Source organism: Moschus berezovskii, chromosome 9 (genome assembly GCF_049115385.1).
Source record: "Moschus berezovskii isolate FMDL1 chromosome 9, NW_MosBer_1.0, whole genome shotgun sequence".
In the NCBI taxonomy this organism is placed as follows: Eukaryota; Metazoa; Chordata; class Mammalia; order Artiodactyla; family Moschidae; genus Moschus; species Moschus berezovskii.
The window spans coordinates 17,075,809-17,147,227 of record NC_142468.1 but is presented as its reverse complement, the minus strand read 5'-3'; the positions used below and the strand labels follow the sequence as shown (position 1 = coordinate 17,147,227).

The window sequence follows — 71,419 nt, the reverse complement described above, 5'->3', positions numbered from 1 at the left end:
GTTGAGTTGAACATTCTCCCTCCACGTGAGCATTAGCCACTTGCATTTGTTCTCACTGTCTGCTGGGTTTTATTTATTTATTTATTTTTAATGGGAGGATAATTGCCTTAGCATGTAGTGCCTGTTCCCGCATACATCAACATGAATCAGCCATGTGTAGACATATGTCACCTCCCTTGTGACCCGCTCTCTCACCTGCCAGCCCATCTCACGCCTCTTGGTTGTCTCAGAGCACTCTGCTGGGGAGTTTGTGATACCCCAAGCCCACCGAGATAGTGGGAGATGCTGCCAGAAGGTGGCCCGAGTCCAATCCTGGTGTAGAGTTCTGTGCGGACACTCCTGTTGCTGCTGCCAGGAGGCACAGTGGGCTGGGGCCAAACTCAGGCCCCCCCTTCCCTGGCTCTCTTGTGGACCCCAAGACCAACCAAGCTCCCCACCCCCTGGCCTTGTGGGAGTTGGCTGCCCTTTGGTATGATGTTCTCCAGCCAGGCTAGGCACACCACGGCTCCCCAAGACAGGCCTGCCAGGTGTGCTGGGGGAGCTGGCGACGGGGACAATTCAGGGAAGTGACCCTGCCCCGTGGCTGAGTGCCTGCCCCAGCAAGCATTGTGAGCCGCCCACTGGCCAGTGGGGCTGAAGCTGCTGACAGTGGCAGCAGGAAACGGCGCTTACTCAGCCCTGGCTGCACGCACGTTGGCTGCCTCCCTCCGCCCAGCCTTCCTCCGGGGCACAGCTCATCCAGCCAGCAGCTGGGGGAAGCCGTGCCTGGGGAGGAAACGGGGGGACTACCCCCCCACACACATCCCCCAACAAGGCTGCACCTGCTCCCGGCCGGCCCTGCCACCTGTTGCCTGGCTGGGCATGAAGCCTGCCTGCTCGGTCCAGGCCTCGAAACCTGCAAGCTTAGAGTGGGACCTACTCACTCCCCACAGCCACTGGGAGGTATGTAGATAGAAGGAAATGACAACCCACTCCAATATTCTTGCCTGGAAAATCCCATGGATGGAAGAGCCTGGTAGACTACAGTCCATGGGGTCGCAAAGAGTCGGACACGACTGAGCGACTTCACTTTCACTTTCTTTCTGACAAGCAAGGAAATCAAAGCTCAGAAAACGAGGGTAATAATCGCCTAACCCCAAGATCATGTTGTTCGGTGCCAGGAACTCTGCAGAATACCTTGCAACACTAAGTCATTCGAGTCTCACAGGAATCATGGGTACAACAGCAGACCCATTTTCCCCAAAGTCACCAAGGCGTGGAGAGATGAAGGCTCTTGGTCCACATCACATAGGCTTGGAAGGGCAGGTCTAAGTGTCTCACTCCAAAGCTCGCATCCTCAGCCATCCCAAACACCAGTCCACCAGGTGATCCATCTAGAGCCCCAGACCCGGTGGGCAAGTAGCAATGGGAACGTTGGGAGGGGCAAGCCCACTCGGGCCCACCCTTCATGAGATTGTCTCAGCACTGGCCCTGCCCCAACAGGAGCACCCACGACGACCCTCATGGGGGCCGCTCGGTGGGAGTCACCTGACCCTGGGCCTCTGTCTCACCATCCACTTCTGTGTCTCCTTCTGCGACCAGATGTCCTCGGGGACTGTCTCAGAGGCTGTATCCTCTGGCTGTCTCCATCCTGCTGCTTGATTCTGACTCTGGGACCCTATGGCTCCTCTGTCTGCAAAAGGGCACAGAGGGAGTATGCATGGAATGTGGCAGACTGGAGATGGCACCAGAGGCCACGGGCAGCAGAGAAGTGTCCCCTGGCTGGGAGCTGCATGGATGGAGGAGAAAGCAGAGGGAAGGGAGCGAGGAGCCTGCTCGGGGGCTGGGGGCCCGGGGGGCAGGTGTCTGGAGGCTGAGAGGAGCCCACTCCACAGAACTAGGGAGGAGGCAGCAGCCCGGCATGACCGCTCCCCGCTCCCAACAACGCCCAGCCTCCTTTCATCGTCTGCAGTGGCGGTAGTAGCCCGAGGCTGTCCCAAGGGCTGCAACAGCTGTTGCTGCTGATGCAAGCTGTTGGCTGCGGGTAGGGCTGGGATGGGAAGGGAGGGCCAGGAGGAAGGAGGGAGTTGATCTCAGAGTGAGGGTCTCTGCGTGATGACAAGCTTTCTCCAAATTTGTAAGATGGGACTGCGGGTTTTCAACCAGATTCACTTTTGTCCTAAGTGGGGCTCAAGGCCAGACCTCCAGGCTTTTGGCAATCAGGTTGGGGTCCAGCCACCAGCTGTCAAGGCAACCTGTATCACCTAAGACTGCACAGAAAGGCCTGGAGAAATACGTGGCAATGGACAAGCCCATGGGTGTGCCGAGGGAATCCTACACTGTAGGGCTCAGAAGGGGTTTGACCCAGCAGCTTTCTTTCAGCCCTTGCCTCTTCCCAGCAGTGTCTCCTGGATCTGGGCTAAGTTGAACTTCAGCCAGCCAAGCTGGCTGGCCTCTGGATGGATTTGGGTCAGACAGCTGGGATGTGGTGTTTCCCGCTCTGGTGGGTTTGCAGCCTGGGGCACTGGGCCTCTTGGCCACAGCTCTCAGCAGGATGGCAGGGTTATAGTGGTGTAGAGGTTGGCGAGAAGGGCTTTAGTGAGGTTTCCAAGGGACGGGATGTGTCAAAGGATCAGAGCCAGGTGGTCCCCATCGCTCTACCTGTTCTCTATCCAGGTGACCTTGAAACATGAGTGGTCCCTCGGGAAGGCCAGCAAACTGGCCCTGAAGGCTCCTTCTGTGTCCTCACTCCAGGGCTCTCACTCATTCAGGAGAATAGTTCTTCTCCTCTCGAGATCAGGTCAACCTGCCCCAGGATAACATCATGCACTGTTCAGTGGCCTCATTTTGGATGTCCTGGTGAACTTGGTCATAGCTGTTGGGACTCCTGATTCCAGCCTAGATGCTGTGTTCAGCTCCTCAAGACAACCTGTGCTTGGCTCTATGAACAGCATGTGAAAAATAACACAGCCCTCCTCCCCATTCCCCAGCGACCAGGTCTAGCTTCAGGCCTTCTTCCCATCCTTCCTTGTCTGGACCACTCCTGTCTATCCTTGGAAGCCCGTGTCAGATGTGAAGCTGTTTCCTCTCCCCCCATCAGCTCCAAGTAGAATCGCTCATTTTCCTGCTCTGGGCTCTCATCTCACAAGTCATGGAGTGAAGGAAGCTTCCTAAGGAGCCATTCTTATCTTGACACTGTCCAGCCCAAACATTCGCCATGGCTCTCTGTCACAAAAAACCTTTTACACTCTCTAGCTGCTGCATCAACCCCTAGGCTGTGCCAGACAACTCTCCACTCCAGTCAAGCCGTCCCCAAGCCTTGCCCCAATCTTGGCCTGAAACTCTTCCTTCTCTGCTCCCCTGCTCAGGCCAGACCTTCTTCCTGGAACACGTCACCACGCCTGCCTATTGAAATTCTACCCACTCTGCAAGGCCTGGGGTCTCCTCATGCCCTGGGAGCCTAAAGGGCTCGGGAGCAAACTTCCCTGGCGGACCCAGGGTTCCTCTTCCCATGCTCTCTAGAGTTAATGGTTTTGGAATGACTTCCATGGTATATTCCATACTGTAAATCAAGCAGCAGCTGAAAACCTTCCCTTAATGTTCCGTGTGATTCCACATGAAGTGTGTCATTGTATGGAGATGAATATTTGTACCTTCGTGGGAAGATATAAGGCAGCATGAGCACGCAGCTATGTGTGGGTTTGTACATGTGTGGAAACGAATGTGCCTCTGCTTGTGTGAAAGTGGACGTGTGCATGTGTGCGAACGTGAGCCTGTGCAGGTGACCCAGCGCTTGTGGACCAGAGCATGCGCTTTGGGGGTGTGTGTAGAGAAGGCGTGTGCTGGAGAATTCTGGAGAATTCTGCTGGAGAATCTGTCTGTGCATGCCGGTGACCGTATCCTGGTGTACTTCCTTCTGCCCTGCCCACGGTGCTGGGCAAGGCCAAGGCCCAAACAGTCTGCTTTCCACACACCACCGACGCCCAACCTCCAGGGGTATGAGGAGGGGCTGCACACTGCATCCTGGCTTTTGACAGAGATATTTGGAGCATTCCTGTGCGGTTGTCCAGCCGTGGTGACGAGCATCTGTGAGCAGCAGGGCTCTGGCCCCAGGTGACCTGGCCCCTGGCCCCCAGCCCTCGGGATCCTTTGTGCCCCACATAGCCAGCGGCCGGGCCTCGGAGGGCTCAGGAAGGGTCTAGCGAAAAGGTAATGGCTCGGGCTTCCCTGGTGGTTCAGTGGTAAAGAATCCGCCTGCCAATGCAGGAGACACGGGTTTGATCCCTGATCCAGAAGGATCCCACGTGTCGTGGAGTAACTAAGCCCCTGCCCCACAGCTACTGAGCCTGCGCTGCAGAGCCCGGGAGCCACACCTACTGAGTCCACAGGCCGCCGCTACAGGAGGCTGCATGTCCTTGAGCCCGTACTCCCCAACAAGAGAAACCACTGCGATGAGAAGCCCGTGAGCGGCAACTGGGTAGCCTGCACAGTGATGAAGACCCAGCACAGCCAAAAATGAGTGTATAAATACCATGATTTGTCACAGAAAGAGGTAAAGGCTCTGTGCTCACCCCGGGCAACAAGAGCCCTGTCTAGGCTTCATGTATTGGCTCCTGCGGGGGGGCAGACACAGGGCCAAAGTACCCAGGGGATGCCAGGGCTCCGTGGTCCTCTTTCCTCTGGGCAGTGAGCTTCAGAGGAACAAAGCAACAAGTTAGTGCTCAGGGAGAGTCCGTTTGTGTGAACCCGCTTTAGGGGGGATGAGAAGCTACAAGTTTACAGCGCAACAACGAAGCTTAGGCTAGACAGAAGGAAGGAGCGTCCCTCATTGACCAAGGCCACAAAATCCACATCCGCGAAGATCCCCCAGACAGCATCCACATCCATTCACGACATGGTGGAGGGGGTCAGAGGCAGGAGACTGGCCGGGAGTCCTCTGCCCAGTGGGGGAGACTGGGGAGAGGCTCAGCCCGGCTGGCTTCATTCACTGCTCCCAACATGCCTCCCTCCACCCCTCCCGCCAAAAACCTTCTTATTCTCCACTTCCTGCCGCCCTCCCCTCACCTTCTAGGGGCTGCCCCAGCCTTGCCCCCAAAGTGGCTTCCTCGCTCCCTCCCTGCTACTCCAGAATTTGGGAAAGAAGCCAGAATCTGCCAGTAGACCACCCTCAAAGGGCCAATCCAGTCCCGCCTGGTCCCTGGAGTGCAGCCTTGTGCCTCCCAGCCACAGGAACAGTGCTTAGAGGCCCAGATTTAGAGGGGCGTCTCGGGAGGAACAGTGCTTAGAGGCCCAGATTTAGAGGGGCACCTTAGGAGGAAAGGGCAGGCCTCGGTGGGCACATGGCACCCCACCAGGGTGGCCCCGAGGGAACCAAAGCCGATTGAACAGGAGACTGCGCCCTGGGCTACCACCTCCGTGCTGGGTCCCCTCTTCTGAGAGGCTCTGGGGCCCCTGCCATGTGTTTACTGGTGGCTTCCTCTTGCTCCTTCTGGTCTGGCTGTGGGAGAGGACATGGAGAAGTTTTGGGGAGGGTGTGGATGGAGGGTGGGTATCCCCTATGCCCTGGGCTCCCTGCCCCTCCTCCTGGAGTTCCCATGACATCCCTGGGAGGTCTGACCCAGGCGAGCTCAGGGACTTGGGGAGGAGGTCATTAATCATCATTATTTATTATTTCTTATGTAATGGGGGTTATGAAACATGGGACTTTGTACCAGGCACGACTGGGAATATACGAAAGATGGTCCCTACCAGTAAGAACTCCCCTTGGGATTGACCAGGTGGGCCAGGAGCCACCCAGCGACTTGCAGACCAGCCGGGAATGAAGGGTGCAGGCTGGACTGGGTTCTGGTAAGAGGCAGGCAGCTTCCTGTGACTGCCCACTACCTCTGGGAACCTCGAGGTAGAAAGGGAGCTGGGTTTGGGGCCCTCCTGCACTGCAGCAGCTCAGATCAGCTCTGGCTCCAGGGTGGCCTGGGTCACAGCTGGAGTTGTCACAATATTGACCCAGGAGGAGATAACATCCAAAGGGCTTGGAGTCCCAGTCGGATAAGGAGGGGGATGTCGCCGGAAAAGATCCCTGGCCCCCAAGGGGATCAAACTAAATGGGGCTTTAATAGGTCTCTTCCAGCTCAGATTTCATGGGTAATTGGAAGCAGGTCTTGAGCTGAGCGGAGAGGACTGGCCTAGCAGCCTGCCGGGCGGTGCCACCTCCATGTCACCCCACACATCCCGCTGAGGCCTCACCGGGGGTTTTCTGGACTCCCTTTACTCTGTTTCGGAAGTGCAGCTGTTTTAACCCCTTCAGGAGAAGAAGGTGGATAAGTAGGGAGTCAGAGTTAGCTTGGTGGGAGTGGGGGTGGGAGAAGCATACACTGAGCCAGATGTGCACCTGGCCTTCTTCCATCATCCCTTCATTCAACAAAGGTACCTTAACATTTAAAGTTGGCAACAGCGCGGTAGGGGGCTCCCCTGGTGGCTCAATGGTAAAGAATCTGCTTCCTGGTGTAAGAGACACAGGTTTGATCCCCGATCCGGGAGGATCCCACATGCTGCAGAGCAAAGAAGTCATGTGCCACAACAATTGAGCCTGTGTTTACAGCCCAGGAGTTGCAGCTACTGAAGCCCACAAGCCCTAGAGCCCATGCTCTGCCAAAAGAGAAGCCACTGCAATGAGAAGCTTGCATACGTCAACTAGAGGGCAGCCCCCGCTCTCCTCAACCGAAGAAAAGCCTGCCTAGCGATGAAGACCCACCACAGCCAAAAATAAGTAAATAAAATACAATTTTTTTTAAAAAAGGCTCTAGATTCATTTACCTCATTAGAACCGACTCACATGTGTTCTTTTTGATGGCTGAGTAATATTTCTTTCTGTATATGTACCACAACTTCCTCATCCATTCATCTGTGGATGGACATCTAAGCTGCTTCCATGTCCAAGCTATTGTAAATAGTGCTGCCTAGAGGGGTGGGATGGGGTGGGAGGTGGGAGGGAGGTTTAAGAGGGAGGGGACATGTGTATACCTATGGCTGATTCATGTTGATGTATGGCAGAAACCAGCACAATTTTGTAAAGCAGTTATCCTCCAATTAAAAATAAATACATTTTTAAAAAGGGAAGGAAGGATTGCATTTCAGTCCCCAGTGTACCTGGGGCACATACTTTCTTATGCCTGAAGGGGCATTTCTCCTCTAACACCATTAGTAGGTGCTGGCCACTGCCCCTGCCCACTGGTGCTAACCTCAGTTCAGTTCACTCATTCGTGTCTGACTCTTTGTGACCCCATGAAATGCAGTGCGCCAGGCCTCCCTGTCCATCACCAACTCCCAGAGTCCACCCAAACCTATGTCCATTGAGTCGGTGATGCCATCCAACCATCTCATCCTCTGTCATCCCCTTCTCCTCCTGCCCTCAATCTTTCCCACCATCAGGGTCTTTTTGAATGAGTCAGCTCTTTGCATCAGGAGGCCAAAGTATCATCAGGAGTTTCAGCTTCAACATCAGTCCTTCCAATGAACACCCAGGACTGATCTCCTTTAGGATGGACTGGTTGGATCTCTTTGCAGTCCAAGGGACTCTCAAGAGTCTTCTCCAACACCATAGTTCAAAAGCATCAATTCTTCGGTGCTCAGCTTTGTTTCTAGTCCAACTCTCACATCCATACATGACTACTGGAAAAACTATAGCCTTGACTAGACATACCTTTATTGGCAAAGTAATGTCTCTGCTTTTTAATATGCTATCTAGGTTGGTCATAACTTTCCTTCCAAGGAGTAAGCGTCTTTTAATTTCCTGGCTGCAATCAGCATCTGCAGTGATTTTGGAGCCCCAAAAAATAAAGTCAGCTACTATTTCCACTGTTTCTCCATCTATTTGTCATGAAGTGATGGGACCAGATGCCATGATCTTCGTTTTCTGAATGTTGATCTTTAAGCCAACTTTTTCACTCTCCTCTTTCACTTTCATCAAGAGGCTTTTTAGTTCCTCTTCACTTTCTGCCATAAGGGTGGTGTCATCTGCATATCTGATGTTATTGATATTTCTCACGGGACTCTTGATTCCAGCTTGTGCTTCCTCCAGCCCAGCATTTCTCATGATGTACTCTGCATATAAGTTAAATAAGCAGGGTGACAATATACAGCCTTGATGTACTCCTTTTCCTATTTGGAACCAGTCCGTTGTTCCATGTCCAGTTCTAACTGTTTCTTCCTGATCTGCATACAGGTTTCTCAAGAGGCACACAGAAGAACTGTACAAAAAAGATCTTCATTACCCAGATAATCACGATGGTGTGATCACTCACATAGAGCCACACATTCTGGAATGTGAAGTCAAATGGGCCTTAGGAAGCATCACTACGAACAAAGCTAGTGGAGGGGATGGAATTCCAGTTGAGATATTTCGAATCCTGAAAGATGATGCTGTGAAAGTCCTGCACTCAATATGCCAGCAAATACGGAAAACTCAGCAGTGAGTGTCCACAGGACTGGAAAAGGTCAGTTTTCATTCCAATCCCAAAGAAAGGCAATGCCAAAGAATGCTCAAACTACTGCACAATTGCACTCATCTCACACACTAGTAAAGTCATGCTCAAAATTCTCCAAGCCAGGCTTCAGCAATATGTGAACTGTGAACTTCCAGATGTTCAAGCTGGTTTTAGAAAAGGCAGAGGAACCAGAGATCAAATTGCCAATATCTGCTGAATCATCGAAAAAGTGAGAGTGCCAGAAAAACATCTATTTCTGCTTTATTGACTACGCCAAAGCCTTTGACTGTGTGGATCATAATAAACTGTGGTGCTGACTTAATGGGCCTCTGTTCTCCCTCTAGGGCTCCAGGTACCTGGCCTCTGATATTTCCTAAAGTGGAGAGGGATCCCAGCCAAGACCCTGAGCAGCCAGGACTGGCTCCTACTCTCAGATGGCTTGGGACACCCCTCAGGGCAGGGGCTGAGGGGACAGGCCTGTGAGAGTCCAGCCTAACCTGTTCCTCAGACTGAAGTGTAAATAAGACAGGCTTTGCAAAGGTCTTGACCCAGAAGCCTCCACACCAGACACCTCGCTTTTCTCCTCCCTGCCTGGGACCTCCAAGGGAGGGAACATAGAGGATGGACAGGAAAGAAAATACCCAGGGCTGCACATGCAGTCTCCCCCAGCCATACACATGGATGCACACACTTGTGCGTGCACGCACACACACACACTCTCGTGTAGAAAGGAAGAAATTGGCTGAAGTGTAGCACATCTGCCCATCAGAGGTGATGTAAAGGATGCTGCCTGGAGAAGCAGGGTCAGGGCTGGTGGCCCGAGAGCTCTCTATAACTGAGACTGTCTGAAACTGCGCCCACAAGGACCACTCAGACCTCAAAGAGGGTCACAGAGATTCTCCCACAAGGGACTTAGACCAACTAGGAAAGAGGATACCGATGTGCTCACTTTGCCAAGATCCTTGGCAAGCCTATTCTGCACCAGGGACCGTGCTGGGTCCGGGAGTACAGAGCACACCTGCATCGGGAACGAGGGGTCCTACCAGCAAGAGATGAGCGGACCCCTCCACCTGGGGTGGGCCGAGCAGTCCCTGCAGGGCTCAGAGTGGTCTTTGGCCAAGCTGAGGCCATAGTTAGGATGCAGAGTCTCACCTTGGAGGCTGCCCCAGCTAGTGCGCAGGTAAAAAGAGCCCCAGAAGACCCATGTCCCCTCTCTGCCCACAACCCACCCACCCCCACCGTTCTGGCCCTCACTGGGGCCCCAGAAAGAAAATCACTGAGGAGGATTGGATGTCAATTCACAAATGAATCCGATAAGCACAAGCAGCTATAGCAAGTGCTGTTCCCTGTGCCTCGGTCCCCTCCCCTGCCCCGCAGACCCTGGAGGACTGCCGGCGGACAGGGCCAGCCCCCGCCTGTCTGCGAGGCCAATTACAGTGGCCTTAATCACCCTGGTGGCGTGAGTAACAACTGTCTGCCCATCAGTCTCCTTCCCGGGGCGTGTCAGAGGGGACAACCCCTCACAGCTCTCCTCCAAGGAGTCGGAGTATGAAACTGGACTCCAACAGCAATCTGATGGCCGCCATCCAGGTTAACGCCTGACTCCTCTCACTGCCTGCTAGGCTCCTGTGTGTTTGCCTGGCTCCTCCGGGCTCTGGGGTGGAGGGCCTACCAGGGCAGGCCTGGGACTGTGCATCTCCTGAGTGCTAATGCCATGGCTAAGTCCCAGCGGTGCTGGGGAGGTGGGTGCTCCCTGCTAGCCAGTGCAAATGAGGTACCCGGCGGTTGAGGTCTGCTTGGCATTTCCTGTGTTGGCTTTGGCTGGCGAGGCCAGGCCCGTGGGCTGCCCTCTTGACCCAAACCGAGTCAAGCAGGCATGTCCGGGACTCTAGCGCCTACTGACTTCTGTTCTGCGCCCCGCAGGGAGTCCTGTTCCGGAAAAAAAGATCACTCTTCCCCGCCGGGGTTCTCACTGAGCTGTCTTCCCTTGCTTTGTAGGTTGCTTTGTAGACCACCTGAGGTCTGGCGGGCCCCTATCCTGTTTCATCTCAGGGAGTGTTCCCCAGGTTGAGCAATGGAGCCCAGGGAATGTGCACCGGATCTCTGAGCTTCCAGTGGCTTCCGTCTGTCTGTGGAGTAATTCCCTTAGCTCCAGGCTTAGTCCTTTGACTGGACCTGAAGGAGCCTCAGGCAAGGAGTCTGTTCTGGTCATTAGCACCCGCATTCCAGTTGAGAATCTGTGAGAGCTCCCTTGGGCGACCCCAGAAGGGCCGGTTTCACCTGCAGGCTTCAGCATTGCTGGCTCTGGGTCCTCAGTCCATGTTTTCATTGGTTTGGGGTCTCTGGGATACCAGATTGTCCAAAACAAGAAGACTTCATGATGCTCATTTTTCCAAAGAGCAGAGGCTGTAACACAACAGACTCTTTGTGTGCAGCGTGGTCCCCAGCCACCCTCTCCTGTTGTCCCCACCCCTGCCCCACCCAGGTCCCCTTGGGGGCATAGAGCACTCTCTGGTCTCGAATTTGGCCAGGTTGGGCGGAGAGGGCAGAGCCAACTCTCACCCCATAGACCATCACTGGTCCACAGCCCTTCCCTCGCTCTTCCTTGGGGGTGTCCCTGTGAGAAGAAGCAGGAAATAGGAATAGTCTAGAGCACAGGGTCCGGAGCTAGAGACATCTGAGCCTGAATCCCAGCTCTATGACATACCAGCTGTGTGCCTTGAACGAGGAAACAAATGGCCGTGGAACTCAGTGGCCTTGTCAGTAAAATGGAGACCCTAGAGGTAGCAGTGGCCTAGGGTTTGTGAGAGGAGTCATTGGGCCTTGGTGTTTAGTTGCTGTCTTTGCAACTGCATGCACTGTAGCCCGCCAGGTTCCTCCATCCATGGGATTTCTCAGGCAAGATTACTGGAGTGGGTTGCCAATTTCCTTCTCCAGGGGGTCTTTCCGACCCAGGGATTGAACCCGCATCTCCTGCTTTGGCAGGCCGATTCTTTATTGCCAGGCCACCATGGAAGACCCTGCTAATGGAGGCCTTGACCTTTCTCCAGGAAAGAGAAGTCAAAGCACGAGCATCGTTGTCTCCTTGGGGCCAGGCACATGAGTGCTCAGCAATGTGGAAAATATGAGGTGAAGGAAGGAAAAGGCTCTGGATTTCCTATACTGCTTGAGGGAGGAGCAGTAGACAGGATTCTTCTGCAAGTTTGGGGTGATATTTATCAAGAAGACTGAGGAATGTTTATCATCTTTATGAGCAATTCCACCTCTGGTACTCTATCTTGGAAAATAATCTGAAATGTCAGAAGTCAGGCAGAGCTGCAGGAAGGCCGGGAAAAAATGTCTTCAAAGATGTTCTTCTCAGTGTCATTTATAGTAGCAAACATAACAAAAAAGATATCTCAGTATCCAATGGTAGGAGATTGGTTAAGCATATTATGCTATATCATCTACATAAGGAATTAAAGAATGAGCACTAAAAGTTGTGTCTGGGAAAAAGTTTTTATGACATGGCAACAACTGAGTTAAAAAAAATCAGGATATCTAACTACTGACAAAGTATTATCTTAATTATATGAAAAATTGGTTATGAATAGAGAAACAAAACATGAAAATATATATATATAATATTATTATTCAGCTCAAAAAGAAAGGAATTCTGACAGATACTACATGGATGAACCTTAGAGCCATTATGCTAAGTGAAATAAGCCAGGCAGAAAAGGACAATTATGGTATGATTTATAAGAGGTACCAAAAGTAGTCAAATTCTTTGAGACAGAGGTGGTTGCTAGGGGCTTGAGGGAGTGGACAGTTATTATTTAATCATGCAGAGATTCAATGTGAGAAGATAAAATGTGCCAATGATGGTGGTTGGACAAGAATATAAATATACATTTTAAAACGACTGTATTTTTTAAAATGGTGAAAATGGTAAATTTTATGTTCAGTTCAGTTCAGTCGCTCAGTATGTTATTTTACCTCTATTAAAAACAAAAAGAGGTCATAGGGGAAATACATCAAAATGCCCTTAATGAATATTTTTGAGTAAAGGGATTATGGGTTGATCTTTCTTCTTTTTAGTTTCTGACATTTTGCCCTAGTAAATGAGTTTTTTTCTGTTTGTTTGTTGCTTGTTTTAAGGAAGCTTGCTCCAGCATCTCCCAGATGTGCGCGGGTGTGGGGGTAGCGGGAGAGGCTCCGTCCAGCTGCAGTTGGAAATGAGGGGAGAAACACAGCCCTGGGGAAGGGCTGGCTCAGAGAAGGCCCGGGGTCTCCCCTACGCTCTCGCTCCCCTTTGGCTGGCCTCTTTGTCTGCCTTTCCTCCACACTCCGAGCCTTGCCCAGGGGCCTCTCTTATAGGAACAGTACAGCTGCTAGTCTGAAGTGCTGTCCCAGCCCTAGTGGGAATGTGGGCTCGGGGCTTTCTCAGATGTTTGGTACCCGCGAAGCCTTCCCCCTGCTGCTCCGCCCCGGCCCAGCTGCAAAAACAACAGCCTATACCCAAAGCCCTGTTATTGCAGCCCAGAGTTGGGGCCTCAGCGTGCAGCAGAAGGAGTGGGGATGGGGCCTGCCAGTCCCAAAGAGACCTGGGGGATTGGAGGGTCTCCTCTCCTGCTTCCCTGGGGGGAAATCTGGCTCCAAGGTGTAGGAAGAACAGGCTTTGGGAGTCCTGCGGGACTGAGAGCCAACTCTGCCAGTGGCCTCCTTGGCTCCCTGGGGACGGTAGTGGGGGGAGTGTGGTGGTGGATTGGGGGGGCAGGAAGTCAAGCCACTTGGGAACCCGCTGAGCCAAGCCGTGGGCAGGAGGCGGCACCACCGTGGCTCCCAGGCAGGCCAGGGCCAAGGCTTTCCCACGGGGTGCGACTGGCCACTGGGCTTCACGGATCCATCCACCCCAGGCTGGGGCTTGTGAGCCCTGGGAAGTTTCCATGCAGTCTTCCCTTCAGGGGATAGGGCCTGACAGGGAGATTCTCCTAACCACTCCCCAGTGCCCTCAGGTGTGTGCAGGGCATCCTAGTAAGGCCAGGGCACAGCTCTCAGAGGCCTGCCACTCAGCTTTCTCACCATTGGCTCTGGTCTCGTCCTTCAGCTCCTTAAACATGTGACGGGGTAGGGACACAGAACTTTATATCCCCAAGATCCTGAAGACCTCAGAGACTGATGGGAACCTGGCCCCCTGACCCCTAAAGACCATTCCTCCACTCTAACATGAAAGGTACAGATGTTGTGGAATTAGGAGGCACTGTGAAAATCTCTGGGGAAGACAAACCTGGGTTAGAACATAACCTCTGCCCCACTGGCTACATGCCTGGGCATTGCATTTAAGCTCTCTGAGGCTCGGCTCCCTCCACTGTGAAATAAAGGCATTAACATTTACCCTGTAGAGTCTTGGATGGTTTTGATGTAATTATAATAATAGTCTCTGGCACAAGGTAGGTGTGGTGCTTAATAAGTGGAGGACACTGATTTTTATTACCCAAGCCCAACGAAGGAAACTAAGCTGAGATTAGAAAGAACTTTCTGATCTCAGTACTCAGTTCAGTTCTCCCCACCCACCAGGTTCTGCACAATGTGGACAGCATACTTGAGAAGCTCCCTCACCTTTCCTTTCTCCACTCTGGTCAGGAACCAGTCAGTCAAATTACCCTCTAGAGTTAGACGATGATTGTGTGTTGTTAAGGATGTTGTTGGCCGTAGGCATCAAACCATCAAACCATCAGATAGAAACTATTCCAGGGAAAGAAGGAGGGGAGCCAGACGGGAGAGGGTGGGCCTTGGGCCCCTGTGATCCACCAGTAGCCTCTGCCTGCAGGTTAGTGGCTGAGTGTCACAGATGGGCCAAGAATGGTAGGAAGTGCCAAGACCCAGGCTTTCTGACTGGGCTACACCATCATGCAATGTCTGTAGCTGTTCTGAAATACTCACAGGTAGTTACACTAGGGCTTCCCAGGTGGTGCTCATGGTAAAGAATCCGCCTGCCAATGCAGGAGACATAAGAGACACGGGTTTGATCCCTGGGTTGGGAAGATCCCCAGGAGGAGGACATGGCAATCCACTCCAGTATTCTTGCCTGGAGAATCCCATGGACAAAGGATCCTCGCAGGCTACAGTCCATAGGGTCGCAGAGTCAGACATGACTGAAGCACCTTAGCACGCAGCTACACTAATCTTTAAAATCACTACCCTTATCAAATGTCACTGCCATTATCATCTCCTCTGACAGATAACATCACCTAGTTTCAGAGAGGCAGACTTAAGATCTAAACTGAGATTTACATGACATCCAAATCCAATTGTATGAACAGTGTAACATTCCATATGCTGCTACCATGCTGCTAAGTCACTTCAGTCGTGTCCGACTCTGTGTGACCCCATAGACGGCAGCCAACCAGGCTCCCCCATCCCTGGGATTCTCTAGGCAAGAACACTGGAGTGGGTTGCCATTTCCTTCTTCAATGTGTGAAAGTGAAAAGTGAAAGTGAAGTCACTCAGTCGTGTCTGACTAGTTGCTGCTACCATAGCTAAGAGGAAAATAGTGGGCCCTGGTTTCCATGTATTTTCCCCCATAATCACAGACTGTTTTCATCTACCTATGTGCTTGGTGCAAGTCTCACTTAGAATGGACCTATCAATTGTGGAATGACTGATCTCTTGACCAGAGCCGGCTCACTTCATAGTGCTCTTTCGAGACCAAAAGAGACAAGGAATACGAATATCTTTGACTAACAGGCAAGATCCTCTAAGTGTAAGGGATGATGCTGTTTATTATTAGAGTCTCCCCTACTATGGGGGCTGTTTTCCAATATGCAACATGGTGCTTATATTTATGTATATGCTGAATAAATGTTTGTTGCATATTGAATATGTTGCTCTATGAAGAGCAACTGTTAATATCCAGTCCTAATAACAATAACAGTGTGTGTTTTGTTTTGTTTTTCCCTAATCACATGTCCTGGGACTACTACTGTGTCTTCATTAAACTTTTCCTCCAAATTCCTAGGAATGAATCATGTTCAAATTCCAGGGAATCTCAAGAACAGAGCCAGTTTCCAAAAAATGTACATTCACGTTTAGACTAAGATTAGCTTTTAGTCTAACAGGATCAATCAAATAATAATAAACTCCTACCTTAGCTGACAATAGGGTAGGACGACAAAAGAGAAACCTAGTCAAGGCTCTGCTGCTGCTGCTGCTATTAAGTCGCTTCAGTCGTGCCCGACTCTGTGCGACCCCATAGACGGCAACCCACCAGGTTCCCCCTTCCCTGGGATTCTCCAGGCAAGAACACTGGAGTGAGTTGCCATTTCCTTCTCCAGTCAAGGCTCTAGTAACCCAAAAAGTTAAGGCAAAGAGGAATTTGTTGTGCAGTCCAAGGGTGACTCTGCCTTCAGGCTTCACTAGATCTAAGGGCCTACATCAGCTTGCTTCAAATCATCGGCTTATTTTCTTTTTCCTCTCACGCCTCTCTCTCTAGGACTTGGTTCTGCTTGCTTTTGTTTCTCCTGGAGCAGTTGCCTGACTTTCTCCTGCAGACAAGCTTTCTCTATGAGGCAGGAAAGCTGGCCACTGATAGACCTGAGCCAGTTTCCCTACAGCAGACAAGGAAGATAGAAAACTGCTCTTTTGGGGTCTGTATGGCAAATCACAGTGAAGAACTGAAAGGCTCTGCACAACCAGTCAGCATGGAAGTGGGTGACTGACCAGACCTGAGTGGTGTGCCATCCCTGCGGTGAGGAGCCACGCTGGGTACCAGGAGGCCTTGGGATTGACAGTTCCACCTGAATGACATGGGAGGAAGAGGGGCAATTCCCGAAGGAAAGGAGGTGCAGGGGAGGGAAAAACAGCAGGTGGCCACTACAATAGCACTTGTTCCCAGGCTGCGTAGAGACATGACTTACCACCAAAACAATCAGAGAAGGATAAAAACAGGAGTGCTGAGTCAAAGCCTTCAGGAAAAGGAAGTGATCCGATGGCCAAAAAGAGACTCTTTAGAACACTAGGAGAAAGACACAAATATTTTGATCAGCAACCCCCACACTGCCCCCGCCACCAGTTGAGAATTATCATCATAATCACGTTATTCTTTGGGGCTTCCCTGGTGACTCAGGTGTAATGCAGGAGACTCAGAAAATATGGGTTTGACCCCGGTGGGAAGATCCCTTGGAGGAGGAAATGGCAACCCACTTCAGTATTCTTGCCTGGAGAATCCCATGGACAGAGGAGCCTGGTGAACAGACCAGACCGCTCTTGGCATCACAAAAGGGTTGGACACAACTGAGCACATCACAGCACCTTATTCTCCAAATTAAGTTTGAAAATGGTGATTTGATAATTGTGCAGACAATTAGCCAGAATGTTTGAAACTGGGATCCTTTGGGAAAATCTGGACAATTTGGTCAACATAATCACACTCCTGGTTGAGAGAATGGGCCTGATGACCTTTTTTTTTCCTAACAAATAACTTTTCTTTCTTACAAATAACTTTTTCTGTTTATAAATGGGTTTTATTATAGGAATTTTTGAAAATACAGAACAGAACACATAGAAAATGGAAAGAGTAACATGGAAACTTATATTACCATATGTAAACTAGATGGCTATTTTAAAAAATAGGGAATTTGCTGTATGACTCAGGAAACTCAAACAGGGGCTCTGTATCAACCTAGAGGGGTGGGATGGGGAGGGATATGGGAGGGAGGTTCAAAAGGGAGGGGATATATGTATACCTATGGCTGATTCATGTTGAGGTTTGACAGAAAACAACAAAAGTCTGTAAAACAATTATCCTTCAATACAAAAATAAATTAAAAAAACAAAAACAAACTACTCTTGTATTTGTTAGGATTGGGTGTGACTGCAACTGATAGGAACCCCAAGCTAACAGTGGCTGAAACAGGACTGAAGTCTATTTTGCTCAAAACTACATGAAGTCCCAAAGTCCAGGCTTGCATGGGACTTCTGCTCTCCAGAGGCTTTGCCATGCCTAGGCTCCTTCCAGCTTACCACTCTGCCATCCCTGCACCGAGGCCTGCCACCTCATAATCTAAGCGAGCAGAGCAGAAAGGCAGCAAGAAGGAGAAGATGATAAAGAGGTCAAGGACCCATGAGAGCTACTCCCAGGGAAGATTCTCAGAAATAGCAACACAAGGTGTCCACACCGTCCTGGTGGTAAGAATGTAGTCACATGGGCACATCTACTTGCTGGGGAAACTGGGAAATGTAGTCTTTTTTTCTGGGTGGCTAATTGCCCAGAATATTACTACAGAAAAGTTATTACTGAGGCAATTAAGGGGTCTCTGGTACTGCACTCAATATGCCAGCAAATTTGGAAAACTCAGCAGTGGCCACAGGACTGGAATAAGTCAGTTTTCATTCCAATCCCAAAGAAAGGCAATGCCAAAGAATGCTCGAACTACCGCACAATTGCACTCATCTCACACAATAGTAAAGCATGCTCAAAATTCTCCAAGCCAGGCTTCAGCAAAACGTGAACCGTGAACTTCCAGATGTTTAAGCTGGTTTTAGAAAAGGCAGAGAGAGGAACCGGAGATCAAATTGCCAACATCCGCTGGATCATCAAAAAAGCAAGAGAGTTCCAGAAAAATATCTATTTCTGCATTATTGACTATGCCAAAACTTTGACTTTGTGGATCACAACAAACTGTGGAAAATCTTCAAGAGATGGGAATATAAGACCACCTGACTTGCCTCTTGAGAAACCTGAATGCAGGTCAGGAAGCAACAGTTAGAGCTGGACATGGAACAACAGACTGGTTCCAAATCAAAGGAGTACATCAAGGTTGTTTATTGTCACCCTGCTTATTTAACTTATATGCAGAGTACATCATGAGAAATGCTGGGCTGGAAGAAGCACAGGCTGGAATTAAGATTGCCAAGAGAAATATCAATAACCTCAGATATGCAGATGACACCACCCTTATGTCAGAAAGTGAAGAAGAACTAAAGAGCCTCTTGATGAAAGTGAAAGAGGAGAGTGAAAACGTAGGCTTAAAGATCAACATTCAGAAAACTAAGGTCATGGCATCTGGTCCCATCACTTCATGACAAATAGACGGGGAAACAGTGGAAACTGTGGCTGACTTTATTTTGGGGGGCTCCAAAATCACTGCAGATGGTGATTGCAGCCATGAAACTGAAAGACCCTTACTCCTTGGAAGGAAAGTTATGACCAACCTAGACAGCGTATTAAAAAGCAGAGACATTTGTTTGCAAACAAAGGTCCATCTAGTCAAGGCTATGCTTTTTCTAGTAGTCATGTATGGATGTGAGAGTTGGACTATAAAGAAAGCTGAGCAGCAGCAAAGAATTGATGCTTTTGAACTGTGGTGTTGGAGAAGACTCTTGAGAGTCCCTTGGACTGGAAGGAGATCCAACCAGTCCATCCTAAAGGAGATCAGTCCTGGGTGTTCATTGGAAGGACTGATGTTGAAGCTGAAACTCCAATATTTTGGCCACCTCATGTGAAGAGCTGACTCATTTGAAAAGACCCTGATGGTGGGAAAGATTGAGGGCAGGAGGAGAAGGGGACGACAGAAGATAAGATGGCTGGATGGCATCACCGACTCAATGGACATGGGTTTGGGTTGACTCCAGGAGTTGGTGATGGACAGGGAGGCCTGGCGTGCTGCGTTTCACAGGGTTGCAAAGAGTTGGATATGACTGAGCGACTGAACTGATAAGTTACCATAACACCCAGAGATAACCACTGTTAACATCTTGGTATATGTCATTTATACACACATACAAACACACACACACCTGCATACAGAAAAACATTACATTGGTACAAGAGTGATTCCTGTTTTGCATTGCTGAAACTTGCCATTTGATATTGGAATACATTCTAAATAAATGCGGTTATATAATAGGTCATTTTAATGCACATTTCTCACTTTATGTTTTTTTTGCTAAAGAATTAATTACTTGCTGTTCATTTTATATTTATTTTAAACTATGAAATGATGTTAGACAAAAAGCAAATTTGAGCGATTTTCTTATTTGAGTTCAAAATGGGTCGTAAATGGCCCAGGAACTGCTAATGAACATACAGTGCAGTGGTGGTTCAAGAATTTTTGCAGAGAAGATAAGAGCTTTGAAGATGAGGAGTGTAGTGGCTGGCCGGCCATCGGAAGTTGACGACAACTGAGAACTATTATCGAAGGTGATTCTCTTGTAACTAATGAGAAGTTGCCCAAGAACTCAACTTCGATCATTCTATGGTTGTTCTGTATTTGAAGCAAGTTGGAAAGGTGAAAAAACTCAATAAATGGGTGCTTCATGAGCTGACCGGAAGTTTTTAAAATGATGATTTTGAGGTGTTGTCTTCTCTCATTCTATGCAACAACAAACCATTTCTCTATCAAATTGTGACGTGCAACAAAAAATGGATTGTATACGACAATCGGTGACCACTGACACAGCAGCTGGACTGAGAAGCTCCAAAGCACTTCCCAAAGCCAAACTTACACCAAAAACAAATCATGGCCACTGTTTGGTGGTCTGTTGCCCATCTGATGCATTACAGCTTGCTGAATCCTGGCGAAACCATTACATCTGAGAAATATGTTCAGCAAACTGATAAGACGCACTGAAAACTTCAATGCCCTCAGCCAGTATTGGTCTACAGAAAGGGCCGAATTCTTCTCCACAACAATGCCCAACTGCACGTTGCACAAGCAATGCTTCAAAAGTTGAATGAACTGGTCTACAATTTTGCCTCATCTGCCACATTTACCCGACCTCTGGCCAACCAACTACCACTTCTTCAAACATCTCAACAATTTTTTGCAGGAAAAATGCTTCCACAGCCAGCAAGAGGCAGAAAATGCTTTCCAAGAGTTTGTCGAATTCTGAAGCACGGATTTTATGCAACAGAATTAAGCAAACTTATTTCTCATTGATTTCAATAGTTTCTATTTTGGTTAATAAATGTGTTTTGTGTTTGAGCCTAGTTATAATGATTTAAAATTCAGAATCTGAAACCATAATTATCTTTGCACCAATCTAATTGATATAGGTATGTGTAGATATGTAGATATAGCTACATGGTACATATGTGTGTGAAGTACATATGTGCATATGTGTACATATTTTTATATAAAATTTATATAAATAACATATATTTTAAATGAAATTGCTGCTGCTGCTGCTGCTAAGTCACCTCAGTGTCCGACTCTGTGCGACCCCATAGACGGCAGCCCACCAGGCTCCCCCGTCCCTGGGATTCTCCAGGCAAGAGCACTGGAGTGGGTTGCCATTTCCTCCTCCAAAATGAAATTGAGCTCCTACCAAATATACTATTTTTCATCCTGTTTTTTTGAGAAATCGCAGTCTCTTTTCTAGTCTATTTTAGCACTGAGTCATTTAAACAATTAAAGTAATGTAATTCTTCAATCCTGGATGTTCATTGGAGGGACTGATGCTAAAGCTGAAACTGCAATACTTTGGCCACCTCATGCGACGAGTTGACTCACTGGAAAAGACTCTGATGCTGGGAAAGGTTGGGGGCGGGAGGAGAAGGGGACGACGGAGAATGAGATGGCTGGATGGCATCACCGACTCTGTGGACATGAGTTTGAGTGAACTCCGGGAGTTGGTGATGGACAGGGAGGCCTGGCGTGCTGTGATTCATGGGGTCGCGGAGAGTCGGACACGACTGAGCGACTGAACTGAACTGAACTGAATTCTTTATGAATTTCTTTTAAATAATAATAGATGTTTTTGTTTTGTAGGTCCTGGTTTATTAAGTTTTTGTTTATTTATTTTGAAATAATTGTAGATTCACAGGAGGTTGAAAGCAATGTACACCAAGGCCCATGCAGTCTTCCTCAGCCTCCCCCAAAGGTAACATCTTATACAATGGTGGGTCAATATCAAAACCAATATATTGACATTAGAACAGTTCATAGAGCTTATTTAGATTTCGTTAGTTATACATGGACTCATGTGTAGCCTTACATCACCACAATAAAGAAACTCTTCTATCCTTTGTACATCACTCCTTTAGAGCCACACCCATCCGACTCATTCCTAATTCCTGGCAACCATGCACCCATTCTTTATCTCCATAACTTTATGAGTGTTAAGCAAATGGAATTAGATAGTATGTATACTTTTGAGGAGAAGGGGATGACAGAGAATGAGATGGCTGGATGGCATCACCAACTCGATGGACACGACTTTGAGTGAACTCCGGGAGTTGGTGATGGACAGGGAGGCCTGGCGTGCTGTGATTCATGGGGTAGCAAAGAGTCGGACACGACTGAGTGACTGAACTGAACTGAACTGATACTTTTAGGACTGACTTTTTTCACTCATTGTAATTGTCTTGAGATTCATCTGCCGCTGCTGCTGCTGCTGCTGCTAAGTCGCTTCAGTCGTGTCCGACTCTGTGCGACCCTGTAGACAGTGGCCTACCCGGCTCCTCCGTCCCTGGGGTTCTCCAGGCAAGAAGAACACTGGAGTTGGTTGCCATTTCCTTCTCCAATGCATGAAAGTGAAAAGTGAAAATGAAGTTGCTCAGTCGTATCTGACTCTTTGCGACCCCATGGACTGCAGCCTACCAGGCTCCTCTGTCCATGGGATTTTCCAGGCAAGAGTACTGGAGTGGGTTGCCATTGCCTTCTCCAAGATTCATCTAAGTTGCTGCATACACCAGTAGCTTTTTCCCTTTTATCGTTGAGCTGTATTCAATGGTATGGATGTGTAATACCACAGTCTATTTAAACATTAATCAATTGGAGAACATTTGGGTAAGTTTTCAGTTTGGGGTTATCATGAATAAAGCTGCTATGGACATTCATGTACAACTTCCTATTTGGACAGAAGTGCTCACTTCTCTGGGATAAATGAGCAAGAGTATAATTGCTGGGTTGCATTATAAGTCCATCTTCAGTTCTGAAAGGAATTGCTAAACTATTTTGCAGACTCACTGTATGCAATCTACTTTTTTAAACTTAACAATATGTTGTCAACAATTTTCCTTATCGTTAAACACTTTCTATTTAATTAAATAAGACTTCCCAGGTGGCTCAGTGGTAGACTCTGCCTGCAATGCAGGAGACATGGGTTCAATCCCTGGATCAAGACGATCTCCTAGAGAAGGAAATATCAACCCACTCCAGGCAGTAAAGAATTTGCCTGCAATTTGGGAGACCTGGATTCAATCCCTGGGTTGGGAAGATCCCCTGGAGAAGGGAACAGCTACCCACTTCAGTATTCTGGCCTGGATAATTCCATGGACTGTGTAGTCCATGGGCTCACAAAGAGGCGGACACAGATGATTGACTTTCACTTTCACTTCCAGTATTCTTGCCAGGGAAATCCCAAGAAGAGAGGAGCCTGTTGGGCTACGTACGGTCCAGAAGGGTCACAAAAGAATCAGACACAGCATAGCGACTAAACAACAACAATGTCATTAAATATACATCTAAAACATGCTATTCCATTGTATACCTATACTATAATATCCAATCTAAATTTTAGGAATTCCTGAATTTTACAAATATTCTTATTTTTGTGTTATAAATAATAAGGTGAAAAATATTGTGGAGAAATCTTTGTGCCTATTTCTGATTATTTCCTTAGGATAAATTTTTAGACATAGATATAGTGGTTTAAAGGATATGAATGAAGGGACATCCCTGGCAGTCCAGTGCTTAAGACTCTGAGCTTCCATAGCAGAGGGGTGTGGGTTTGATCACTGGTTGGGGAACTAAGAGCCTGCATGCTGTGCAGTGCAGCCAAAAAATAAAATAAATAAAAATAAAGGGTATGGATGAACATTATATTTTGCTTTCTTTTTTTCAAATTGTCCCACTAAAGCTTTCAATTTACAATCCCACAGCAGTATATAAGAATTAGGCAGTTATATTTCAACACAAATTACAGTCAGTTAGCATTCTTGATATCTAAATAGATCTTATAAATCAACTAGAAAAAAGAAATACCCCAAATCAAGATGCTTTGGGCTGCAAATGATATAAAATTCCAATTAAAATTATATAAACAATAGAGAAGTTTCAGTTCAGTTCAGTCGCTCAGTCGTGTCCGACTCTCCGCGACCCCATGAATCACAGCACGCCAGGCCTCCCTGTCCATCACCAACTCCCGGAGTACACTCAAACTCATGTCCACAGAGTCAGTGATGCCATCCAGCCATCTCATTCTCCGTCGTCCCCTTCTCCTCCCGCCCCCAACCTTTCCCAGCATCAGAGTCTTTTCCAGTGAGTCAACTCGTCTCATGAGGTGGCCAAAGTATTGGAGTTTCAGCTTTAGCATCAGTCCCTCCAATGAACATCCAGGATTGATCTCCTTTAGAATGGACTGGTTGGATCTCCTTGCAGTATAAGGGACTCTCAAGAGTCTTCTCCAACACCACAGTTCAAAAGCATCGATTCTTCGGCGATCAGCTTTCTTCACAGTCCAACTCTCACATCCATACATGACCATGGGAAAAACCATTGCCTTGACTAGACGGACCTTGGTCGGCAAAGTAATGTCTCTGCTTTTTAATATACTATCAAGGTTGGTCATAACTTTCCTTCCAAGGAGCAAGCGTCTTTTAATTTCATGGCTGCAATCAGCATCTGCAGTGATTTTGGAGCCCAAAAAAACAAAGTCTGACACTGTTTCCACTGTTTTTCCATCTATTTCCCATGAAGTGATGGGACCAGATGCCATGATCTTTGTTTTCTGAATGTTGAGCTTCAAGCCAACCTTTTCACTCTCCTCTTTCACTTTCATCAAGAGGCTTTTGAGTTCCTCTTCACTTTCTGCCATAAGGGTAGTGTCATCTGCATATCTGAGGTTATTGATATTTCTCCCAGCAATCTTGATTCCAGCTTGTGCTTCTTCCAGCCCAGCGTTCCTCATGATGTACTCTGCATATAAGTTAAATAAGCAAGGTGACAATATACAACCTTGACGCACTCCTTTTCCTATTTGGAACCAGTCTGTTGTTCCATGACCGGTTCTAACTGTTGCTTCCTGACCTGCATACAGGTTTCTCAAGAGGCAGGTCAGGTGGTCTGGGATTCCCATCTCTTTCAGAATGTTCCACAGTTTATTGTGATCAACACAGTCAAAGGCTTTGGCATAGTCAATGAAGCAGAAATAGATGTTTTTCTGAAACTCTCTTGCTTTCTCCATGATAACTCCAAAGATAGGGCAACTTCTGATTTTGTTGATTTCACACAATAACTTTAAAAAAAGCCACCACAAAACATAGACTAATGGTAAAGGCTCTGAAGCTAGGTTGTTGGGTTTACATCCTGGCCCTTCCATTTACTGAGTCTGAGACACTGAGCAAGTTACTTATCCTACTTATGCCTTAGCTTCCTATTTGAAAATAGTATCTATCTCATTGGTTTAAGGATGAAGAGCTAATATATGTAAAATAGCCATTAAGTGAGGATATTATCAAGAGTCCAGGTTCTTCCTGCTTTTCTATTCTGGAATTCTTAGCATGTTAACATTATTCTCAGTCTTCAGACCTCAGGGTCACAAAAGAGCTGCATTAACTCCAGGAATCTCACCCAAGAAGTCCAGAAATAGACAAGACTTGTCTGTTTCTTTCTTTAGAACTGGGAAAACTTTCCAGGAAGTGCCAAACAGATTTCCCTTGCATTCAACTGGCTAGAAAATAGGTTACGCTATACAAATCTGTTAAAAAAAAAAAAGAGAGAATGACTATGATTGGTTTAGATCAATCAAGATTTACTGATAAGCTAAAACCATCTTCCCTGTGGATAGAAACCAAGCAAAATCAGTTCTTTCTAATAAGAAAGAAGAGAAAAATGGATATTGAATGAACAACCAGAATGTCTGCTATATATCACATTAGAAAAATAGGCAAACCACATGCACCAGTACTTCATAAGAGAAGAAAAGCAAATGGTAAATAAATATGAAAAAAGGCTCTTCATGATTAATGAGTAAAAGGGTACAAATTAAAAGTAGTTTCTGTATTTCTCTATTAATTTGACAATAATGCAAAAGAATGATAATTACCTACAATACAGACAAATATATAAAATGCCTAAGAATAAATTTTATATACACGATGTGCAAGACCTAAATGAAGAAAATTATAAAATTTTACTGGACAACATTAACGAAGACCTAAGTAAATGCAGATATATACCATGTTCATGGATAGTAGGACTTGGTATCTTAAAGACGTCAATTGTCCTCAGATTGGTTAAGAGATTTAAAGCAATGCCAAACAAAATCTCAATAGAGTGGGTTTGTTTTTTTGAGAAATGGATGCTTTATTTCTAAAATATACATGAAAGAGCAAAGGCCCCAAACTAAAGACACTCTTAAAGGAATATGGTAAGAGAATTTTTCTTACCAGAGAGCAAGACTTAAAAAAAAAGATAGCAGTAATTAAGATAATGTAATATTGATTCAAGGATAGGCAAATTTAGCAATAGGAACAAACAGAGGGCCCCAAAACAGACTCTCACAATACAGAAACTTCACAAATTATCATGATAGTACTGAAAATCACTGAAGAATGGAAAAAGAAAATAAAATTACATCTCATTTCTCATCATATATAGAAAGTATTTCAAAATTATGTGTAAAGGCAATTTGTAAGTTTAATCAGAAGATTCAGGTGATTATCTTTATGCTTTTAGATTAGGGAAGAATTTTCTAAATAAAACACAAAAAGGATTAACTATAAAAGACAAGATTGATACATTTAATCATATTAAAATCAAGAACTTTGTTCAAAGACATCTCAAAGTGAGTAAAAAGACAAGCCATAAATTAATGGGAGAAAAACTAGTATTCAGAATACAGAAGGAACTCCTACAAATATATTAGAAAAGATTTTTGTTTTTACTTAGCCTAAAGAAATTAGGTAAAAGACAAATATTTCACAAAGGAGAAAAAGGACATGGCCAATAAACATATGAAGAAAAAAACCAACCTCATTAGTAATCAGAAAAACAAATTAAGATGCCAATGATATATCCTTTTATATCTATCTGATTCCACCCACCTCCCTCAACCACTGATAATACCAAGTGTTGGTAAGGAGTAGATCAGCTAGAACTCTTTAAGCACTTCTGGAGGGAGCAAACATTGATGTAACCACTTTGGAATACTAGCACTATTTGTAAAGTTGAATATTCACATAGCCTATGACCTAGCTGTTCCACTTGTAGGTATGCCAAGATATACACAAGAATATTTATAGTTTATATTCTCTCACCCTCCAGAAAGATTGGAAACAACCCAAATATCTGTTGAAGGAAAATGAATACATAAATTGTGGTACAGTCACATGATGGAACATTATGCAGCAGTGCAAACAGAACTATAGACCCATGTAGCAACATGGAGGGAAATTTTAGGAATGTCATACCAAGTTAAAATAAAAAGCAACTTGTAGAAGATTACAATACCATTTATAAAAAATTCCAAATAAGCAAAATTAAGTGCTTTGTATTTCTGCTTCATTGACTATGCCAAAGCCTTTGACTGTGTGGATCACAATAAACTGTGGTAAATTCTGAAAGAGATGGGAATACCAGACCACCTGACCTGCCTCCTGAGGAACCTGTATGCAGGTCAGGAAGCAACAGTTAGAACTGGAGATGGAACAACAGACTGGTTCCAAATAGGAAAAGGAGTACGTCAAGGTTGTATATTGTCACCCTGCTTATTTAACTTATATGCAGAGTACATCATGAGGAATGCTGGGCTGGAGGAAGCACAAGCTGGAATCAAGATTGCAGGGAGAAATCTCAATAACCTCAGATATGCAGATGACACCACCCTTATGGCAGAAAGTGAAGAGGAACTCAAAAGCCTCTTGATGAAAGTGAAAGAGGAGAGTGAAAAGGTTGGCTTGAAGCTCAACATTCAGAAAACAAAGACTATGGCATCTGGTCCCATCACTTCATGGGAAATAGATGGAAAAACAGTGGAAACAGTGTCAGACTTTATTTTGGGGGGCTCCAAAATCACTGTGGATGCTGATTGCAGCCATGAAATTAAAAGACGCTTACTCCTTGGAAGGAAAGTTATGACCAACCTTGATAGTGTATTAAAAAGCAGAGACATTACTTTGCCAACCAAGGTCCGTCTAGTCAAGCTATGGTTTTTCCCACGGTCATGTATGGATGTGAGAGTTGGACTGTGAAGAAGGCTGAGTGCCGAAGAACTGATGCTTTTGAACTGTGGTGTTGGAGAAGACTCTTGAGAGTCCCTTGGACTGCAAGGAGATCCAACCAGTCCATTCTAAAGGAGATCAATCCTGGGTGTTCATTGGAAGGACTGATGCTAAAGCTGAAACTGCAATACTTTGGCCACCTCATGCGACGAGTTGACTCACTGGAAAAGACTCTGATGCTGGGAGGGATTGGGGGCAGGAGGAGAAGGGGACGACAGAGAATGAGATGGCTGGATGGCATCACCGACTCGATGGACATGAGTTTGAGTGAACTCCGGGAGTTGGTGATGGACAGGGAGGCCTGGCGTGCTGTGATTCATGGGGTTGCAAAGAGTCGGACACAACTGAGCGACTGAACTGAACTGAACTGAAGCGCTTTGTTATTTAGGGGTTGTAAATACATAAAACTTTTTTTATAAAGCAAAGGAATATCAATCAAAATTTTGTGGTTTTGCTTGAGTGTGGTAGAAGGCAAGGACATGGATTAGGAGACGAGCACACACACTGATGTGATGGTATTGGCAGTATTTTAGGTGTCTTCTTAACATTTCACATATCTATTTATTTTTTAAATTGTGATAAAATACACATAAAATTTACCTTTTTAACGCTTAAGTGTGCAATTCAGTGGCATTAAATGCACTTACACTGTTATACAATATAAATGCAATCCATCATCCATTTCTAGAATTCCTTTCATCTTGTAAAATTGAAATTCTATACATTAAACAATAATCTTTCCCTCTAGCCTCTGACAACTACCATTCTAATTTCTGTGTCTACGAATTTGAGATTTTTAGTTTTCAAGCTGACAGATATGTATAAAACAGTACATATCTTAGTTTTTAATGTCTTTATATCTGGAAAAATAATGACAATATCCAAAGTTGGCCAGAACATGGTAAGTGCTGCTGCTGCTGCTGCTGCTAAGTCACTTCAGTTGTGTCCGACTCTGCGTGACCCCATAGACGGAAGCCCACCAGGCTCCCCCTTCCCTGGGATTCTCCAGGCAAGAACACTGGAGTGGGTTGCCATTTCCTTCTCCAATGTGTGAAAGTGAAAAGTGAAAGTGAAGTCGTTCAGTCATGTCTGACTGGTAGAAAGCCTGTAAATTGACACAACTTTTCAGACATTTTAAACTTAACATGGTAAAATTGATAAATACTTTATGGCTTTGGGGAGTTATTATGCTTTCAATTTTGGTTTCTGATTATTCATTAACAGCATATAGAAATATGATTGATTTCTGTGTGTTGACCTTGCATCTTTGCTAAATCAGTTCTAGGAGGTTTTTTCTTATTGTTGATTCTCTGGGATTTTCTATGAAGACAATGATGTTTTCTGCTAGTTTTCTTTCTTTCCAGTCTGTATGCTTTTAAAATTTCTTTTTCCTGCCTTACTGCATTGACTAGATCTTTGAATTTAAATTTGAGTGGTAAAAGTGGACATTCTTGCCTTGTTTCTGATCTTAGAGAGAAATTTTCTTTGACCATAAAGTATGATGTTAGGTATAGGATTTTGTAGAGGGCCCTTATCATGCTGAAGATGTTCCTTTTTATTCCTAGTTTTTTAAGGTTTTTTGTTTTTAATTCAGTGGCTGTTGATTTTTGTCAAATGCTGCTTGCATCAATTGATATGATCATGTGGTTTTACTTTTTAGAATATTAACATAGTTTCTCAAATTGATTTTCAAATATTGAAATAGCTTTGCCTTCCAGATTTAAATTATACTTGATGATTATAATCTTAATTTTATTATTTACTTTTAACTGTGCTGGGTCTTCATTGCTTCACGCAGGCTTTCTCTAGTTGTGGTGAGCAGGGGCTACTCTGTTGTGATGCACTGGTTCTAGGCACATGGGACTCAGTAGTTGCAGCACAGGCGCTCAGGAGTCATGGTTCTCCGGCCCTAGAGGGCGCAGGCTTTGGTAGTTGTGGCACACCACTTAGTTGCTCTGCAGTATGTGGGATCGTCCTGGACCAGGGATTGAACCTGTGTCCTCTGCATTCACTGGGAGTTGGATTCCTAAGCACTGGGCCACAGGGAAATCCTTATATGAATCTTTTATGTACTGATGAATGTGGTTTGCTAATAATTTGTTGCAGCTCTTTGTATCTGCATTCATGAGGGACACTGGTCTCTAATTTTCTTTTTTTCGTATTTGTCTGATTTTGGTACTGATATATTTTTCTTCAAGGCAATTTGTCAACTGTAACAAAAGTCTTAGAAACGTGCATGCCCAAGGATTCCATTTTTAATAACATATTTTAGGGAAATAGAGATTCTCATTACACACAGATTTTAGGTTCAGGTATAACTGGATTTAAATATAAACGCATCCCTTACTAACTGCTTAAATTCTGTAGCTTTGTTTTCTGATGTGTAAAATTAGGATAAGAGGACCTATCTCACAGAGATGCATCAGATGAGACAATTCATACACAGTGTCTAACACCTCTAAGTAAACGGTCGTGTTATATGTTTTACTCCCCAGTCTCTAGTCTGTCCAGATGGAAGGACATCTTCTTTGCTCCCATATTAACTGCCACTTTGAATCTCCTTATTGGTGGATATTCGGTCTCCTCATCTCTGAGGATATGTGCTAGACGTTGGTCTTATATTAGATGTGCTAGACGTTGCAAAGGCAAAAAAAAAAAAAAAAAAAAGGTCCTTGCCATCAGGGAGCTCAGTCTACTAGAGAGACAGAGGCGCAAACGAACCAGGATCAAGCAATGTAACAACATTATAGTGGGGCGTCTGCCCTAGGGGTAGCGGACTCTGGAGCCGCACTCTGATCGTCACCGGAGCTGAGGGACCGGGGAGTAGGGCTGCCACTTCTCCAGCGTAGCCTCGGGAAGTGGTGGGGGCCTTTCAGACTGGCTGTTTCCACAGCAACGGGACTAGCCATCCTCTTGTGGCGTCAACCGTCAGGTCTTCAGCGATCGAGAAGCCAGGAAAGGGCACTTCAGCCTTCCAACCTCTGAGGCGCGCGGACGCTTGGCGGTAAACTGAACAAATCGAGTTCCAAGAGTCTGATTGGCTCTGTCAGGTTGGGGGGCGGGAGTTAGCAGAGAGGGGCGTGGCCCAGTCTTCTCCTAAGCGAGAGTTTTTTCTAGCAGAGCGGAAGCCGACCTCTCCTGCCCCGGAAGTGCAAGCTCGGAGGTCTGCCAGGTGTGGATTCCGCCGGCAAGGCTGCTACTTTCGCGATGCCAGGGGCAGCCGCCAAGGGCTCGGAGCTGTCCGAGAGGATCGAGAGTTTCGTGGAGGCGCTGAAGCGGGGCGGCGGGCGGCGCAGCTCCGAGGACATGGCCCGGGAGACTCTGGGGCTGCTTCGCCGCATCATCACGGACCACCGCTGGAGCAATGCAGGTGAGGCAGGCCTCGCCCCTTTCTGATCCCGATCCCCGGGCGGAAAGTCGCCCAGGCGCCACGCCGCGCCCTTCTCGCGCTCACCTTTTCTCTTTGGGTGGTAGGGGAACTGATGGAACTGATCCGCAGAGAAGGCCGGAGGATGACGGCCGCACAACCCTCAGAGACCACCGTGGGCAACATGGTGCGGAGAGTGCTCAGGATCATCCGGGAGGAGTATGGCAGGTCAGGCCCACGTCCTGGACCGGGGCTTGAGCCCAGTGAAACTTTTTGCACGGGCCCCTCTCTCTCCCTGCTTGGAGCCTTTGTTGGAGCTGAGCAGCTGTCGTTACTTAAATGACCACATCCCTTCCCCCAACTCCTTTGGGTCTTGTTGCCTTCTTAGACTCCATGGACGCAGCGATGAGAGCGATCAGCAGGAGTCTCTGCACAAACTCTTGACATCCGGGGGCCTGAGCGAGGATTTCCGTTCCCATTATGCTCAACTCCAGTCCAACATCATTGAGGCAATTAATGAGCTGCTGGTGGAACTGGGTGAGTCCTGATCCTTAGGTGGACAGGACAAATTGCGGGCAGATGAGGGGACAGAAGACCCTGGAAGTTGTTCATAAGCAGAGATGGAAGATAACCAGTCTTCTGGTGCTCAGATGTTTGCCCTCATCCTGTTTAAGAACGATTGGAATAGGTGGCAAGACTAAGATAACCCTCTCTACATTTCCTTACAGACTGACCCCTTATCGACTGCAAATCCACTGTGGCAGAGACTGTTTGGGAAGAGCTTTTATTTTTAAAAGGAACCTCTGAAAACCACAGTTGATAAACCCTTTTTCACTAAACTTCTTGAAATTTTACAGACACACACACATACATACCCATATGCATACACACAAGCCACTTCTATCCCCGCCCCGTCTTTGTGACCTAGGAGACCAGATATTTATTGCCGTCGGTATTCCCAGGAAAGGAAGAAACTGGGTCTGTCCATGCACTGAGCTGCTTCTTCCAAATTCCTCCCCTATTTTTCTTCTGTGTCCTCCCTGTCACATGGAGACGTTGTGGCCACCTTTTGGAGGACGAATTTTTTTAGAGGGAAACTCTGTTTACCCTACTCTCAGCACTTTCAGATTTCCCAGATGGGACATTTCTTGCCTAAATTCATTGTCTTCAAAGTCAGTTGTAAACAACTAGTTTAGGGGCGGGGTAGGGGTGAGGGGAGTAAGCTGATGAGTAAGGGGAGTAAGTTGATGAGTAGGGATACTGCTGGGCAAGAGGGTAGGCTGAGAGCTTGGGAGACAGAAAACCCTGGAGGGAGGGGGCTTTTAAGGAAATAGGACATTTCACGTTTAGTCCATTGACATGTGTTACCAGGCTCTGCTAGGTGGGCAGTGTACAGAAGGGCACACGTCCCTTTCTGTTCTCTCTCAAGTCTGTGTTGTAGCATGGCTGTGTCATCTTTTCCATGCAAAACTGGCTTCTTGCAGAAGGGACAACAGAGAACATTGCAGCCCAGGCCCTGGAGCACATCCACTCCAATGAGGTCATCATGACCATTGGCTTCTCCCGCACAGTGGAGGCGTTCCTCAAAGAGGCCGCCCGGAAGAGGAAATTCCATGTCATCGTGGCAGAGTGTGCACCTTTTTGTCAGGTATGGGGACTGCTGGAGCTGCTAAGAAAAATTTAAAATGAGGAGAGAATAATGCCATCTTTGACTTGATGCGATTCAAACGTTAAGGAGACAGAGTAAAACATTTAAGAGAATTTCACGTTGTTGATCCTGTGAACGTTCTTAAAATATTCATTTAAGGAAATTGAGTGAACTACTTGGCCCAAGAAAAGATAAATATTAGTTCTTTCAGAAAATCAGAATAGGGTAAATAACCTTGGGGATGACTGATGCTTGATCTGACCAGTCTTCAGGTAAATAATAGGTCTCCAGAAAGGAAATATGTAAGGATGCAAGGATGTTGATAGTGAGCCAGGAGCTGTCCTGTGCGTTCTGCCCAGTTACACAAGCAAGTTGTATTTCCAGTTCTGTGCCTGTTCAGCACTGCTGGGGAGTAATAAACATTAATTAGCTTCCCCTGGACTTCCTGCTGCTTCCCAGAGAATACCTACCAGATGAGTTAGTTGCCTGTTGGAAGTTGCATGTTGGATATGCCCAGTGTCACACAGTCCCCCAGATCCAGTTATGTTTGGAAGGTCTCTCTCTCTCTCTCCCACTGTTCCTCTCAGCATCAGCCTTTCTCTCCAAATGCAGGGTCACGAGATGGCAGTCAATTTGTCCAAAGCAGGTATTGAGACAACTGTCATGACTGATGCTGCCATTTTTGCTGTTATGTCAAGAGTCAACAAGGTGGGTGTATTTGGGTTTTATTATCTCAAATTTATGAAGAGTATACTTTAAAATATTAATATATTTTAATATTCTCCTCCCTGGCCCCAATATCTATAAGAAGAGAGGAGAGTTTCTAGTATCTTTTGAAAACACATACGTGGACCTTTTAAATCTCTTAGTCTGTTAATATTGATCCCCGCTCTTTATTCCTCCTTTGGCTGCTGCTGCTGCTAAGTTGCTTCAGTCATATCCAACTCTGTACGACCCCATAGACAGCAGCCCACCAGGCTCCCTTGTCCCTGGGATTCTCCAGGCAAGAACACTGGAATGGGTTGCCATTTTCTTTTCAATGCATTAAAGTGAAAAGTGAAGTCGCTCAGTCCTGTCTGACTCCTACCAACCCCATGGACTGCAGCCCACCAGGCTCCTCTGTCCATGGGATTCTCCAGGCAAGAGTACTGGAGTGGGTTGTCATTGCCTTCTCTGTCCTCCCTTGGAGGCACCTCATTTTGGTCAAAGGATTGAAAGGAATGCAATGGGACTAAGCTCATCTTGTCAGCGTGTTAAGGATCTGGTGGAGAGCTGCCCACTTCTGCTGGAGAGCTTGGTAGTGGGGGATGGTAAAAGAAAGGCTTCCCCCTTCTCAGGAGGTGTGGCAGATACATTTCCAGGGAAGACAGGGCTAAGAGCAATAAACACTGCAGTTTTCTGTCCTGTACTGTTCATTTTTCCCTATGCTAGAACTTGTGGTCTGAACCTAGAATCCCTTTTCCTCTACTGGTGTGTGACCCCCACGCCTACCCCTTTCAGGACGCCAAGACTGGGAGCAAAGCATTCAAGCGCTCATGCCCAACGGCCTGTTGAAGGCTCTGTTCTCAGGATGGCTCGCTTCTTTCTTCCTGTCCCAAAGGTGATCATTGGCACAAAGACCATCCTGGCCAACGGTGCCCTGCGAGCTGTGGCAGGAACTCATACTCTAGCGCTGGCAGCAAAACACCATTCCACCCCACTCATTGTCTGTGCTCCTATGTTCAAGCTTTCCCCACAGGTATGTCTGTCTGTCTCCAGCCAACAGAAGGAAGTCTAAGTGTAGGTCTGAACTCTGTAACCTTCAACCTTCTCACTCTGGGACTTCTCTTTTATCTGCATTTACTCAGTGGATTAGACCCAGTGGAGACTGGAAAAGGCCACAGTAGTCTTGATCCAGGAAGACCACTGATAGTTACAACCTTTCAGCTTCAGGAGGTCAAAATTGTAAGGTCAGGATAAAATGCAGTTGGGGAAGGCCCTTTGTCTACATTGCCACCACTCCCCTGTCACCCTGACCATTTCTGAAAATGCCAAGTAAGTTGAAACTAGAAACACAGAATTGGTTTTTGTCATAGTTCCAGGGACTGTATTCTGTAGCCTGAACACAAGCAGTTAGTAAGTAAAGAGTCATTTTACCAGTGATAGAAACTACTTGCTTTGAAAATAACAACCTATCTATAGGTGTCTATTTATTAAAACATTGAAGTGAAATTCTTATAACACACAATTAACCATTTTAAAACGTACAGTTCAGTGGCATTTAGTACATTCACAGCATTGTGCAACTACCACTCTTTAGTTTCAGAATTTTTTCATCATCCCAGAAAAACACTCTGTACCCATTAAGTAATCACTCCCTTCTTTCTTCTCCCCATCTCCTAGTGATTGCTAGTCTGCTTTGAGTCTCAATGGATTTGCCTAATTTTGATATTTCACATAAAAGGAGTCACACAGTATGGACCCTTTTTGTTTCTGATTTCTAAATATTTTGGAAGTTCATCTGAGTTATAGCACATACTTTGTTCCTTTTTTGTGACTGAATAATGTTCTGTTGTATGGATCCACCACAATTTAATCATCCATTCATCTGTTGATGAGCATCTGGGTTATTTCTACCTTCTGGCTTTTGTAAATAATGCTGCAATAAGCCTTTGTAATCAAGTGTCTGGATGTCTTTTTATCTCTCTTGGGTGTATACCTGAAAGTCATAGTGTCAGATCTCTTTCTTTTTTTCTTCCTAATTTTTCCTTTTCCAGTTCCCCAATGAAGAAGATTCATTTCACAAGTTTGTGGCTCCTGAAGAAGTCCTGCCTTTTACAGAAGGTACAGAAGTTGCTTGAATGTGTATGGCACACGCAGTTGGTGTGTTTTGGATTTTTGTATATGTTTGTTTTGGTCTTTTGGTGGTCAGTGGGATTGAATGTCACTGGGCTGTGTTTCATTAATCATACTTCTTGTAGGGACTGTTCTCTTTAGCAACTTGGAGTGTTTGCGGACCTGACCTAATCCATGTTCATTTTCTTCTGAAACTAATATATTAGCTGAGTTATGGGGGCCAGGGGGGGTTGGATCACCCAGCATTGACTGGGATTGGCTTTGCAAGTTGTCTGAGATACAGGCAACAGCCCAGTCAGAAAGTGTCCTTGATTTTGGTTGCTTCAGGGAGTCACTTTGGTGATGCGACTGCCAAAGGAAGCAGGCTCTTCACCATTTATTCAAACATTTATTCCTTCAAGAAAGATTTATGACTCTTGAACACCCACTGTGTATCCAGCACTATTTCAGGCACTAGGGATATAACAGTGATTAACACAGATGGGCCCTGCTCCCCCAGAGTTTACATCATGTTGCAAAAGACAGACAAGAATATGTCAGGGCATGGAGTGTTTTAGGAAGAAAATACGGATGATATGATGGAAAGTGACTAGGGGACTACCTTAGACTGGGGAAGGGACTTAATGAGATGGCATTTCAGCTGATTCCTGAAGGAACAGAGCCTGCCACGTGAAGGTGAAGGAAAGAGTTTTCCAGATATTGGCGCAAAAGACCTGAGTTAGGTACATGCTTAGCCTGGTGGAAAAGATGGCCATATGGCTGGAGAGTAATGAGCAAGAGGGAGAGCGAAACGGACTATGTGTAGTGCAGTGGGGAGGGCCCAAGTCTTGACGGCTGCAATCCCGAATTTGAAACTTGCTTTGCCTTTCTGTGGGAAGGTATTGGGAGAGTTGTAAACACAGGGCAGATCATGATCAGATGTCTTTTCTTCTGGTTTGTATTTTGCTACAGCTTCCCTTCCTTGGGGTGGCAAGTATCCCTGTGTTACTGAGCCTAGAGTCCGTGAGATAATTATTAGAACAGGAGCCTCGGTTTTGTCTTTAGCTCGTGTGATTGCCTTTCAGGGGACATCTTGGAGAAGGTCAGTGTCCATTGCCCCGTGTTTGACTACGTCCCTCCAGAGCTCATTACTCTGTTTATCTCCAACATTGGTGGGAATGCACCTTCCTACATCTACCGCCTGATGAGTGAACTCTACCATCCTGATGATCATGTCCTATAACCACCACTCGTCCTAAGTGGAAGCTGCTTAGGCAAACACAGAACGGAGATGAGTTTTCTGTGCCGCAACTGAAATGCATCTTCCTTGTAATGGGGGAGCAAACAAGAGTCAGCCTTAGAAAACCTGATACTGTTTCCTGCCGTTTCGGTCATCCCATAATTGGGATGCATCTCCAGGACTGTTCTTTGCCTCTTGGATCTTACAGAGCCAGCAGGTCTTGATCTCTTGATCTTGGAGCCTCTTAGTGACTTGGAGCATCTGTTTCAGGAACTTAAACTTTCTGATTCAGTGGTGTTTTAAACACAAACACCGAAGACTTGCTGGGCTACAGGTTTTTGCTCAGAAATGACTGCCACACCTTTTCTGAGGCCGTGCCAATAAAAGCTGCTTGAAGGTTCCTGAGTTGGTTTATTTATTGTTCTGCTCTGACTGAACTGCCTGAAACAGCAGCAGCAGAACCCTTTGGTGTTTTCATAGAGGGCATTAATTAGAGGTAACAGCCTAAAACAGAAATTCAGATGAAAGTATTTATGATTTCCTTTATAACTCACTGGAAATGGTCCCAAACAACTCGTTAATAATCCAAGACAGTGGTTCCAAAATCACTGATCATCAGAATCATCTGGGAGCTTAAGAAAATATACAATCTCAGCCTCCATCTCAGACCTACTGCGTCTGATCTCTGGGTTGGCTTAGAGTGTCCTGGGAATATGCTTAGAGCGTCCCGGAAAAGGACCCCCTCATGTACTATTAATAGAATTGCAAATTGGTACAACCTTTTCGAGGGCAATTTTCAACCTTCTAGATTTATTTTTGCAAGCACAGAAAGACATAGGCAAGAATGTCCATTGTAGCAGCTGTAATGTCACAACCTAAGGGTCCAGCAATTATAGCATTTTGTATTCTGTTAAAAACAAGAAAGGTTTATAAATGTGATCTACTTGATGATGTATACATTGCAATAGAGGTTTCAAAAGGTGACTTGCGTTCAGTGTCTGGATTAAAGACATTTTGATTGATTTGTCTGGTATTTAATTTGAATTAGTTACCACTGTTTTAAAATCTGGATTTACACATTAAATAAATTCAGATTTCTTCCATCTCTTGAAGATTTGGTGAACTCTGGGCCCGCATTCCCAAATGGCAACGATTTGACTATAGGTGATGGCTTCTAATTCTAGTAAATGGGAAACTCTGTTTTCTGCAATTCCAAGCCAGGTTCACAAAACTCATATTGTCTACTGAACCCTTATGGGCATCTGAGTTGTGACCCTTGTGTTAATGCATGAGATAGATTTATAAACAAGTCTATTTTATATTCTGTTAACCAAAAACAAGCTGGGGAAAAAACCAAGCTGCAGAGCAATCTGCATGAAATGACCCTTTTAGCTCCTTAAAACAAATTATGTGGGTGCACAGGATAAAATTCTGGAATAATGAACACCAAACAGTGGCAAACAGAAAGATAGTTTCTGATTTTATTTAGGATATTGTTTCTATTCTTCATGTATGCTACTTTAGTGATTTATGTTTTCAAAAAGCCTCCTCAAGTCAGATGATCTGGATGCCATGTTTGGGAAGCATTGTGCAAAGCAAACTTCTTCTCAGGGCCAAGATCCCCCGAGTGTGCAAGGGAACCCCCCTGGGATGCTTGTCACAAAGTCAACCTCTGGCAGCAGTGTCTGAGGCAGAAGGTGGGAGTTCTAGGAATCTGCATGTTTAACAAGCATCTCAAGGGATTTTACCAGGTGATTTGATATTTGTGTTTTGGTAAACACTGGCCAGAAGGTAGACAATGAGGGAAAGGCCTCTACTCTGGTCCTACTTGACATGGGCAGATCTTTGCCTTTGGACTCTTGTCTTCCCTGAGAGAGGGAAAAGGCAAGACTGAAGAGAGTCAGTCTAAAGGACTGACCTGAAAGCTCTCTGACCCAGAAGAGCCCGGCTCACGCAGGTCTTTGTTGTCAATTATTTCTTAAAACATCTAAGACCACATGCTTTTTCAGTAAAGTGGCTTGTAGCTACCCGTTTCGAGCAGTCTTTGAAGTCTTTGAAGGCACCCATCCTAACAGCGGCTCGCCTGGATACGACTGTGCTCTGAAGGAAGAGCAGAAGGAATTTAAATCTGTTTCTGAAAGTGTGTTATGATACTAGGCCTTTGTGCATCTTAGTCTCTGGGTCTAAAATTAGCACCAGCATCCTTTCCAGGCTTCCCTGAGATGGACGAAGGTTACCAGGGTAGAGGCTTGCTGTCTTTGCGGCCAGCTCTTACCATGCCTGCAACAGAGCTGCACAGATGTGGATTCTTTAGACTTTAGAACGTCAATTAAGTAAATCCCACTATGCTATTTATATACCTCGCTTTTCTATTTCTCTCTCTCCCTTTTCTGCTTGAGGAAGAGTAAATATTGGAAAGGGAGAACCTGATCTAAGCAGGGGGACACCGAGGTGTTCATGTCAGCCTTTGTTTGAACTTGCTTCCCCCCCCTGCCTTTGCAGCAGAATTCAGAAGAAGCTCATTTAAAAACAGTGGTAGCTTAGAATTAATCAGGGATCCCATGCACATGAAAATCTTCCTGAATATGCTAAATAAACCAAGTTAGATCACTCACTCCGTAGAGTTTGTAAAGACGCGTTTTCCCACGGTTTGTATCTTCCAATTTGGACGGCGGGCAGGAAAGGCACAAGTTCCTGGAACTCAAATAAGGAACAGAAATTCCTAATATAGCCTCCTAAGAGAAGTCTCTGAAAAATACTCTACCAAGAAAAACTGAAGTGTAAAGTGATACTTCAAAAGAAATGCCGGTACTCGTAAGAGTGTAAGTTTCACAGATGTGCTTGAAAGCCATTTCTCAAAGTGAGCTGTTGGAGCAGTCTTTGGGTTCACGAAGGCTGCCCGGCTCACAGTTCCACCCCTGAGCTCCCTGACTCTGATACCACATATGTAGACCTCAGTGAAACAGCATGCTTTGCCATAAAGATAGTACCAGATGGGGATGTCATTATTGTAAAGGCTCCATACTCTCCACCTGTCCTCGCAAAAACTCCACTCTGCAGACATGCACCCAGTTGACACAAAGGAGCTATTTTGAAATGTGGTTTGGAAGTGTTTTTCTTATCTGGTCTGCTCTGCTCTGAATTACCCTTTCATTCACCAAACAGTTGTTCCAGGATGTTGCACAATGGCTAAGCAATTACCATTAATAAAGAGCTATGGTCTAAGCTTTCAACCTTCATAACATGCAGGGCTGCCTTCAAGCCTACGCACTTGAAATGATGATCTCCTAATGTTTACATTAAGTACTGTCATGACGAGAAGGGCCCTTTCAGTAGTGTTTTTGCAGGCATGTTATTTTCATTTAGAATTAAGACCTATCTAGAGAAGGAAGGAAGGTACTTAAAAACTTGACAAGATTCATAATTTATATGGAAAATTCTGCAGTTAACTACTATTAAAGAGAGGTGGTAGCATACTTAAGTAATGATAAACTAACAGCAGTGATAAACTAATGATAGACTAACTCCAGACTACCTTTTTTTTTCTTTTTTAAATCACATTTGGATACTCTTTGCTCTTAAAGTAAATATGAGGAAACTGTTTAGTCAGGCAAGTTGTACAGGGAAAATCTGGCCAAATCCAGCTTCTTCACACCGCTACTTGAGTCACGCTAGCTTGCTGGCTCAATAGATTGCAAAATATTAGATACTCAGATTTCCACAGGCTTTGATCAGGTTGCCTGAACTTTATCAGATGTTTCTTGATAAAACTGAGTGCTCTGTGACAAATGGGCATGGGATGAAAGTGATTTAAGGACTTGAAAAGTCCTAAACCATAGGATAGCTTTTTTTCTTTATCGCCTCCACAATTTCTGCAGCAATTTAGAAGGGACTCACTAGAGGTTACTGAATGATAAACGAATAAATGGAGGGATAGAAGAGAGGAAGGGTTTATTTGGTGCAGATTATCCAGATTTTTGGTTTCCCAGGCTTCCTTCTTTTCCTCTCTTCTGAGCCCACATTTTGCCATCTCAGTGTTGATGAACAGCTTCAGCTGAGAAGGGGTGAAAACAGGCATGACATACAGTGGCAAACACAGCAGTCAGTTCTCACTGTTAGCCTGCTTGTGTAAAGGGTTTTGATGAAAGGGGGTGCGCTTCAGTGGAAAACAGGTAAGGAGAGCCTGTTTTTTTGTGCCAGAAACTGCTCTTCCCTCCCTTCAGGTACGCTGGTGCCGGCCCCCACCTGAGGCTTCCGCTGAACCTGGTTGTCAGTGCTGTCTAGGAAATGATGGGCTGCATCTGTTCTCACTTGGCATGGCTTCCTCAGCCCCCAACACATCTCCAGAACTTGGCCTTGAGCCCCCTCCTGCTCTGACCTGTTTGGACTGCCTTGTTCTTTTCACTGTCTGTTAGGCTCAGATCCCAGCTGTTGATTTGTGTCTGACCTTTTCCCTTGCTCTGATGTCTGATTGCTAGATCCTCTTCATTTTCAGCTACTCAAGGAGTTCCACCTCCCCACCTGGGTTCTGGACTTTGCCCTAGCCGCCTCCCCAGCCTCTCCTTTTCCTTCTAGCCTACACTCTGCTGCTGCTGCTGCTGCTAAGTCGCTTCAGTCGTGTCTGACTCTGTGCGACCCCATAGACGGCAGCCGACCAGGCTCCGCCATCCCTGGGATTCTCCAGGCAAGAACACTGGAGTGGGTTGCCATTTCCTTCTCCAATAAGTGAAAAGTGAAAGTGAAGTTGCTCAGTCGTGTCCGACTAGTAGCAACCCCATGGACTGCAGCCTACCAGGCTCCTCTGTCCATGCGATTTTCTAGGCAAGAGTACTGGAGTGGCTTGCCATTGCCTTCTCCGAGCCTACACTCTAAGCTTTGCCAAATTTCTTTCTTAGAAAAAATTCATTTATTTTGGCCACATGGCTTGTTGGGATTTTAGTTTCCAGGCCAGGGATAAAACCCAGTGAGAGCATGTGAGAGAGTGGCCAGGAATCAAACCCAGTGAGAGAGTCCTAACCACTGGACGGCTCAGGGAATTCCTGCCTTGAGCTTTTCTGATACTAGCTTCTCAGTTCAGTTCAGTCGCTCAGTCATGTCTGACTCTTTGAGACCCCATGGACTGCAGCACTTCCCTGTCCATCACCAGTCCCGGGAGCTTGCTCAAACTCATATCGATCGACTTGGTGATGCCATCCAACCATCTCATCCTCTGTCGTCCCCTTCTCCTCCTGCCTTCAATCTTTCCCAGCATCAGGGTCTTTTCCAATGAGTCAGTTCTTTGCATCAGGTGGCCAAAGTAAGCTTCAGCATCAGTCCTTCCAATGAATATTCAGACTGATTTCCTTTAGGATTGACTGGTTTGATCTCCTTGCAGTCCAAGGGACTCTCAAGAGTCTTCTCCAACACCACAGTTCAAAAGCATCAATTCTTCAGCGCTCAGCTTTCGTTACTAGCTTCTATTGCCATCTTAATTCTGACCGAAGAATTATCACCTTTTGTTTCAGTAATAAAGACACAGCTGTAACTCATGGTAATCCCTACACCTAGAGGAAGTTGCCATAGTCCATCATTAGTTTCAGGCTTCCTTGACAGCTCAGTGGGTAAAGAATCCACCTACCAAGGCAAGAGACACAGGAGATGGGCGGTTTGATCTCTGGGTCGGGAAGATCCCCTGGAGGAGAAAAAAATGCAACTCACTCCAGTATTCTTGCATGGAAAATTCCATGGACAGAGGAACCTGGCAGGCTACAGTCCATGGGGTCGCAAAGAGCCATTCCCAACTGAGCACGTGGCATACACATTAGTTTCCTTGTCTCTCTCCCTGGCTGAATCTAGGCATCTTGAAGGTACACACCTTTATTTCCCAACGCACTTCTGATGAGTGTTACTGACAAAGGAACTCTCAAAAATGGTTTTCTTGCACTTCTCATCTCTCAAGTTTTACTCTGAAGTTAACAAAGCCTCCTCCACCAACCAGAATCGAACAAAGCTGAACCACCCCAGGTTTACAATCTGATAAATCCCTAATAAATTAAAAGTATGTTGGGCAGTGTGGGGTAATAAAGGGAAGGAGGGTGCAATGTGAAGCCAACAGACCTGGGCTGGGATTCTCACGCCCAGCAAACATGTCAACATCTCTGAGGCTAAGAAGTCTCACTGCAAGAGAGAGAGATTAGCTTCCTAAGGGGACTTTGTCAGAGAAGGCAATGGCACCCCACTCCAGTACTCTTGCCTGGAAAATCCCATGGATGGAGGAGCCTGGTAGGCTGCAGTCTATGGGGTCACGAAGAGTCGGACATGACTGAGCGACTTCACTTTCACTTTTCACTTTCATGCATTGGAGAAGGAAACCCACTCCAGTGTTCTTGCCTGGGGAATCCCAGGGACAGGGGAGCCTGGTGGGCTGCCGTCTGTGGGGTCGCACAGAGTCGGACACGACTGAAGTGACTTAGCAGCAGCAGCAGGGGACTTTGTAAGGATTAGAGATCATGTATACAAAGCATTTGGTATATAGTGAGCCCTCAGGAAATGGTAGCCAGCATTGTTCTTGGAGCCAGAAAACATGGACACCATGCTCTGCTTTACTTATTAGCTGTGTGATGTTAGACAACATATTTCAGCCTTAGTTTCTCACTTTGTAGAATGGGGAGAATAAACCACCTTATTTCATGGGTTGCCAAGAATTCAAGTAAGTTACACAAATATTATTTGTAAACCTTAAAACACCATATAGGAAATAATGATTACCGTGCTGTTTGAAAATTACATGTATGTCTGCTCTTATGGCACCTGATTTAAAAAACTTAACAGAATGCTAACAGGCAATAAAAGTAATGGTATTTTTTGCTAATTGGTTGGTTTTGTGCTGATGCATGCTACTGCATGTATAAATTATTACGATAGAGAACACTGTATTATGTGTGTGTTTAACTGAACTCTGAAACTTCGGTGGAATTATAAAACCTTGGCTGTTTTAGGTTAATTTTGGAAATAACAGATTAATTTCTTGCTTATTACCTGAATGTGATGGGATAAAAACAGTAAGGATAATATGTACATAGTGACTACGTAATCAGTGTTTTTACCCTTTTGTTACGATTGCTGCTGTGTGAAACTAAAGACACTAGATTGATGTAGCTATGTAATCAGCATTTTGACTCTTTGTTATAAATCATTTCTGCTGTGTAAAGATGGGTAGATTAATAAAAAAATTTTTGAGAAAGAATAATTATCTCTTGCATTGCTAGAGTCAGGCTGGCCAGGATGACTGGTTACATGATTTCTGGAGAACTTTTTCTAGTCTTCTGCTCAAGAACACAGTTTGGGATTTTTAGCAAAACCTTGTGAAATCACACCCCATCATCCTAATATAAGAGGTATAGTAAGACTTTTTTTTAATCCCACAGATTGGTCTGACCTAAAGATATTTTTAAAAACACCCAGGACAGCTGAGTGGAGGCAGAGGTCCAGAGGCCATAGCACCCCACTGCTCCTAGATGCTGAGGCCCTGAAAACACGCTCCTTTCTAAGGTCATACCTCCCAGCCTATGAAATCATTTATACATATTTAGAGAATAAAGGCCATTTTTAGACAGTGGCGCCTAAATAAAATTACTTGAATCTGTAATTTTATTACATCACCACAGGCTACAGTCCTCACCAATACAGTTCCAACATTTTTAGATGTCAAGGGACCTGTTTCTAGAATTTTCATATGATCAACAAGCATGTGACAGAGGGAGCTGACAGCTCCCTCGCAGGCAGATGGAGGCTGCAGAGCTTAGCGCCCATGTCCGCCTGAGGCGCAGCTCCAGCCACAGTGGGCTTGGGCTTGCCTAAAAGGTTTTAAGGAGGCAATAAAACAAGAAACCAGGAGCAGGGCTTTACAGTTCCTCTATTCCATCCCTGTCCTTGCTTCTCTTTATCGATTGCTTTTATCCTTAAAATAATCTAACTACAGGCCTGGTGGAAGACTGCCAGGCACATTTTTACCAAGCTTGGAGAGACTCTTCAAGGCCGAGATGCAGAATGTGAAGCAGCAGCAGGGGGCAGTGGAGGAGGCCGGAGGGGCAGGGCGTTCAGCATCAGGTGATCACATGAGTGCACATTATGAGGCTCAAAAAGTGGCAAACAAAACCCAAACCCCCACCCCGCTACCCCCAAATTCTGCAAGCCAACCAACCAGACAAGCAGACAATTAATCAGTAAATTTTATCCCCTTTATAAATTACAAAATGTAGACATTAAACATTGGAGGGCAACCTCCTGTGTCCACGGATGCCAATGAATGACCCGTCTTTAGGCTTGAAATCCATCTGGCTCCTCAACTGGAGGGCTCACCTGCTCAGGGAAGATGGAGATGCTGATCAGGGCCCCAGGCCCATCCAGTCAAGACCTCACTGGTGCCTACTGCTCACGCTCTCTGCTCAAAGGCCTACAGTCAGCATCCCTTTGGTTCCTTACAGACAGCAGTTCTGTTCTCTTGGCAGCTCACAAGGAGGCATGGATGCCTGCAGGCCTTGCCCTATACCACATCCTTCTCCTTTTCCAAAGAGATGCCAGGCCTGAGCCATTCTGTGAAGTTTAGCAAGATTGGGTTTAGTCTGTGGGAAGAAAGAGAATAACTCCAATTACCAGTATGAAAAGCCAAGGAACTTACAAGCATTTCCTAATTATGGCTATTCACATCAGTTTGGATTTCTAGTTTCTGGATTCAGAAAAGATTTTAGATTTCCTTAGGATAAGCGGGACTGACAACTAAGTCTAGAGGCACATCTCTTCAGGAATGGGGACAAAACTTCTTTCATTTTTCCATTGTCATATGAACAAAAAGTTCTTAATGGAGTAAAATGGACTAGATGAGTCAGAAAACATTAGTACCTGAAAACTCCATGCAAGAAAAGACTTTACAGCCCTCAGCAGGAAAGGTAAGCAAAATAAAAGATTTTGGAAAGCAGACATTCCTATGATGCTCTGGTGTTCTGTTTCATTTAAGATTATAACAAGGATAGAAATGTTCTTTAATTTAAACCACTTGCTGCCTTTATTGAATTATCCACATCATTGTTCCTGGACTGCTGAGTAATCAGGGCCAAAGCATAATGTGAAAATCTCCTAAGCTTGATCCTCAAATCATTTCTAGAGATCCTCAAATCATTACTCTAGAGATCCCTGGAGATGGCTACCATTTCCAGCAAGTATTGGACTGGCCAAAAAGTTCGTAACGGGTTTTCTGTACAATGTTATGGAAAAACCCAAACAAACTTTTTGGCCAACCCAATACTATCAAGCAACTGGCTCTTTAGGCTACATTTTCCAGCAGTGAATTTGCTGTGTTTTGGCCAACCTTCTGTGGTCCCAGAGAGAACTCCTCTATCTCAGAAAACCTAGAGCCGGTATGCAATGGATGTTCAGGATGCTTCGGTCTGTACATGTGTTCAGCTTAAAAAGTACGAAGGCATCATATGTATAATCAGATAGTTCTGCCTAAACTCCATTTTGAATTTGAGCTAGAAGATGAAATGGTGAGACTTCCAAAAAAACTTCCAGTATTTTTCAAAACTCTTGTATTGGGGAAAGGATTAAGACAGATTACATTTGGATCACAGGAGCTAGTCTCCTGTTAAGTCATTTCTGTACCTGTTTTTCCTGGTCCAAGTGGTCGATGTTAGCTAACGGCAGCATGGAGGGCCTACCATGAGCGCACTGGAATGGCAGCTGGCACCAGGACAGCGCTTCAATAAGGCGACAGCTCTCCTCGAAGCTCAGGCCATCATTAAACTTAATGGCCCCTAAACAAGACAGAAACCAGGTATGGTGTGTATGGTGGGAAACCCATGCTGGCCCTGGGTGAGAGCTGAATATCTGGGGAGAGACACATGGTTCCTAGGCTTCTTTCATGTGACTTTATTACTGCTTGAAATTGGCCTTTATGTCCATGGATGAAACTAAGGCTTCAGGACTGACTTGTCTCTCAGCTTTCCTTATGGAGTCAATTGTCTTTCTAATCCCTGCAGCAGGCATTCCTTAACTTGTTAGGACTTTGCCTTCAGAGTTTTCTCAGAGAGGCAAGAGCAATATTTTTGCCTACTTCTTAAGTTTGTGAAATCAAGGTCATCATCCATCCAGAGCCGGTCTATCACCAAGATATCTGTTTCCCTACAATGTTCATTTTGTTTGCTGATTTTTTGTTTGTCATAATCTTCTTACTCTAAACTCTCATACTGTCAGAAACTGCCTACAGTAATTTACTCAATCAACAAATATTAAGTATCTACTCTGTGCTGGAGCTATTTCAGGCAATGAATGAGATGGATGATCACCACCCCCACGAAGCTTACTCCCTAACAGGTGAGACAAACATTAAACAAACAGTTATACAATAATTAAAATTATAAGTACTATAAAATATAGAAAATCAAAGAATATATAACAGGAAGACCAAACCTGGTTTAGGAGGGCCAGGGAAGGCTTTTGTGGCAAAATGATATTTAATCTGAGACCTTGGGTTAAGAAAAACACAGCTAATTGAAGAATAAGCAGAAGGGCATTTCAGACAGAGGAAAAAAGCCAGTGCAGAATTTAGCACACAAGACCAAGACCAAGGAAGCCAGCTGGAGTGTGAAGGGCAAGGTGGAGAGTAACGTGAGAAGAAGCTGAAGACCCCTGCAGGCCACAGGAGAGGGGAACACGTTCACCCTCAGAGCAGTGGGGAGTCACTGTCCCGTCTTCTTAAGAAGAGTGACACTCGGAGTTATGTTTCAAGAAGATTCCTCTGGGTGTCGTGGAAAGAAGAATGGCTTGAAGGGAAACCAGGATAGATATGGGAAGACTAAGTCAGAGGACTCAACAGGGGAAGAATCATTGAGTCCCATGGAGGGGAGATGGCAGTGGAAGCAGATCGCATTAGACACACTGAAGATACACTTTGCAGGTAGAGATGATCTAATTGGGGGTGGAGCAGATACGAGGAATAAAGACAGGATAAAGCGGGGAAGGGATCTGAGGTGTTTGCAGGAGAAAAACTAACGAGGGACTGAGGTTATAAGGCCAGAAGAGACAGGAAGTGAAGAGAGGGGAAGGTTGATGGGGTGCCGGGGCTGGGGGAGATCAAATGGAGGGAGATGGTGTCTGGAGTGGAGACCCCACTGTGGTCAAATGAGAGTTGCAGGGGATTCATGATCCCTAAAGTAAGTTCCTCCAACACCATTTTCTCTGTTTTATCATAGTACCCTGCTCAAGAACCCTCAATGATTCTTGCCTTCTGTATAAGGTCTAAAGGTTTTGCCGTGACCTTCTAGGAGTCCATGCTTCTTCACCAGCCTAACTTCCTGGTATTCTTCGCTGCTCCTCATATAACCGATTTGTTTCTGCCTTTGGATCTCTGCACAGGCTGTTTCCTCCCCTGCACTAAACCTTCCCTTCCTCTGAATCCATGTCCTTCAGCTCATTCAAACCTTGACTCAAAATGCCTCTCCTCTGGGAGTTAGTTGCTCCTCTCCTCATAGGCCGGTCTGCACTGTGGTCCACTATGTATGCTGGCATTTTGCTTTGTGGCTTTCCCTGGCAGCTCAGTAGTAAGGAATCTGCCTGTCAATGCAGGAGACGTGGGTTTAATCCCTCACTCAGGAAGATCCCCTGGAGAAGGAAATGGAAACCCACTCTGGTATTCTTGCCTGAGAAATCCCACGGACAGAGGAGCCTGGCAGGCTATAGTCCACAGGGTCACAAAGAGTTGGACACAATTTAGTGACTCATCAACAACAACAACAAATTTTGCTTTGTAAAAATAATTTTCTAGGGTTCATTTTTAGTGTATTGTTTCTTGATCTAAGTTGTACCTTTCAAGAGGCAGATGATAATCATGCCTTCTACTTCTATCGTAACTGCTGAACCCTGCCAGTGCTTAGCATGCAAAGGCACTCAACAGCTGATGTGTTGAGAGTCTTACCATGGCAGGCTTGGGATGCCAACACCTTCTGGACAGTCAGTGGCAAAGTCCCTTGGATGCCTCCTGTGGTCTGGAGTAGCTAATGCGTAAACACATCTATTAATGGACAAGTTGGTGAAACAATGGAGCCTTCTGTGTGCGGTGCCTCTGTGTGGAACCCCAAAATAAGAGTAAAGCTTACCTCCACTTGTTCTCGAATAAACTCCTACAAACAGAAAAGGACAACAGACATGAATCTATTGCTATGTTGTAACTGCCCTTTGATAATTTACAAAATATCCCAATTTCCTTCTTAAAAATATATCTCTTGAAGAAAAGAGCTCCAGCAATATAGCACTTAGATACAAATAATGTATTGGTTGTAAGGCACTTTGAATATGAAATATCAAGACAACTGAAAGAACTCTTATTGAGCAGAGAATATATATAGCTACTGAAGCTTTCTCCAGAGAAAGCTCATCAACTCATGAGGTTATGTAACTGGCAGCCTAATGATTTGACTAAATATCAGGGAGGTTTCTCACTATGAGCTTGTCTGTCTGTATCTATTATCTTGGCCAGAACACATTTAATACGGTACATAAACAGAACATACAACAGTCATCAACACAACTGTGCACTCAGTATAATACTTGCTTCAATATCAGAAACATAAGTAGTTAGTTCCCACAGGCATTTTTTTGTGTGCAATAATTCCCTTCAGGTCAAAAAGCTTACTCTTTCAGGCATTTTGCTGGGAAATTTCTCCTCCTTTGCATATCTCTGTCCCTAGGGTAGCCTTCGCAGTAAGAATATCCCTGCAGATGTTAATATTTATGAAAGGACTAAAGAAATTTAAAGCAGACACTATTTCATGTTATTAATTTGTTTAACCTCTGGAGATTAAAAACTGTTTTGCGATATGGCACATTTAATAATTTCTTTATAAGAAAACACAGGATTTCTTTACTCCTAGAAATGTATAAATTAGCTTCCTGGGAATTCCCTGGTGGTCCAGTGGTTAGGACTCAGTGCTTTCACTGCTGGGGCCTGAGTTCAATCCCTGGTTTGGGAACTAGGACCCCACAAGACAAGTGGTACAGCTGAAAAAAAAAAAAAAAAGCTTCCCAAGATTACAACATGATAGATTCTTTTTAAACCAGACTCAGAAAATTCTCTTGCCTCTCTCATTTAGACACTAGGACACCATATTTATAAATGAGCAGTTACCAAGAACTAGGAGGGTAGATATTATGTATTTTTTAAAAGCCATGCATTTTCCCAAACAAACTTAAATAGATGTCTCATTATACCTGACCCACTAACAAAATTTAGTATGGTTACAGATCAAATCCTAACTTCTTTGCTATTCTCTCTTTTGCTTATCTGGGAGTTGTAAAACATTAGTCTGTAAGCCTGGGGAAGGGGAAATGGATCTTATTCTCTGTTCATTTCATATTTCAGTGGTTCAATTAATGCTAGATAATTTGAATAATATTTAAAAGGCACATTCATTAAGCTGGAGGGTTAATAAAGACATCTTTATAGAAAGATGTCTTAGTTTGATCTTTCAACTGCTAGGATCCAAGTAACTACCTCTTCTTCAAGACGCCAGAACTTTTCCAGCTTCTTTCAGAATTGACAAAATCTCTCCTGATCAGCCTGACTTAACATAATCAAGATTTGCTGAAACCATAAGCCCTGTTTCAGTCTGAAGTAAACTTCTTACCAGTCGTCTTTGAAGTCACTTTAGGGAAAGTTTTTATTATAATTTTCTCGTTAAATACTTAAGGATTGAATGACAATAAAAGATTTGAGCAGATCCTATCTCTTGGATTTAAGACAGTTTGGAAGAGAAGCCTTGGAGAAAATAAGCTGTGGAGGGAGAAAGGGGCCTCCGCTGAAAGCCAGGCAGAGGTGGTCTGATCAAAGGGCGATTCTGGGAAGGCTCAAGTCAAGGTGATCCCACAGCTGGCCCGTCAGCGGCCTCTTCCTCTCAAATGTCTTCTCACGCTTAGCCGACACACCTGCTCAAGTCTCTCCTGTCCGACCATGGGTGTCCTGCCCCATACTTCTCGACACCTCACCTTCCACTGTCACCCCATTTCTTCTGTACGGAGCCAGAGTCCTTGGGAAAGTGGCCCCCGTAGCTCCCCCTTCTCCCTCTCCTCACTCCTGTCCACCCTTAAGAATGGGTTCCTCAAGGCAGGCAGTGTCCCCCGAAGCCAAATCCAACTCCTCAGGCTTTACTCTGGCCACTGTCGACCATTCCCTTCTTGCTGAAAACTTCCGTTGGCGGTGGCAGTATCACTCTTCCCTGGTTTTCCTCCTCCTTCTCTCACCAAATATTTCCTGTCATCCTTGATGGTCTCTTCCTTTTAGCACTAGCGTTCCGGACTGGTGCCAAAACGTATACACCCCGAATGCTGGTGTTCCACAGGCCCCGCACTTTGCTCTCTTTTTCTTCTTCATATTCTGCTGGAACAATCTCACGTCCTTCAGATGCTTTTCCAGCTTCTGATATTATCAAAATATAAACAGCTGACCATCACAGGAGTTGAACAGTGCAGGAGTTAGGAGTACCAGCTGTCTTCACGGGAGAAAATCCTTGTATAACCTTACAGTCAGCCCTCCGCAGACGCACCTCCACATCTGGGAACTCAACCAACCGCAGATCCTGCAGTAGGGTAGGGAGCATTTTTCTAAAAGAATTTGTGTATCTGTGGACCTGCACAGTTCAAACCCATGCTGTTCAAGGGCCATCTAACTCTACAGTGTTAACTCCCAAACAGATGCTACAGCCCGAATTCTTCCCCAAGTGCTGGATCTGGCCTGTCTACCCACTGCACATCTTCATCTGAGGGCTCATGGTCTAACTCCTCAGCCAAGGGTACTCTCCTCCTCCATTTCCTTTCTCTGTCAAAAGCGCCATCCCTCCAGTCGACCAAGTGAGAACCCTCAGAGTCATTACTTCTCTCCTCTTTCTCTTTTACATTCTCTTGATCGCCAGGTCCTCTCGAGCCGCCTTCCAGATTATGTTTCATATATGTCTCTCTTCTCCATTCGCACTGCTACTGACTTAAGTCAAATCTTCATCCTGTCCTACTGGCACCAGGGCACGAGCCCCTCAGGTGCTCTCCACCTCAGATCTTTCCTATATCCATCTATCCCACAGTTTATCCACTAAATCTATCTTCTTCCTTTTGTTTCTAGATGTTACTACAGTAATTCGGGTGTCTGGAAAAAAGGATAGACTGAGTTGATGTGGATTTGCCTCTGCTCCAAACTGTAAGAGCTAAAGAAGCAATTAAGAAATCACAATGAATAAAAAAGGGACACCATGAAAAAAGGACAGGTGGGAGAAGAGTGCTGGAAGATAAAAGGTGGTGATTTTATGAACAGTTTAGGAAGAGAACAGAACAAATTACCGTTAAACTGAGTTACGTACGCAAGTTAAAATTCCCCTTCTAAACCAGGAGAGGGGAAAACAAGAGAAATAAAGGAAACTTTAATAGAAAAGAGGAAAGAAAAGACAACAAATACAAAATAAATCATGTTTGTTTTAAAAAAACACGTAAGTATTTAAAGTGCAATGCTAAAGTATACTTTACTCTTCTTCACTGACTGCCTACAGGATAAAATGCAAACTATTTAGCTGAATATGCTGAATCCCTTGATGAGCTGGCCTTGACCACCTATCTAGGCTCATCTAGGCCCACCACTATCCTGTGTATATCTTAATACAAGCCATGTGTATTGGTAGCTCCCTAAGCACAGGATCTGCTTCAAGTCTCTGATATCTGTCTAGAATGACCTCCACTCTTCTATACTTGGTAGGCTCCCACTGTTCTACAAGACTTTTTCTAAAACAAATAAAAAAAGGCTTTTCTTTTGACAGTTTCCTTGACCTCCACTCTCCAGGGCATAGTAAATATTCTGTATTGCCATAACACTTTCGAACATACCTCTGCTGGCCAAATTTCACTGCAGTATAATTTAAATATCTTTCCTCACCTTGAGCTAATTCATCTTTGAATCTCTGGAACCTGGCAGACAGCAGATATTTCAAAAATGCTTGTTGAATAAAAGATGAATACAGAGAATTTCTAAACAAAGGAGGAGGTTATTAGCAAGCAGCAGTTTTCTCAGCATCTGCAGCTGTGTCTTACCTCCACAATGCCCTTGGTCACAGTAGATCTTCCTCTTCGAAGTTCACTGGCTTCTCTTTCTACAAAACAGAGTGGTACTTTTCCTATGAGGACCAGTGAATCACTGGTGTCTGGAAATACAATTTCAAGGCCCAGATCTTCCAGATTTTTGTGGTAACACCTAAAGAGAACCTCAAATGTAAAACAGCTACTTCATTCACATTTTAGTATTGGTTCCAAAGCTGCCATGAGCTTTAAAACTTGCACTGTTTTTCCTCACTTGTGGTTGTTTAGGATTTTATTATCAAATTTCCTTTTTGAATTATAGTAACCTTTATTTTTTCCCCTCTTTTCCAGTGAATCAATTTGCTTCTGTCTTATTCCTGAATTTTTATTCTCCGCTGAGGGATTGCTAACTACTCCTTGCTGGCACTTAAAGAAGTTTGGCACAAATAAAAGGGCTGAGAATGTTTTGAATCAGCACTAAAGCAGGGAGGTAATTAACAGCCCCAGGAACTGAGAAGTTCTGATTAACGAGATGTAAATAAATGGATCTGCCTCTAATATAAATTATGCCCCAGAGAAAAAGATTTATTGGCAGTCTCATATACCCCATATTAAATAAATTTAGAGACAATTCTCTCTTTTTCATTTCCAATAATCTATGCCGCACCAAAGTAGGAAAATGCCCTATCTTGTGACTCATTATATGATTTGCCCCTTCCTCGGGGCCTGGGGTTTTACTTTATTCCCAGTACGATTACGGTGATGAAAACTAAGAATCTAGAATGCACCAAGGCAAAGCAGAATGGAAGCAATTACTGCAGTAACTTCGCTTTCAGAAACAGCACAACATAAATACTGACTGTTCCAAGGAACGGTTAAGAGTACTCTAAGCCAACTTCTGGAAAGAATTATCAGGGAAACTATATCCTTTACTCAACAGCTGTGATATAGTGGAAAGAACAGCATTTGGAGTCAGACAACCTGCCTCTGAATGCCTGCTCCATCACTTAGTATTTGCTATGACCTTCAACAAGTCATGTAAACATCATCTGAGAAAAGGAATAGTTACATTTACACCTCACAGAATTATTGTGAGGATGCACCTTAGCTTCATCACATCCTCATGGTGGTACTAACCATAAGAGTCTCCTTTGTTCCTCTGTCACTGTTATCTCTAGCGGAGGACTTACAGTGGAAGACAGTAATTTTTTTCGACCAAAGCCTTGTGTCTGTTGCTTCTCATAGGAATCTATTGGGAGCAAGAAGTAGAAGTCTTTCAGTTTCAGATAAAAATGAAGACACAGTTGTGAGATTATTATAGTGCTTAGCAGCATGTTCAATGTTTGGTTTTAGGCTCTGAATTCCCATTATTAAAGTCAAACTAGTAAATACCTAGTTTGTCTACTCATTTTAGCAATATTTTCTTAAATAAGAAATATTAGACTTAAATCTTACATTCAAATGAACAATGCAATGATCCGGTAGGTAGTCAACAAATGTGATTTCAATAACAGAGGTTGACTAATATTGGGGAAGATCCCCTGGAGGAGGGCATGGCAACTCTCTCTAGTATTCTTGCCTGGAGAATCTCATGGGCAAAGGAGCCTGGCAAGCTACAGTACACAGAGTAAGAGTTGGACACGACTGAGCGACTAAGCTCAGCACAGCACACACAACCCAAGGCTCAAGAAGGCGCCTCCTTTCCTTCAGAAGGACTGTCCAGCCTCTGATGAGAATTACTACTATTCTCAAATGATCCAGGGCCTATAGCAAGCGAGTTTTTCTAACACTGCTTTTACTATATCTTTCCCAACTCTTAGGTCTTCATTTTATAAGGAAAAGTGAAAAGTGACATCATTGCCATTCGAGTCCATGAAATACCTCCCGAGTCTTCACCCATTTGGTTTTTTTATTACTTGACCACAGGAGTAACGATTTCCTGGGTATTTTACATCATCTTGGGGACACAGAGCCTCATGATGGGAAAAATGGGTAGCACAAATTAAGAAGCACATACTGACTTTGGAAGAATAAGGAACAAATCAGAGATGCAGGTTGCCTCTGGGGAGAGGAACTAGGTGCAATGAAGGACAAGGGTAGAAAAGAAACCTTATCTTACTCCCTTCTGTGCCTTTCAGACTGGGACCCATTCAGTTATACTACCATTCAAAGACAAATTAAATTTTAAAATAGAAACAAAATATACTGGGCCTTCTGAGCTGTTGGTGGTCTCTGCCTAATAAACTGTGAGGGTAAACCATGATCACATGGGCACGTGGAGGGGCATATCTTTGTGCTGAACGTCATAATAAAGTAGCCTAATCTTTAGGGCTGATGCTAAGTATATGGCAAATATGCCTTTGACCATGTAAGTAAGATCCACAGGTTTGAATTAGTAGTGAACTACTACATTCTCTTAATTGTAAAAGTCACTCCAACAGGCTTCAGCTTCATTTTTTTATAGTTTTTTTTTTTTCATTTTTTTAAAACGTACAATTCATCCTTTTCACCACAGTTACCATTAGGCAAACTCTTTCAGGTACATTAATTCTGCTGGGGAGTCTCGAATCTTTCCTAGGCCTCAGCAGATCCTTACCAATGATCAGCTGCTCCAATCGGATGCGCTCGTGGGCAGCGTGCTGGTCCACCAAGACTAGCAGGTTTCCACCTAGAAGACCAGCAAGCACCACTAGGTTTCAAATTCTCAGGTCAAGATTAAAATAATCATGTTGCGTTGAGGAAGGAAAGGTTAATTCAAACTATTTAACAACATGAGCATAAGAGAGGCATACAAACTATGTAGTAACAACTGCTTCTTTTATTTCCTAAAAAGTATTATGGGAAAAACAAAAACAAATGTATCTCTGATGATATACTCTTTGGTTCATTAGTATTTCATTTCTAAAATATGTGTGAATTTAATGTTTAAATACTGACTGCTTTTTTAATTCAAATTTGATATAATAAAAGATCATTAAACTACATATTTTTTAATCAGCTGACCTTGATTTGCAAGCTACTCCAGTACCCATGAAGAGTGTAATTCTACTACACTTTAGATCAGAGGTCAGCAATTTCTTTTCTGTGAAAGGCCAGACAGTAAACATTTTAGGCTTTTGGGACACGTGGTTTCTGACACAACTATTCAAATATTCATTCTGAACCAAAGTGGCCATAGACGGTGTGAATATTGTAGCTGTGATGCAGTAAATGTTATAGACACTGAAATAGCAATCTCATATAATTTTTTAAATTTTATTTTAATTGGAGGATAATTACTTTACAATATTGTGATGGCCTCTGCCATATATCAATACGAATCTCCCAAAGAATTTCATATAATTTTAATGTGTTAAAAAATATAACTCTTCCTTTGCCTTTTTTCCACTAGTTAAAAATGCAGTACACCCGAAACTACTGTAACACCGTAAATTAACTACACGTCAATTAAAAAAAATAAAAAAAAACCCATTCTTATCGCCCTGGATATTACAGAAACAACTGTCTGGATCTGGCCCCCAGGCCACAGTGTGCCTTGCTTTAGACTCAGGCTTCGCAAACTTTGAAGAGTAGACAAATCACCTGGGGATCTTACTAAGAGGCATATTCTGATTCAGTAGATTAGGAATGGGACACGAGATTGTGCAAGTCTAACAAAAGCCGAACAAACTCCCATGTGATGTCATTTACTGACCTTGATTTTGAGTATCCAGGCTTTACACTCTCAAGTGCAACAGAGGAAACAGATTGTCCTGACCCCAGAGCCAAACCTACAGGGAAATCCTTTTCTCACTGACAGGAGGACTGATTCGCGATGACATAAGTACATCATTTTACCTTGTAATTTTATTACTTTTGGCCAAAGGGTTGACGTTTATTGTTCCTGATTATACTGAAATAAGAGTTCTCCTCTTGAATTTGATCAAACGAGATAATGTCTGTTTTTCCTGTTTCTACTAATAAGATAAAAAAACTGTTTCTATGACACCATCAAATTCATGGCATAAGAGCTTCAGACTTAAAAAAAAAAAAGATTATGTAATTTTTCTGACAGCATTTTCCACCACAGAACAGGCCCCCAAATGCTGAATTTCAAGCTCCTTTGAGGATAGGAGGAGTTGCAGCTGGTTGTGATGAATACTGAACATGCTGTATTGGGCAAAACAATGGAATAAATAATAAATTATGAGGGAGTAACCTCAAACTCAAAACTACAGCCAGTGTAAATTACCAAAAGTCAAGAACTCTAAGAAATCAATTCTGCACCTTACTCTGGAGGGAAGACTTATAGTCTACAAAATGTTCATGACATTTTCCATTCCTTGAATGAAGCAGAATATGTGAAAAGTAATTTACTTGTGTCAGAGCTATATTTTTGATATTCCAAAGTAACAGAATAGAAGCTTCATATGGGCAAGGATTTTTGTCTGTTATATTCCTAGCATGTACAACAGCACCAGGCACATCATAGGCACTCAATAAATATTTATAGAATAAATGAATGAATGCTTATTCCTTCAGTTCAATTCAGTTCAGTTGCTCAGTCGTGTCCGACTCTTTGCAACCCCATGAATCACAGCACGCCAGGCCTCCCTGTCCATCACCAACTCCCGGAGTTCACTCAAACTCATGTCCATAGAGTCGGTGATGCCATCTAGCCATTTCATTCTCTGTTGTCCCCATCTCCTTCCACCCCCAATCCCTCCCAGCATCAGACTCTTTTCCAGTGAATCAACTCGTCGCATGAGGTGGCCAAAGTATTGGAGTTTCAGCTTTAGCGTCAGTCCTTCCAATGAACACCCAGGATTGATCCCCTCTAGAATGGACTGGTTGGATCTCCTTGCAGTCCAAGGGACTCTCAAGAGTCTTCTCCAACACCACAGTTCAAAAGCATCAATTCTTCGGCGATCAGCTTTCTTCACAGTCCAACTCACATCCATACATGACCACAGGAAAAACCATAGCCTTGACTAGATGGACCTTGGTTGGCAAAGTAATGTCTCTGCTTTTTAATATGCTATCTAGGTTGGTCATAACTTTCCTCCCAAAGAGTAAGTGTCTTTTAATTTCCTTATTCCTTAGAGTATCATAATTATAGGTGGAAACATGCAATAAAAATGCCATTATATGGCATTAATTTCACTATAATTTAAAACAATTCTATGCCCATTATAAAAATTAGTGAAAATATTAAAATAAAAGTAAGATAATTATAGGAATAGGTTGCTTTTGGTATTCATGAGCAATAAAAACTCATTTTGATTAAAAAATTTTTTTAATCTAATACATACTCTGCGGTGGTAGCCAATCAACACGGTAACAACCTGGAATTGCAAGAGACATTTAAATATCTGAAGATTTGGTGGCTGTACCCATCTCAGGTGCCACTGTAGAGATTTTGGTATTAAACAACAAAGAATTTCAGGTAATCAAATATTTAGAAAAAAAAATCTATTCAGTTTCTAGAAATAGTAAGACTACTAGATTTGGACATTTACTAATTCTACATTTATGATAATTATGATAATTTTTGGTTACTTTACCCCTGATCTATGATGATATTTATCAAATTAATTTATACTGTAACAAGATAAAAGAGAACATTTTGAAAAGCAAAGAGAATGAACCACTTTCAAACTTCAGAAGCTCTCTCCTACAGGCCTACCTATCAGATGCCAACTCCTGCAGGGGTGCTCAGAACTCTCAGACACTCAGGCCTTTTCCAGAACCTGACAGGATCTAGCATTCCTGGTAAATAGCTCAAGGCTCTCCCAGTATAAAAAAAAAAAAGCTTTCACCCTCCCTAGTCTCTCTTCCATGTCACAGATTTTGGAAGTCTCTGCTAGAGGTGTAATATCCAACCACATTCCTGATACATTCTCGAATATTTCAAAGGTATTTCAGACCAAACTCATGATTTTCACCCTCCTCGCCTGCTTCTTCTTCAACCTGGTCCTGTAGTGTCATCCAGCTACAGAGGTCAGAAAACCAGGAGTCTTCTATGATATCCCTTCTCTATGTCCGATCCATCACCGAGTCCTACTGACTTATCTCCTAAATATCTTTCTCTCCAGGCCACCTCCCCATCATTTCTCAGATACTGCAACATCCTCCTAACACTCTCTCTGCAGCTACTAGGTCTCCACCTCCACACCTGCTCCACGCTCCACACTATAGCCAGAGCAGTATTTTAAAAATGGAAATGTGGGGACTTCCCTGGTGGTCCAGTGGTTAAGAATCCACCTGCCAATGCAGGGGCAGGGGTTCGATCCCTGGGCAGGGAATAAGATCCCACATGCCGTGGGGAAACTAAGCCTGCAAGTCCCAACAAGAGAAGCTTGTTCACGGCAATGAAAACCCAGCACAGCTGGAAAAAAAAAAAAAAGGGAATGTGATGTGACACGTGCCACTGTGAAAACAAACAATAATAAAGAAAACAAAAAGCCTTCAATTGTTTTCTATTGGTACTGGGATGGAGATAATGCCCATAAATGGTCTTTAGGATCTGGCTGTGACCTACAGCTCTAGCCCATCTCCTTGCTCTCACACAAGGAAGGGCTTACTTACCCTGCTTCCTCACGCTGATGGAGAGGAAAGCACGAATTGCAGCTATTCCTTCTGCCCAGAATACTTCTCCCTCCCTTCTTTACCTAGGTAACTTATACTTCAGATCTCTCTTTCCCGACAGAAACTTCTCTGACCTCCTCACGAAATCAAATCTCCTAATAAAGGTTCTTACAGCATCTTGTTTCTCTCCTCCATAATACTAGAGTTAAAATGTTAATGTTTCTGTAACTACCTGTTCCTCTTGCATGTATATTGTGTCCCACCACTGTTTCTCTAGCAGAGTCCCTCACATGCAGTAGGCACTCAATCAATATCTGTGAATGTGTTAATGTTATTATTTACAAATTATTATTGTTTTATTAAAGCAGGTCACCAAGAGATTATATGTTAACTCTTCATAAACCTAACAGAGTTTATCATATAAAGTTTCTGTTATTATAAAGCAATTGTACTGAAACATTATTAAAAATTTAGAGAATGGAGAAGACTCTTGAGAGTCCCTTGGCCTGCAAGGAGATCCAACCAGTCCATTCTAAAGGAGATCAATCCTGGGTGTTCATTGGAGGGACTGATGCTAAAGCTGAAACTCCAATACTTTGGCCACCTCATGCGACGAGTTGACTCACTGGAAAAGTCTGATGCTGGGAAGGATTCGGGGCGGGAGGAGAAGGGGACGACCGAGAATGAGATGGCTGGATGGCATCACCGACTCGATGGACATGAGTTTGAGTGAACTCCGGGAGTTGGTGATGGACAGGGAGGCCTGGCGTGCTGGGATTCATGGGGTCGCGGAGAGTCAGACACGACTGAGCGACTGAACTGAACTGAAAATATTTTAAAGTAAAAGATGAAACTTCCCCTTTGCCCATTTCTATTCCCACTCCCAAGGTAACCATTCTTAATAGTTTAACATGTATCACACACATACACACACGTCTATGTACATAAAACTAAATGTACTTTAAAATTATTGTTTCATGATATATTTTCATAATTTAGATTGGCTTTCCCTACTCTGGCCAAATCACTGAAACTATATCGTGTATAACGAACAACCTTAAAAGGAGCTGGTCAGAAGGCCCACCCCACTCTTACCTGCCTCACCACTCTCTTCAGTCTTAGTGCTCATTAAACAGGCAATAAACTTGTTATCCACTTGCTGGAGAACCTGCCATACATTCAAGGAAGTGGTACAATACTAAATATAAGTTAACAATGGCTTATCTGCAGAGAGACAAAATCGCACTTAATTTAAAGCTGTTTGCATTATAACATTCATATCTAAGACTGAGGGTAGGTGCGGATGAACCTGCAGGAGTTCAAGGTTCCTCATTAGGAAGGATAAAGAAGAGACACGTAGAGCAACTAGAAGACAAAAGGAGAGACTACAAGGGAACAGACTGAAGCAACTCATAGGGTTATGTTAATAAAACTTCAGAGTAGACTTGAAATGTTCCCAACAGAAGGACTCTTCATAACAGGTAATATGACCAGAGAGTTATTAATATGAACAGAGACTGCTAACAGATAGGGCTGAAAAAAATTCGGAAAATGTATACAAAAAAATGAAAACCATTTTTGTAGGAGCTGGTATATTATAAGGCAGTAAGTTAACAGCCACTGGTGGCTACAGACCTTGGTAGTTCCCCTCTACCTAGATTGGTCTCAGCTTCTAATTCACTTCCATACTGAAAATAAGAAGATAAGGACAGCCTGAGTGGTGTAGAGAGAGGGCAAACTAGAAAAAGGGTCCCTTGTGTTAACTTCTCAATCTGGGATCTTCTAAGCCATGTCATTTGTAGCCTCATAAAATAGAGGGCCATTTAAAAAGGGGCATCATTGCACATTTAAGGACAATGTCTCTATATTACTTAAGTAAGTAAGTGTTAGTTGCTCAGCTGTGTCCAACTCTGCAACCTATGGATTGTAGCCCACCAGGCTCCTCTGTCCATGGAATTCTCCAGGCATGAATAGTGGAGTGGGTCCATTCCCTTCTCCAGGGAATCCTCTCAACCCAGGGATAGAACCCAGGTCTCCTGCATTGCAGGCAGATTGTTTACTATCTGAGCCACCAGGAAAACCCAAATTTACATCAACTACATTACTTAGTTGACTTATAAATTATTGTCAGTATAGAAAGTCAATATATAATCCTTGAAACTGTGTGCCTGAATCCATAATTCATCACTCCAAACTTGCTCACCCCAATAAGGACACTTTTTTTTTTTGTAATTGATGGCATCACCGACTCAAGGGACATGAGTTTGGGCAAACTCTATGACACAGTAAAGGACAGGGAAGCCTGGAATGCTGCAGTCCACAGGGTTGCAAAGAGTCGAACATGACTTAGCAACTGAACAACAGCAATTATAATTAGCCCTTTGCTTTTTCTTCTGATGATAAAAGTTTTAGTAAGATTAAAAAGAACACATGTGCCTTGATCAGGGTGGTCTATATAATTAAATAAATCCAATTTCACATGAGTTAGCCTAGCTTAGGCGATATATATATATATATATATATATAAATGAGATGTCAAAGGCAATCTTTTACCTGCATTGAGTGAATCATTTCTTTGGTGAAACGATAAGGATACAAGATGTTGTGAATTTTAACTGCTAGGCTCTCAGCTTGGCCGCTGCTTACGTCAACAGCAACCTAGAAAGACCCAGAACAAATGTCATTTACGTTGTAATCTTTTATGTCTACAGAACTGTTTTACCAAAGATCTCAAAGTACTTTAATAACATTCATTTTCACGGAACCTATTAGAGGTGGGTTGAATTCAGGGAACTTATAAAAATTCAAAGGGCTCTATGAATTTTTACTCTTTAATAATAATTTTTGTTTATACACAAAATTACTGACAAAAACCCAATACTTTCAGAATAACAATTTGCCTGTGCTTCATAAGCATGTCCTTAAAGACATCTTAACTGATGAATCAGTAACAAATGCGCATCCACTCTGCACCCTCATTGCAACACACAAAGCACACTGTATGGCAACCCACGGAGGAGAGGATGCATACTCAGGTCCAGTGATGAAGATCCAGGTACAAAACAGAAGATTCACTGCTTTATCTAACGATAACAGTGTTTACTACCATCACCCTAAACACCTGGCCAAAGCTGCAAGTCAGGGTTTCTGAGAGTGGTAAACACATTCACTATTCACACACTGATGACACAGGTCTAAAGTATCATCCAAAGTGACCAAGCTTCCAAACTGCTACGCATTCTGATTCTTCCTCTCTACGTTAAATATAAATTTCCAAATACATTATTTGGAAACATGCTCATTTTCCCTTCATAATTACAAATCAATATAGTCATTCATGCCCACCCCCCAATTTAAATGAAATTTAAATTTTAAAATAACATGCAAAGAATAAGTGCTGCAGACCTACCTCTGGATAACGGGCAAATACTGGATTGTCCCACTCTGAGAACAAAGACTGAAGCGATTCAGGACCAAAGGCATCGTCCCCAGCAGCTAGAGCAAAAGGGGACAAGTAAAGTTGGCATCAAGAGCCTCAGGGAAGAGGGTGCATGGTGTCTCACGCTTGGTGCAGTGCGGCCTCAAGACCAAAGATCAGACACCGTGTTCCCATATTCTGCACATGTGAAGTGTTAGCTGTATCTCTAAATTGTTTTTATCTGCTACTTCTTAAACTGGGGTTGATGACTGTTCTTCTGGCATTATAGCTTTTTCTATCAACTATTTTCAAGAGATATTTCAGAATATAAGTCCACAATAAACTGGTTCAAATTAGTAGCCCCACTTTTTTAGGTAAAAATATACCTTATTTATTTTTAGAAATAATGAAAAGAAAAATGATAAATGCAGATTTTTTTTGAAGATAAGAATTTAGCTTATATAAAACTACTGCAATATGGAGTCAACTCCAACCTTCAAAAATAAGAAACATTTTTCTCAATCACAAGACACCACAGACTGTGCCTAATCAACCAGCATTGACCTCGTCTGGAAAAGTAATTTCTGATCTAAATGCATGCACCGAATTAACTTAGTTCTGCTGTGAAACAGGACCACAGGGAATTCCTGGTTCCAGGAAGGCACAGCTGGCACTGATCAAGCTCAACAACACAGCCCTGCTTTGTTTTCTTTCAGCTGGGTGGCACAGTACGTACTAGGTGTTCTGGCAATCTCTATTACTGCCCCTACCTCTGTTATTCTGTCTCATCAGAGTCCTCTCTTCCCGAGCTCTAGGAAGGAAAGGAAGAACAAGGTCGCTTCTAAAGGGATGACACCTGTACTGAGAACCTAAATATAAAAAAGAAAAAAAATCTAGACATTTGAACTCAAAATATACACTATTAAAATAATAGTTTCATAAAATCTCTTTCTGTACAAACTGAATTAAGACGTAAGGCAGACTAGTAAACACTAGATTGAGTCAGAAGTTTTTTTAATGAAATTATTCTGCTAATTTAGGAATCTGCCTTAGTGCTTAGTCCTATTACCCGTCTACACCAGACAGAATGAAGACCTAGAAAAGATCCCCAATGGACATACTTTTTTTCGCAATACGTATGTGTCTATTATAACAATCACCTCATCCTATTAATACCTTTGGATGGTTGTCCTCCCTAATAGTCTGTGGACCGTTGAAAGAAAAGCCAGTCAATATGCAATGCAGCAGACCCAAGCATGGCGTGGATCACAAATGAGTGAATAAATAAAGAGATGAATGAAGGAAAAGTTCTCAGTTTAAATTCCAATGTCCAGTAAGATGTCGCCCAAATTCTGCCCTCCTCTCTGAGGATGATCAGATTTGAGTTTTAGAGACAAGGCCAAATTTGACAGTTTCGAACAGGTGTAAAACATGGTGAAACTATTATTTCAAAAAGATAAATCTGTTGGACAAAAAATGGAGAGAGATTAACTAAGAATAATAAAAGTGTGAGGTGAAATAAAGTTGTGTCACTGTCAATAGAAAGAACAGAGTTGAAGACATTTTAAAGAAAAATAACTACCAGGGCTGGAGACTTGACAACCACTCCTTAAAATTACCTTCATAGAGCCTTTCTTCTGTTCAATTAAATCCACCTCTTAACAGTTCATCTCATGTAACCTTTTACATGAGGCTCAACCAGTCCTAAATGTCCTGCTATACACCAGCCATTTACAGAATGGTAGCCAACCCTCACCCCACCTGTGAATGGAGCGTGCTCAGAAGCCATTTTTCTTGGAACTAGTTCCTAGACCCCAAATACTTAGTTTTTCATTATGAATCTCTGACTTAACATGACTCTCAAAGGTTCACTGCAAGACCTGCTAATCGAGAAATTAAGTAGGTTGAAGCATTTTAGACATCTAGATTTATTTAACAGGAACAGATGTTCACGTTCAGTATGGCCAGCCAAGATTTCTCCCGTTTTGTTTTAGAATCAACCATCTCAGTTTAATAATATCCAGTTATTTTTTGTCACCATATTAGAAGCAATTGTATTTCAGAAAGATGAGGTGCCAGTGCCTTAGATTTACCTTTGATTAGCGTTCAGTATAAATCAGGACACAAAACTATATATGCTGAAAAACACGTGTCTTTAAGAGTCATGTGATAGTCTCAGGAACAGTACTGAAGAAAAGGGTTTTTCCCTATTTAATACTTTGAAAGTTACTACAATGATTACTTTTTTTCACAAGGGAAAAAACTGGAAACCGCTGAAAAATAAAAGTCTTATTTAACCTTAAATGAATCAGAGCCTCCTGCTAGAGATATTTATCCTAGGGAGAAATGATAAGTTAATTTGGAACTACCTTCATACAATTTACATTCTATTGCAACATTCAAGACTTAATACAGATGAACATTTAATGTTGATCCTCCTGATGCAAAACCAAGATTACTGCCAGATGGAAATCAGTTTTACCATCTCCCAACATCTGGCTCGCAACACGCTGCCAAAACAATGTCACTTTTAATGTTGACTGAGACCTGGGAACTCAGAGTCCTAGTCTAGGCTCTGATGTGGCCTTGTGGTCTGATCTAAAAGCCACATTATTGTTTTTCTGAATAACGGCCGCTTATACAGACCAATACTATTAGCATATACATTATAATAAAGTACATTTGAAAAGTATGATTATAAAAATACATACTTAACCTACATTCCAAAAATTTTATGTCCTATTTTTAAGTCCTATTTTTTTTTAAGTTTATAAATATACTACTGTACTAAGCCATAGATTTTACTGGGAAATCTAGGATGACAACAAGAATCATTCTAATCCTTTACCTGGGAGAGGTGCAGAGAACTTCCAGAAAAATACCTCACTGGCATTGCAGGTGCTTTTAAAGACAAATTTCTTAGAGTTGCGTGTTTGGGAGACAGGGGAAAGTGGGAAGGGAAACACTATGAAGTGAAAGTAACTCAGTCGTGTCCAACTCTTTGAGACCCCATGGACTGTACATGGAATTCTCTAGGCCAGAATACTGGAGTGGGTAGCCTTTCCCTTCTCCAGGGGATCTTCCCAACCCAGGGACTGAACCCAGGTCTCCTGCATTGCAGGCTGATTCTTTACCAGCTGAGCCACAAGGGAAGCCCAGGAATACCGGAGTGGGTAGCCTATCCCTTCTCCAGCGGATCTTCCCGACCCAGGAATCGAACTGGGGTCTCCTGAATTTCAGACAGATTCTTTACCAGCTGAGCTACCAGGGAAGTCCCCAGGGAAACACTGTAGCTCTTCTCAACTATCAATAGCACCATTTTCATTAAACATTGTCGCATCCTCTTGTACACACATACACCCATAGATAAATATACTTACAGTTCCATTCTATATCACTCTTTCATTGTAATTTTATGTTTAAATAATATTGGACCTAGAGAATTTTCATATATAATAAAACACATTTTATAACTTCAAAATGTTCTATCTGCTAATAAAATCTCTTTGAATAATGACTATCTTACTTCTCAGGCATTATTTCCACCTTCAAAAGCATTCATGCCAGTGAATGCCATATACTTACCATTCTCCAGCAGAACATCCACAGCCATAGTTGTCAGGTCTTTAGTACAAGCAGCCCGAACATCCTCAGTAGGAGCAGTGAATGTGCTAAGTCCTGTTAGTTTGTTGATGTAAACCATTCTTCCCAGAGTTACATCAAAATGCTGCCGCCAATCCAAAGAACACGTGTTGGACTCTTCATTTTCAGAACAAGTTCTTGCTATGGATTCCTCACTCTGAAAGCAAGTTCCATTTTGGTCAGCTGTGGAATCTTCCACGCAACTCATTAACATTCTACTTGGAGAGTCAGGACTTCCAATCTGTTGTTTTGAAGCTATAAGAACATCTGAATCCTTACTGAAAACTGTAGCATGGTCATAGGGCAGTACCAAAAGATTTCCTGGTATCTTCTCAGTGGTATTGTTGTTAGAATATGTTTCAGTGTCTTTACTGAAGAGATTACCTTGCGTAACAGAGTTTGACGTTGGGATGTTGTCACTTTCTGTTTTCTTATGCTCATTTTTAAATAACTTACAAGAATCTAGGGTTAACCCACTGGACAAGTCACCATCTTTCCTACTGGAATCTAATTGTGGCAATTCATTAAATTGACTCATATCCATCCTTTGAGTCTCTCTTTCGGAATCCTTCAATCTGGATAATTTAGAGGCTAGTGATTCAGGTGACTTCTCAACATCCAAAAAGTTCCTGTTAAAATGAGGCAACTCCTGTAGAGTTACAGTGCTTCCTGTTAAGCAAAGCATCTGTTGTTCCAAACAATCATCTTCCTTGGAGAATGGAAACTTTTCTGAAGAAAACATGTGATTTACTGGTTGACAACTACTACTGGAATCATTATATTTCATAGTAGTGATTTCACAGATATCAGAGTTGTCTAGGTGGTTTTTGTCTTTCCATGGAATGTCAGCTTCAACCTGAGGACTGAGATTGGTAGTGATTTCTAAAGTATTATTTTCCTCCACTTCAGTATTCAGAGGATTTTTAACCTTCCCATATTGCCTTTTAAACTTCTCTAAAGATCCGAGCTGTGAACTTAAGCTTAGCTTCTTATGAGGTATGGGTTTGGCAGGACCAATCAACTTGTCTGTTTTGTTACTACCATCTGAAACATGTCTACCCCAAGAGAAAGAGGAGGTGTCAGGTAATAAGCCATCTGTGTGTGATTTTTTACTACTTTCCTGAAAAATAGCAAAATTTTTATAAGCTGCTGTATGTTTGTTCTCTAGCTCATAACTTCGATTTGTTCTGCACAGACTTTTGTTGGGCAGCTGAGCAACTTCTTTACTTAAAGTGCTGGTTAAATCTTTGCTGTTTGGAGTCTCAACTGAATGGTGTGTTCTATTTCCAAATGTTTCTTTGGCACTCACAGGACCAGGTTGAGAATAATTTTTAAATAAATGTTCTGTTTCAGTTGATTTAGTTTGTTCATTTTGTACCACATGAGTTATGAAGCCAGTGGAACATAATTTAACTTGTCCATAACGAAAAACATTTATTCTTCCACAAGTACTAGGTTTTTTTCTTTTCTCTTCCTCTCTCTGAGCACCAGGTTCTCCTGATAATGCTGTCTCAAAAGACAGAGGTTGGCATTCCATTTCAGTAGCATCTTTAAATCTCTCTGGTTGATTCTGAATTCTGTTATTTTCCAGGATGTTGGCAGCCATGCTATTAACAGTAGTACTTACTTTCTGTGTTTCTAGATCTTCTCCACTCCCCTCAAAGTGATATAATGTCTGAAAAGGGCTTCCAAACATTTCTGAACTGGTTCCACATGGGTTTTCTGAAGGGTTATGTTCCAAGCAAGACTTTTTATGTTTCTTATTTTCTCCCAATTCTGATGCCCCAGCTGTCTCTTGTTCTAATTTCCTTGACTGTGAGCAAGCACTGTCTTCATTTTGTAAAGATGACTCTGCCATTTTACAATGGGCTGGCCCATCAGATTTGTAAGTGTACAAAAATGAATCATTTGTCTTTTTTCTGATAGCTTCCAAATCCCTAGAATTTTGTGTGCTTATGTTTTCTACAGGAGCCTTTCTTTTCACAGCTTTTGACTGCAAATTGAACATCTCGTAGGACTCCAAGATATTATTACATGCATCTTGGAAACTGACCTGGCCACACTTCTCATCAGAGGACACTTGCTTCTGAAGACTAACACTAAATAAACTAAAATCATTATCTTCACTAAATTCCTTAATGTCCTCACTTGATAATTCCATAAATAATTTTTCTTTCTTTAAAAATGTTTTTACTCCTTCCTCAATGCAAACCAAAAGAGTATCCCAGTTCTGAAACTCAATCAGGGTTTTTGCTGGCTCCAGGCACACGTCATACTCACAGAACTGGCACTGCACATTGATTACATAGATACCATGGAGTTCCGGGTTAGACCGAGGCCGAGGACTTGAATTCATTTGCCTACTGACAGAACCACTCTTTGGTTTGCATATAATACTTTCTTTCCTTAATAAAAAGTCAATGAGTTTATGCAACTTTGTCCTTAAAACTAACCTTTTGTTCACAAACAAAAACTGCATATTCTTATTATAATGTGCTTCACAGCTGATAAAGCCAGTTAGCTCAAACTCCTTATATTTAAAATTTATTTCTCTTAACTTTTGGGACTTACCCAGTCCATAAATTTGACAAAATCGGGAACATATGTCTTTGGTTTTAGGGAGTTGAAGAACCATGGAACCAGAAACATCATTTCTCAAAGAGAAAGAAATGGAAGGGTGCATGAGTGACAGAGCTTCTACCCTCTGCCTAACCTTCTCAAACTCCAGTCTAGGATCCATGCATTTCCTCCTAACAGGTAATTGATAAAACAGGTTATATACAGTGACTGTTGTCCCGGCACTTGGTCGAGTTAAGTCAGCTTCACAAGCTTTCAGGGCTTTCCCATTCTGAAACAGTTTCACAAATGTTTTCATCGACTTGTTTTTCTTGGATGAAATTTCCACAGCACTGGCCATATCAGCTATACTGGCCAACGCCTCCCCCCGGAAACCATAAAACCTTGGGTTCTCCAAGTCCTGTACGGAGCTGCATTTACTGGTGAAATAACGATCTCCCACCTTGTCTACATCGTCACTCCCCATCCCAAATCCATTGTCTATCACTTGAACTTGGAAGGTTTCCATGTTCACCCTGACAGCCACACATTTAGCTTCAGCATCGATACTGTTAAGGGCAAGCTCCTCAACACACTGGCCTAAGGAGCATATAGCCAAACCAGAACGCAATCTGGCTTGTACTTCAGCTGACAAGCATTTGATCATGGCAGGTAGAAAGCAGGTGAAAATGCCAGGCAGTGGTTCCCTTTTCTGACTGGAAATAATTGCCTGTGGGAGGAAAACAAAACACACACACACACACACAATTAAAGCTTCAGAGTTACATGGCATCAACCATTTCTCTCAAGCATTATAAAGAAATATTTGAGGTAAATGAAATCTCTAATTAACAAAAATTATATTTCTGATCTCTAGGCAAATCAAACAGCTCAGATTTGGCACAGCAGATTTAACATCCAAAACAGCATTCATAATTTCATAATTTTTACTGCTCCTAAATCCCAAATGCCCTAAGTGAAATCATAATCACACTTGAAGTTGACCCCTAAAGTGTTCAAACTGCCAATCACTTCACCAAAAACAGATGCTTAATTTCCGCTAAGAAACATTAGCTAGAAATTATTCATGAAAAAAAGTCCAAGCTAGTTTCATAACATTTATCAATTACACAATAACCATGACTTTTAGAAAAAAATTACAATGAAGTGCTAAGACACTGTACTAATTAGGGTGAAGGAAGAGGAGGAAATGAAATCAAATTATTATATCAAGGAGCGATAATTATTATAATAATTACTATTGGTTAAATGTAGTGATCTTAGGGGAAAGAGACTAAGAATGGGAACGGGAAGGGCAGGAAAATTCCTTTGCCTTTTAAGCCTTTATCTATCATTTGATTTTTAAATCTTGTACATGTATTACTAAGTTTTCAGAAGGCCCTTACCTATCACTACTCATGATTTATTATTTTGTATTAATACTCTTTTGGTCTTTACAGATGGCTCCAAACTACCTCAGTAATAATAATGATGGCAAGGGGATCTTTAAACGAGACTTTTTCTTGCAGTTAAAAATGACAGTTCAATGAAAGGTCCCCTCCCTTCATAGCCGAGAGTAATATGGGCTGGACCGTCTCACGAGTGGTTGGGCTTGTTTATCAAACTTGGGGAAAATCAGAGCTCTAATTGCAGATCTGATGGTTTCTAAGATAATGTACTTTGCAGCCGGCAAAAAATGAGAGGTCAAGGTTTACTAAGTATTTCTGCTGGTACCCAAAATTCAACGATTTCCGATTTCCTGATTACGGGGCTTTCGGGGTTCCTGTAACAAGTGGGACGATCTGATCCGGGTTCAGAGCTGAGAAAGCTTGCAGGAAGAGCAGGGCCGCGCCCGCACCCCACCCCACCCGAGCCCGAGCGGCCGTCAGCCTCAGGCTCCACCCCCGCGCCCTCCCAGGGGGCAACCGGAAACCCCGGCCCGGCCCGCCGAAGGGAGGCCGGGAGTCGTCCCAGGGCCCTCGCGCGCCGGGTCCGTAAGGCTGGCCCGCAGCGGTCGCCAAGGCCCTTCGAGTGGGAGACGAACTCCCAGAATCGTCCTCTGGTCGCGGGCTTTACCCCAAGTCACCTGGAATCGTAATTCCCCAACTCCCTGATACCAATCGCCTCGGACGCCGGGCGCGCGCTCGTTGGCTGGTGAGGCTCGTGCACGCGCGAGCCCGCGAGCATGCGCTTCTGAGGCGCCGCGCGGAGGGCGCCCACCAGTCCGTGAAGCCCCGATGCGCATGCGCACCAGGTGTCGCCGGCTCGGGAACGCAAGGGTCGCCAGGTCTCTTCTCACTGGTACCCCGAAGTTTCGTCTTTATCCCGTTTTAGCATGGCGTGAAAAGCTGTTTCTAGCAATTTTTACTTGTTTTTCCCTTTTCCCCCTTCTCATTCCTGCTGTGTGCGTACTAC

General features: G+C 43.9%; 2 protein-coding genes across 6 annotated transcripts; one reads left to right on the top strand and one right to left on the bottom strand.

Moving 5' to 3' along the window:
* The first annotated feature begins 30,792 nt into the window (after positions 1–30,792).
* EIF2B2 (eukaryotic translation initiation factor 2B subunit beta) lies at positions 30,793–37,138 on the top strand. Of its 2 annotated transcripts, none has more exons than XM_088839438.1 (8): positions 30,793–31,039; positions 31,144–31,264; positions 31,425–31,573; positions 32,521–32,684; positions 33,297–33,392; positions 34,285–34,422; positions 35,441–35,507; positions 36,471–37,138. In XM_088839438.1, the coding sequence occupies exons 1-8, from the start codon at positions 30,877–30,879 to the stop codon at positions 36,701–36,703; spliced, it is 1,131 nt and encodes a 376-aa protein (XP_088695564.1). In that variant the 5' UTR covers positions 30,793–30,876; the 3' UTR covers positions 36,704–37,138. The 2 variants fall into 2 exon arrangements, with proteins under 2 accessions (XP_088695564.1, XP_055291607.1); XM_055435632.2 differs by having other exon boundaries at positions 30,794–31,039; positions 36,584–37,138.
* A 7,182-nt stretch (positions 37,139–44,320) lies between these two features.
* Positions 44,321–71,178, bottom strand: MLH3 (mutL homolog 3). 4 transcript variants are annotated; one of them, XM_088839435.1, is made up of 13 exons: positions 71,091–71,178; positions 66,392–69,734; positions 63,577–63,675; positions 62,798–62,883; positions 61,942–62,046; positions 60,484–60,556; positions 55,418–55,489; positions 53,959–54,070; positions 52,837–52,996; positions 48,870–48,893; positions 48,689–48,767; positions 46,378–46,529; positions 44,322–45,341 (listed from the first exon to the last, which is right to left on the bottom strand). In XM_088839435.1, exons 2-13 carry the CDS (start codon positions 69,669–69,671, stop codon positions 45,198–45,200), a joined length of 4,386 nt encoding a protein of 1,461 aa, XP_088695561.1. In that variant the 5' UTR covers positions 69,672–69,734; positions 71,091–71,178; the 3' UTR covers positions 44,322–45,197. The 4 variants fall into 4 exon arrangements, with proteins under 4 accessions (XP_088695560.1, XP_088695561.1, XP_088695562.1 ...); XM_088839437.1 differs by having other exon boundaries at positions 44,344–45,341; positions 69,020–69,734; XM_088839434.1 differs by lacking the exon at positions 71,091–71,178 and having other exon boundaries at positions 44,321–45,341.
* Positions 71,179–71,419: the final 241 nt, after the last annotated feature.

Excerpts from the sequence above, each read along its gene's own strand:
- EIF2B2 (XM_088839438.1), top strand. The coding sequence starts at position 30,877 with ATGCCAGGGGCAGCCGCCAAGGGCTCGGAGCTGTCCGAGAGGATCGAG. Across the intron at positions 31,574-32,520 it reads TGAGCTGCTGGTGGAACTGG|AAGGGACAACAGAGAACATT; the intron begins GTGAGTCCTGAT and ends GGCTTCTTGCAG. Across the intron at positions 33,393-34,284 it reads TTATGTCAAGAGTCAACAAG|GTGATCATTGGCACAAAGAC; the intron begins GTGGGTGTATTT and ends CCTGTCCCAAAG.
- MLH3 (XM_088839435.1), bottom strand. The coding sequence starts at position 69,671 with ATGATCAAATGCTTGTCAGCTGAAGTACAAGCCAGATTGCGTTCTGGT. Across the intron at positions 62,884-63,576 it reads GATGAGACAGAATAACAGAG|CTGCTGGGGACGATGCCTTT; the intron begins GTAGGGGCAGTA and ends CTTTTGCTCTAG. Across the intron at positions 48,768-48,869 it reads TTATTCGAGAACAAGTGGAG|CTACTCCAGACCACAGGAGG; the intron begins GTAAGCTTTACT and ends TTTACGCATTAG.